General features: G+C 40.0%; 2 protein-coding genes and 1 pseudogene across 2 annotated transcripts in view; all 3 read left to right on the top strand.

Annotated features, from left to right (window-relative positions):
- Positions 1 to 9351, top strand: part of LOC146390824 (GTPase IMAP family member 4-like) — an 11504-nt gene extending 2153 nt beyond the window's left edge. The window contains exons 2-3 of the mRNA XM_084922408.1: positions 1 to 133; positions 9343 to 9351. The exon at positions 1 to 133 is cut by the window's left edge and continues 604 nt beyond it. Coding sequence (XP_084778534.1) covers positions 1 to 133; positions 9343 to 9351 — 142 coding nt within the window. The remainder of the gene's footprint in view (positions 134 to 9342) is intronic.
- Positions 9352 to 16124: 6773 nt separating this feature from the next.
- Positions 16125 to 30427, top strand: LOC146390823 (GTPase IMAP family member 6-like; annotated as a pseudogene).
- Positions 30428 to 35298: 4871 nt separating this feature from the next.
- On the top strand, positions 35299 to 69916 carry LOC146390822 (GTPase IMAP family member 9-like). Its single transcript, XM_084922394.1, has 3 exons — positions 35299 to 35358; positions 38278 to 39209; positions 69878 to 69916. The coding sequence occupies exons 1-3, from the start codon at positions 35313 to 35315 to the stop codon at positions 69914 to 69916; spliced, it is 1017 nt and encodes a 338-aa protein (XP_084778520.1). The 5' UTR covers positions 35299 to 35312.
- Positions 69917 to 72089: the final 2173 nt, after the last annotated feature.

The following is a 72089-nucleotide window of genomic DNA, read 5'->3' as shown; positions in this document are numbered from 1 at the left end:
CACCTGCAGTAACATCAGTGTCTCTAAGAATGACATGATCAAACTTACAGGCCCTGCAGCAGAATCAGTGGCAAAGGCTTTCTCTGGGCCAACTGTTGTAGTTTTAACTCCGGGATCAGATGGAGAAGAAGAAGTAGAAAAAGAAGACGATAAAGAAGAAGCTAAAAAAGAAGAAGAAATAGAAGAAGAAGATAAAGAAGATAAAGAAGATAAAGAAGGAGAAGAAGAAATAGAAGAAGAAGATAAAGAAATAGAAGAAGAAATAGAAGAAGCTAAAGAAGAAGCAGAAATAGAAGAAGAAGATAAAGAAGGAGAAGAAGAAATAGAAGAAGAAGATAAAGAAATAGAAGAAGAAATAGAAGAAGAAATAGAAGAAGCTAAAGAAGAAGAAGAAATAGAAGAAGAAGAAATAGAAGCAGTAGAAGAAGATAAAGAAACAGAAACAGAAGCTGTGGAAAGAGAAGACAAAGAAGAAGAAGAAGAAGAGAAAGAAAATGAAGAACATACAAAAGAAGAAGAAATACTGGATGGAAAAAAACCCAAACACCACAGTAAAGAAAGAGGACAATCAACTGGGGGTAGTGGATTTGGGAGCACTGTGGATGCTATATTTCGGTTCTGTTTAGGGTTGGGAAATACCCTAACAGGGTGTATAGCAGCTGCATTAGGGTTTATACTAGCCACAGTCATAAAAGGACTTACAGCAATATCAGGAACAAGGGCAATGCTTAAAGTAAGCAAAGTAACAGAATGGGTAATAGAGAAAATAAAGAAAATAATGAAATGGGTAATAGAGAAAATAAAGAAAATAAAGAAATGGGCAATAGAGAAAATGGAAAATGTAATCAAATTAGTAAAGTGGGTATACAATATATGCAGACTTTTAGCACGGATTAAAAAAATGTATCCGCCTTTGCAAGACCTGTGTCAAAATCAAGGAGTGATAGTACTGGTGTTTGTTTTCTACTCTTTGCTTCTTTCATGGCTTTTTCTTAAAGGGCCTTTTGCTGGGACCCTTATCTTAACACAGTTTCTGTTTCTTGTCATCATTCTTGCCATCATAGAATTTTAGCACAGTTTGTGCACGTGGCCTCTTTCATTTAAAGAACAGCATCACAAGGTTTAAGAAGAAGCACTTGTCTGCCAAAGAAGTTCACTATCCAGGAGAACTATTTACTTTTAAGTGAATAGTTTTAAATTTAGTATATATATATATATATATATATATATATATATATATATATATATATATATATAGTTTTCTTTTCTTTTTTTAGGATATAGTTTAAGAAATTTGCACAGCAATAAGAATCAGATAAAGGTAGCATGACAGATGTTTGCTTTGATACCCAAAGATTAGTAATGGATAATAGCTTTTGATTTTTAATAACTTTACATAATTACCTCGAGCTTATTGATATCACACTATAGTACATTTCCTGAGTATATAAGTGTTTATTCGCCAGATCTAAGTGTATCTAACAGAAGCAAAATATAGTCTCTGTCCATTACTTGTATGCATGATGAATAAAGTTTCTGTTTATCAGTAAATGCTAAAAAATCATCTTGTCATTAGCAAATTCTAAATGTATTTCAATAAAACCTCAGATGAACTACACATGACTGAATGTGAGAGTGAAGTGCTGACTTTCAGGTTTAATTCAATTTAGATTTTAAATGTAGATGTAATTGTTCAGCTAGTGGAAACATCTTTACAGAATCCCATTTTCAGATGTTCAAAAGTAAAATTTTGAGTAATTCCCCCACTTCTAGATGCAATAACTAATCAAAACAAGGAAGAGAAAAAAAACCCAGGGTGCGAATTAGACATCCTCATCAGGAAATATGTCAGACAGAAGTCAGAATGCTTGAAATACTTGCGAGCAAGTTTGCATGCTTGCCAACCGGTGTATTTTTCATGCTCTGGCAGTGGCTGTTCTAATGATCATGCAGCTGCAGCAGAAAAAAGCAAAACCAATAACAGCAAAAAGTATAAATTTACATTTGGGGAAAAAAAAGGCCTAGATTCATCCTATACTTGTGGTGTGATATAAATTTGAAACACAAGGATTGGGTACATATAGTACATATAAGGACTACAAAAACATGAAGAAATGCAGGCGGGGAGCAACAACCATCTCAGTACAAATTTTGGGCCTTTCACTTAACCTAGTCATCAACACAGCACATGCTGCTTGCTCTATGAAAGGGCAAACAGTCCAGCATGAAAACTAACATAATTTTAGATAGAAGGACTGTTTATAAAACTTGGAGACAGTCAAGGGATGGCTGAAATGTGGATACAATGGACATCAACAAATGTTGTTTCCTATCTTGTGATGCTTTGTGTTTACTGCAAACACCTTCAGCTGCTGCTTGCTCTGCCCTGTATTTAATAACTGAACAACAATCACTCACCAGGAGTATACAGGAGCAACCGCTTCCAGGCAGAGGAACTACTCAAAACAAGGAAAGGAGGAAAAAAATATTGTGTGAAGTAGATAGTCATCAGGAAATATGTCAGAGACAGAAGTCGGTCATCAGGCTAGAATATTTGAAATACTTGTGAGCAAGTTTGAATGCTTGCTAATGGGTGTGTTTTTAATAGTTTTTCTTTCTATGGCAGTGCCTGTTCTAATAATTATGCAGCTGCAGCAGAAAAAGCAAAAACAATAAGCGCAACAAGTGTAAAGGTGTTTCACAATGCAACTCTACTTCACTAATGTATGTTTTACATTTGGGGAAAAAAAGGCCTAGATTCATCCCATACTTGCCATTTATGCGACCTCTCACTAGTAATCACAGCAGCGATTGACAGCAGCACCACTCAGCTCTGAAATACATTATTTTCTATGGCTGGGGCCTTTTTATTTTGAGCCATCCACTCAACCTAGTCATGAGCGCAGTACATACTGCTTGCTCTGTGAAAGGGCAAAAGTCCCGCATTTTCATATGTTGTTTTAGTGTAACACTGAGGGCCGTGGGAGTACTGCAATTTCAAAATCCTGCGTATGATCTGTGCATATGGTTTTTGACAATGAAGGTGACTTTGAACTTACTCAAAAATAATCAAACTAACATACTTTTAGATGTAAGGACTGTAAATAATACTGACTCAAGTATAGAAACCATGGGCGTCACCAAATGCTGCATTTCCTATGTTGAAATGCCATTACTGTCTTTACTGCAAACACTTTCAGTTGCTGCTTGTTCTGGATTGTATTTAATACCTGAACAACAATTACTTTCCATGAGTATACAGGAGCAACTCATCAAAACAAGGAAGAAGGAAAAAAATAAATGCAAATGAAGTATTACACAGACATCAAAGAAAACACCACAGACATAAGTCACATAGTGAAGATTAGGTTTTTGAGATTCTTGAGACCAAAGTTGCATGCAAGCATGTAATGTATAGTGACTTTTGTTGATGCAGCAGTGCCTGTTTTATGGGCTCAAAATGTGGTCATAAATATTTTGTACTTGTAAAAAAGATTTGTATGTGTAAAAAAGATTTGTATGTGTAAAAATGATTTGTGTGTGCGTAAAAAAGATTTGTATGTGTAAAAAGAATTTGTGTGTGCGTAAAAAAGATTTGTATGTGTAAAAAAGATTTGTGTGTGCGTAAAAAAGATTTGTGTGTGGACTTAGCCCAAAAAAACCCCTGCAAGTTACAAGTACGAATTTTGACCCCATTTTTCTTCCTTTCATCTGATTGGTCAATGTCATGTCAATCACAAATGTAACAATCCAATCAGAGAACAGATGGGTTTGGCTGTCGGAGGGGCGCTTTTTTGAACTGCAGGTCCTTGAAGGGTGATACAGTTTGAAGCTGGAGGATCTCTATATAAATATCCGATAGCAGCTAGGTCCCCTAACTTTCAGCAGCTGTTGAAAGGATAAAGTTGTGCTATATCAGTGGTTAGAAATACTATTATTACTTTAGGATTAGTTTAACACAAAGTCAGGGCTGACCCGGGACCATTGCTGTGAGTCACAGTGCGCAGCATAAAAGTCCTTTCACATCGGATGCAGGATGTGCTGCTAATGCTAACTGCTAACTAAAAGCAAAGGATCCAGAATTTGTTATGCTGGCTGCTGGGCTCTGTGGGTTTTTGCAGCAGCTCTACCTGTACTAGATGCACCTGCTCCTTGTCTTTTCTATCTCTGACTTTATGTCCTCTACAAGAGTTTCTGTTTTTTTGCTGGTTCTTCAAATGTTCAATAAAAACATGTATGCTAATTCATAACGAAGAAAACTTTGTAATGAAGACTGTCATTTCCAAAACACTGCCCGCCCCCACCCCGCGGTCCGCAGCGCTGTTGAAAAGGCTGTGGAAGTCCCTATATTAAACACGTAGACCTGTGACACAAAAATCACCAAACTCGGACGACCACAGACTTTTTTCCTTCGTGGTGATGAAGGAAAACGCTGGGTTGGCATGTAAAAGGGCATTTATTCCCTTCAAAGACCTGCAGTTCAAAAAAAGCGCCCCTCCGACAGCCAAACCCATCTGTTCTCTGATTGGATTGTTACATTTGTGATTGACATGACATTGACCAATCAGATGAAAGGAAGAAAAATAGGGTCAAAATTCGTACTTGTAACTTGCAGTCCACACACAAATCTTTTTTACACACACACAAATTCTTTTTACACATACAAATCTTTTTTACACATACAAATCTTTTTTACAAGTACAAAATATTTATGACCACATTTTGAGCCCATACCTGTTTCAGTACAATTTAAAAGTCTTTCAGGGACTTCATGGTTTGTTTAAGTATGTTTTCTGTTTCTCATCTTCCTCATGCTTTTCTCTCGCCATCATTCTGCTGCAAGTTTCATCTGTCCAATGAATCCTTTCAAGAAATATGTAGGGCCTTATAAATGTTTTCTGGCAAAGTAGAATTTGGTCCCCTCCGTCTGGACCTGGGAACCTTGCAGTTTTTGAGTTGACTCCTCTGTATACCAAAGTATTCAAGAATAAAATCTGATGCAATTTGTCCAATTGTTAAATTTGAAATAACACAAATAGAAATGACAAAATAAACAATAAACTGTGAGACTGGACAGAAAAAGAGGAAGCATCAAGTCAGATAAACCTTTGGGATATTGACCTGGACATGGAAGATTAGTGCAGTCACTTGAACAACACTGAAGAAAACAAAAAAACAAAACAAAATAAAATGGGTTGTAATTAACGTATTTGCTTTGGAAAGACAAAGCAATTTCATTACTTAAATGATTGTTTCCTCCTAAAGGAAACCCCAAGCAATCCCCACCCTTTACACACACACACACACACACACACACACATATACACATTTTAACAGGAAGCGAAAGAGCAAAAGACCCAAACAACAAGACACACAGTGATTGTCAAACTCTGCTCTTCATTCATTCACTTCAATCAACACATCTGGTAAGTACTTATAACCCTAACCCAGGGGTCGGCAACCTGCAGCTCCGGAGCCGCATGCGGCTCTTTAGTCCTTTTAGTGCGGCTCTGCGTGGTTTGGGAAAATAAACTATTTTTTAAGTATTTAGCTGAAGTGTATTTTATTTATGTTAATTCTTTTTTAACTTGTAGTTCTAAATTGGAAGATTATTGTGATTTTGAAATATAAATATAAAATTATATTCTATTATTTTTTTGATCGCTCAAAATAAGCGGCACACTTGCGGAAGCCGATATACCCGCCGAAACGGCGTGCATTTATCAAGACTTTCAACCCCAGGTAGGCTAATGATGGATCTTCGGATCCACATTACGTCAGCAGCTATTCTCCACCGTGAACTATGTTAAAAACAAACACCACTCACGCCTCACAGATGACAGCTTACAGTCCTGCGTACAGATGAAAGTGACTTCGTACAGTCCCGATTTGCAGACGCTGTGCGCCAAGGTTCAGGAACAGAAGTCCCATTGTAAACATATCACCGCAGACCCGACGATGTTTCCATGAACATGCTTTTCAGCATCTCTTTATTGACCACTTTTCCACACACGGTTGCTGTACGTATACAGCTGGCTGTAGCTTTTCAGCTCACAGCCCGACATACACCAACACAACAGCAGAGAGCGCACAGACTTTAAGGCGGCGAGGCATGATTGCGGGTGCCGCTCAGGTGCGTCCGCGTCCCCTGCAGCGGCGCTGCAGACCACGCCCCACCACACACATTAACCAGGTAAAATACATATTTAGGCAGAATTTTGCAAATATCTATTTTTCATTTTTCTGCAGCATAGTGCTTTTTTTCCAATTATTTTTTAGGTCAGGTCAAGGCTCCAAAAGCCCAAAGGCGATATAAGGGTGGTGGCTCACAACAGTTTTTGTTTGCTACATGGATCATTTTAGTTCAGCTGGGTGTCTTTCCTTTTGTTATATTTCTTTAAGAGTTCAAAATGTGTTAATTACATAAATAAAATGTAATTTTCTGTGTAGCACTTCATGGATTTAAGCAACACACCTTAGTTGTTCACACAAAGCATAAAGGTAAAAAACAAACAAACAATATATACAGTGTTATCTTCATTTTAGATAACAAAAAGTATTTGCGGCTCCCAGTGATTTCTTTTGTGTGGAAATCGCGTCCAAATGGCTCTTTGGGTGCTAAAGGTTGCTGACCCCTGCCCTAACCCTTTGCAGACATAACAACATTCTGAAAACTAATATTTTTGATAAAGTATGCATTAAAAGTAGAAAAACAAACTTGAATCAAAACTGAACAATAAAACAGAATGCGTTACAATTAATTCCTTTGTTTAAAGGTTTATGTAAATGCAAAGCAATTTCATGACTGAAAACACACCCACCTGCCTTTTATTTCCTCTTAAAAGGAAAACCCCAGCAATCCCCGCCCTCTACATACATATATTTTAACCAGTGTTGGGTAAGTTACTTTAAATTAGTAACTTAGTTACATTACTAGTTACCTCTATCAAAAGTAACTCAGTTACTTCAAGTTACTCGTTACTTTCAAAGTAACTAGTTACTAGGGAAAGTAACTTTGGTTTTACTCAGAATTCTCTTGTTAATGTGTTGCTTCCGTAACTGGATACCCAGCAAGATTGCCAGTCTTCTAGCTTGCTTACTTGCCACAAGTGCACTGTGCCACCTACCAACAGAAAGGAAAAACTAATGTGCATATTTCCACGAGAGAAATCCCACGCCTGGACCGTCGTTGACCGCAACCATGATTCTAGCCTACATCACTGCGTCATGTGTCCTTTTTACATCCAACACAAAAACTGCAGTCGTGGTGCTTTTGATTGTACTCAGAACTTGGAAATTCTGCCTTCTGAATAGGAAGATGTAGGTAACACCAGACTGCAGATGAGCTGCATACAGGGCTGGACTGGGACAAAAAATCGTCCCGCCATTATAGGAAAAATCATAAAGACTTTGAATGAACAAACACTGTTGTGACAGTGATGTACACTGTCTTGATGGTATATATGTATCAATCTATTAATCGTTTGTTGTAAGACTCAGATAATTATTTTTTAAAAGCTAGACATTTTAAATGAGAATAAGAAAGAAAAGTATTTCTTTGTGCCCCCCCTTTCCCTGTTAATGCCCTACCTGGCCCCCTGGCAACACTTTGCTAGATCCGCCCCTGCACAGTTACCAGCTGTCAGCTACATAAAAAAGGATCTTGGTGTTATTTGTCTCTCAGAAACAGTTCATAACTTCCCTTCAACTCATCCATGTCACCTAAAAGGTAAACCTGTTTCTCCATCACCTTTTCAGCTCTGATGATTCAGTAAGGACATCTCCTGGTTTCATCTTCATGTTTCCCTCTCACCACATATCCAAACCGACATCATGACCAGCAGCTTTTACAGCTGTGTCTCCAGCAAACATCAGCTGATACTAGAAAGTAATATTAAATAAATTCTAACAACAGCTGATCAAGCTTAAACGTGCTGCTGTTGTTTAGCGCGACCTCCGCTGGTTTCTTCTTTCTGGAGTGAAGTGGGCGATAAACAAATAAGAGAAAAGCTGATCAGCTGATCATTGATCAGTTTTGTGATTGAAGTAGAAACAGGAGAGGGGGTGAGAGAATGAGAGAAGAAGAGGCAGCTGTACAGCGTAAACACAGAATAAATCCAGCTTTGTGTCTTTTTCATTCTAGCTGAAGTCCGGGACAAACTGTTCCTTTTCACCTAAATACGAAACGCGTAATATTTTCTCTGAATACGAGACGATTCTGTTTTTTACGGGACGGTTGGCAACTCTAATAATTAACCTTATGAACAAAATAAAGTTCAACATTAGTAACATCATAGCACCCACCCAGCTGTATAGAAACTCCCTCATGCTAGCTAGTACGCAGTACGAAAAAGTCAGCATAACGAAAATAAACTCCACCTAAACTTGGTTTATATCTGACCCAGATAGACTGCAGGTCATAACTTCTTACCTGAAGTTCAGTTCACCTGATACTCGGACCAGCGGTCGCTTCGGTCTCTCCTCCTGCGTCCCCTTTCCCTCATCCACCTTCTGGCCTCCACCACTTGCTAATGTTACTGAATCTGTGGAAGCTCCGTGATAGCCACCACACGAATTAACGAATAACGAGCCTATCTAAATCCCAGTAACGAGTAACGCGTTTCTGGTTTTGGCATAATAACTAGTTACCGTGCTCGTTACCACAATAATAACGTAGTTACTGTAACGCGCTACTTAATAACGCGCTACTTAATAACGCGTTTGTCCCAACACTGATTTTAACAAATGAGACTAAGCTGAAGTCACAAACAACAAGATACTCTGTGATTGTCAAGCTCTGCTCTTCACTTCAAACACCATGTCTGGTAAGTTCTTTTAACACTAACACTTTGTGGACATCACAACATCTGCATTTTGAAAACTAATACACTTGGATGATGCTTTAAGCCTATTGTGTGTAAGTCAGTAATGGCAAATGCAAAAACGTTACATGAAGACAAGCATGCAGCCTCGTTGGAGAAACAAAAATGCTTCTGGTATTGGGTATTTGTGAGGCATGGATCATTGTGATAACCTATTAACTGAATTACATTCAATATATATATATTTTTTTACTAATATGTGGCCTCCAGAATAAAAAAAAAAGCCAATAATAAATTTAACATTTCAATGTTAAATAAAATTTAACTCTGTTTTGACCTCAGAGTGTTTGATCATCCTTTGTTCAGAAAACCCCCAAGAAACACAAAGACAGACTTTGACTTTAATGATTAGTATGTGGATGCTCTGGCTATGGCTGGATAGAATCCAGCTTCAAGTTGCTCTTGAAGCCTTTTCTTGGTATTTGTATATTAATTATACATTGGTATTTGTGTCTTTTAGAACCAATGAATCCAGGTGGTGTCTCTATGCAGATATGGATCAACTTAACAGGCCCTGCAGTTGAGCCTTTGAAAAAAGCCTTCTTCGGGCCAAGCGTTACAGTTTTGAAGGAAAACATGATAAAAAAGACAGAAGCAAAAGGAGTGACAACAGAAGGAGAAGACAAAACACAAAATGTGGTTGGAAGAATCAAACCTGAGATAGGTATTCTAAATAAATATACAAATACAGCATTTTGGTGACATTTTATCCAGTGTAGTCAAAAAACACTGCCTATTTCCTTTCAATGTTCTAAAGCAAATTAGCTAAACTGAGATTAATAGTCTTTCTTGTGGCAATATTAAAAAAAACAGCCCTAACCAAATACGCTAATCAGTACATGTTATTCTTCCTCATTTTGCTTTTCTAGAGCCATCAACAATGATATTTATGGGAGGAGCAGCTGGGGGTCAAAAGTACATCAAAGGTAACAACATATATGAGTTGACATGAGTTTTAGTCAGTAGGATTCTCAGATGACAGGAATCTATGGGCAGAAATCTGTGCCATCAGAAACTGAATTTGAATAAGTTAAATTTGAATTTGAATTGCTCAGATTGAATCTGAATTGTAACTTGAATAAATGCTTTTGAAAACTGAATTTGAATTAGTCTAATTCGAAATTGAATTTATGGTTTGAAAATGATCATCACTAAATTGAAATTGAATTTTATATTTTGAAAATGAATTGATTTGCTTTGAAACTGCATTTTATCCTTTAAAAATTCAGCTCTCGAATAATTTCAGTTTCACTTCTCACCATTCAGTTTCAGTTCTACAATTCAATTTCAGTTCCAAAATTCAGTTTTTTGGAACTTACATCCGGTTCCGGTTCAAGCGCAGATTAATAGAACTACGTTTTACTAGCGGACCGAAAGTGTTACTGACGGGAATCTACAGCGTCTTGAGCTGAATTAAGACTTCAAAAGTCATTCGTCATGTCGAATGACCAGCGGATAAACTCTCAGGTTGGTAATAAATGTATTACATGTATAAGAACAAGCGTCATGTTAACAAATGATAGCCGTAAGGTAACTTTTATGCTTATTGTAGCTGTTAGCTAAAAACGCTAATTTAGCGTAGTTTGCCCTGAATTCAGCTTTGACAAACAAATATGATCGACTGTTTCTAGTAGAATTCCAGAGTTGTCATCTTGTACCCTCTCAGAGTACCCCCTCTGTATGCTTGCAGAGACCCCTACAGTAGGGAAACATGCAAAACGGTGTGCAAACCTTTGTATTTTAGCTTTATTTATGTCTTACACAGCATCCCAACTCTTTAGCTAACTTAATAACTTTAGCTAAAGTGAATAGTTAGTCTAATTCAATAGTGCAGCATTACTGGATCACCTCTGTTTGAAGTGATATAATATGATATACAACTATCACTGAAACAGCAAACTTTGTAAATAAACAAACAACACTTCTCATTCTCTAACCGTTTGGCCACAGCTGTAGATTACACTATCAGTGCTTGTTCACTCTTGACAATAATTACATTTCTAAATTTACTTTGTGCATTTACAGGTAAACAATATCTAATATTTTATCTAAATGACTGCTTTGTCTTTGAAAAGGGTGAAGAGCCTGAGGCCGGTGACAGTCCAGTTCTACTCTAAGTACATCCTTACAGTGGCTCACAGGACAAGGCCACATTCCTGTCCTGCCAGAAGAGAAGAGAAACTTCAGTCTTCATGCAGTTCAACCACACCTGTCATATTCCATATGACAGGGGTCTCAAACTCCAGTCCTCAAGGGCCAGTGTCATGCAACTTTTCCATGCCCTCGAGGACTGAAGTTTGAGACCCCTGCCGTATGGTGTTCATGCTGTTTTCTACCCCACAGTTACAGCATGTCTGACTGCCTGTTCAGCATATGCAAAAATATATGAGTTTAAGCATGTGATGACTAAGGCCTTCCATTATGGTGTTTGTCATCACATGTCACAGACATCTGGATGATCATTTGGAATAAACAAAATACTAAAAACTTGTTACTTCATCTTTTTTCTTTATTATTATTATTATTATTGTTCTTATTTTACATTTTTCATTGTTAGGCATTAGGTTTGTTTGTAGTAGTCCTTTCCAACGTCTTTCCCTCTTCCATGTTACTGTGTCAGCTTGTCAGCATCTATTTGGGTTTGGAAGTGGAACAGAAAGTAAGGAAATCCAAAGTGCCATTAAAACCAGGAGAGGTTCTTATATTTCAGAAGAAGGGATTAATTCAAAAATAATGACCTCAATGCCATATTTTATTTAGGAACCCTGGAGAGCACTTTGCAAAATAACACATTCTTATAATTTCACCCTCAGATGAGCCAAGCTACGACTGTCAGGGAAGGTGATGTAGGTACAGAGCATATGAGAGTGGTTAAGTTAATGTCTCTTGTCTAGATGAAGGCACAAGAGGGATCAATGGCAAGGCGTAGAGATTCAGTATCTTCAGTCTTCAGTGGACACTCCATTTCTGGCACAAAACACCTGTAAGAGATGGTCGATTTAGGAGGTGACCCGACAACTTCAGCATGTCAAACATAGTAATGGAGCAGTATGTTTTTAAAAAAAAATAAAAATAAAATTAAGCATGCACTCAGTACCCTCAGAATTATTATGGTAGTTAAACACAGTGATAGTTGTATATCATATTATATCACTTCAAACAGAGGTGATCCAGTAATGCTGCACTAATGAATTAGACTAACTATTAGAGTAGAACTGGACTGTCACCGGCCTCAGGCTCTTCACCCTTTTCAAAGACAAAGCAGTCATTTAGATAAAATATTAGATATTGTTTACCTGTAAATGCACAAAGTAAATTTAGAAATGTAATTATTGTCAAGAGTGAACAAGCACTGATAGTGTAATCTACAGCTGTGGCCAAACGTTTAGAGAATGAGAAGTGTTGTTTGTTTATTTACAAAGTTTGCTGTTTCAGTGATAGTTGTATATCATATTATATCACTTCAAACAGAGGTGATCCAGTAATGCTGCACTAATGAATTAGACTAACTATTCACTTTAGCTAAAGTTATTAAGTTAGCTAAAGAGTTGGGATGCTGTGTAAGACATAAATAAAGCTGAAATACAAAGGTTTGGACACTGTTTTGCATGTTTCCCTACTGTAGGGGTCTCTGCAAGCATGCAGAGGGGGTACTCTGAGAGGGTACAAGATGACAACTCTGGAATTCTACTAGAAACAGTCGATCATATTTGTTTGTCAAAGCTGAATTCAGGGCAAACTACGCTAAATTAGCGTTTTTAGCTAACAGCTACAATAAGCATAAAAGTTACCTTACGGCTATCATTTGTTAACATGACGCTTGTTCTTATACATGTAATACATTTATTACCAACCTGAGAGTTTATCCGCTGGTCATTCGACATGACGAATGACTTCTGAAGTCTTAATTCAGCTCAAGACGCTGTAGATTCCCGTCAGTAACACTTTCGGTCCGCTAGTAAAACGTAGTTCTATTAATCTGCGCTTGAACCGGAACCGGATGTAAGTTCCAAAAAACTGAATTTTGGAACTGAAATTGAATTGTAGAACTGAAACTGAATGGTGAGAAGTGAAACTGAAATTATTCGAGAGCTGAATTTTTAAAGGATAAAATGCAGTTTCAAAGCAAATCAATTCATTTTCAAAATATAAAATTCAATTTCAATTTAGTGATGATCATTTTCAAACCATAAATTCAATTTCAAATTAGACTAATTCAAATTCAGTTTTCAAAAGCATTTATTCAAGTTACAATTCAGATTCAATCTGAGGACTTCAAATTCAACTTATTCAAATTCAGTTTCTGATGGCACAGATTTCTGCCCATAGGAATCTCTATCCTGAGAAAACAAGGTGTTGTTCTAAGCCTATTATGAAAAAAAAGAAACTGACAGTTTCAAATCTAGTAAGTTGCCAGTACTTGAAAAAGCAAACCTGATCCACAGTAAAGAGAAAAAAGTCAGTCAATTTATTTTATTTTGTTGTATTCAATGGTAATTTAAATTCTTCTTAAGGTTTACTGGTAAGTCCAAACTATTTCATAAACATTTTTAAGAACATTAAGGCAATAAACAATTTATCAGTATTACACAGCTTCAAAACAGGACTTGCAATTAACACAACCATGGGACACACACAATTGCAATATAACAGTAATATAACAGCAATGAAAAGATATATTACATGCCTTTTATGGGGTCTGTTTTCATACAGAAAAGCAGAGACAGGAGACATGAGTTGTGTTTGGTCTGCAGGCTCTTCCTCGTCTCATCTATTAACAGAATTTAATAACAGAATTTCACACGATTCTTTTATGTTCACTTAGACAAACATTTCTCTTTTAACAACAAAAACACCTTCAATCAGGTCCTCATGTTAAACCCTTTTGGTTACCTTGTTTTCTCACAAGTTTAAACTTACAAAATAATTTTTGTATATCAGTATCATTTTTTACAATAAATCTGCAATTACATTCTGCTGCTGTTCAGCATCAATAATATTTCTGTGCAGTCCCGTTAACACTGTGATTAACCCGCTTATATTACCATTGTAACGTCTTTATATTTTAACAGATTCAATCATATATTACATTTGTAAACAATAAACAAACATATTCTACCATTGCTCACAAATAGTATACATCAGACTGTTTAAAGAACCTTTAAGGAACTGTAAGAACCTTCCAATAATGTCAGGATAAAAGAAGTGTCTAAGAGCTACATTTGTCACAAAATAAAACATGTACAAGTGGAATCGCGGCTTCCATTACAAATGGCAGGAAGTAGAGCAGGGCGATATGACCAAAAATATTTATCACGATATACATTTGAAAATTTGCGATAACGATATAACTGACGACATAATTGACACTAGACAAAATACTTTAAAACTCCACAACTTTATTAGTGCAAAAAAAAAAAAAAAAAAAACCCATCAATGTATTTTCACTTAAACAAGCAGCTGTTTTTTATGTGCATTGAAGTTATATAAAAATGTAACAGTGCAAATTCCTTGCTGACAGTTTAACAAAAAGGCATTTCCAGTGGAAATTGGCCACCATATCCTCAGCATAACCATGTATAATATCCACAAAACTTACAAAGAGGTTATACACACACAATACGATAATACTATGTTGAAGCACAGTACATATCACTCCGTGAGGCTCCTGCCTACGATAGCCGTAATGCTCCGACAATCCATCAAGCGGTGCGGCTTCGTAGCTTAGCAAAGTCGTACTAAAACATTTGACAGATTTTCGAGCGCCGTGTACCACATAAAATCGTGTCGAGGTCAGTAAACACAACCAGAATTCATACATAAAGCACACGGGATTATAAGGGGCACTGTCAATTTTCAGAAAAATCAAAGGATTCAGTTTAAGTGTGCCGTATTTTCCAATAAACATGGAAATAACGACAGCCCGCTAGCATGCTCTACCAAAAATAGTGCTTTGTTGTGTATCTGATGGACGAAAGGTAAACCAGTTACACATCACTGAAGTTGCAGCATTTTTACAAACCAATTCTGATTCATCTGTTTCATTCAACGATCTGCTTTCGCCCTTCTCATTCTCCATTGCTGCCATGGTTTTTCCTTCATGTGCTATGAAAACAAAGGAACTGCGCATGCATGTTTTAGCCATATTCTATCGCGATATTTCATTTTCTTATCATTGCCCAACATTATACCGGTATTACCGTGAACGGTATAATATGGCCCAGCCCTAGCGGGAAGGTTAGTTTTCTTTCAATTCATGAAAACACGCTTTCTCACAACATTCGTGGTCTTTAAATTAAGACAGAAAAAGGTTTCTTGCCTTTATTAACCCCCTGTGCAGAGGTTGCCAAGTTTCTGCAGAGCAAGGGTGTAGATTTGGCATGGACGGAAGGGACGTGTCCCCACCAATATCCAGCGGTTATTGAATTGTCCCCACCAATAATTCGATCTCTTCGAATAAAGAAAAACAAACCCGATAGAAAGAAGAAAACGATCTGTCAACGTTTCATTCACCCAGCGATGCAGAAAGAGTTAAATTACGTTCTCTACTGGAGTCCTACGTCATGTGACAAATATGGCCAATGTGATTGGCTGTGCCTTTCAGGGAGCTCTGTTTAGTAGTGATGTGCGATACCACTGATTTCCTTTCCGATCCGATACCAAGTAATATTCAGGGTGGTATCGACGCTACTGATCCGATACCGATACTTTGTACAAAAACGCATTTTATTTATTGTATCTCAAATTATAGCGTCATAATGATTACTTGTTCTTATCACTTAATGCAGGGTTCATCATATAGAAATAAAAAACTGAAGTTGTGCACTATTTGAGCACCTTGCCTGCCTGCCTGCAGCACTAAAGGACTCCATGAGAGACGTCTGTCTCGCCCTAGCAGCACCTGTCCCTCTCTTTCTCTTCAGTTCGCCTCAACATACACTCGTCATCTTCTGTGACATGATTTACTCTGAGGTGTTTGACAAGGTTAGTGATGTTGCCACAACCATACATGCCAACCCTCCCGATTTTTCCGGGAGAATACCAAATTTCAGTGCCCCTCCCGAAACTCTCCCGGAGCCACCATTGTCCCGATTTTCCACCCGGACAACAAAATTGAAAAACCATATCGCAGAATTCATAGCGCGGCCCAGCCAATTCCAGTTTCCAACAATGGCGGCAGCGACTTAGTTTTAATATTACTGTGGTGTCGCGATAGAGGAATAACCGGGGACGGTAACTAAGATGTTGACAACCCCACCTGGGGGAGGGCGTTACACCCCAGGAAAGACTTCTCTTGCCAATGTAAGTGTTGCACTGGCTACCAGAGCCCACAGATTCGTTATTGACAGCAGAGGTAAGACAGATGAAGTTTACAAATCAAAATTTATTAAGGACTACTACTAAAACCATAGAATTATAAAATCAAAAAGGCACCTAAGGTAGCAGGGTTGAGATGGCAAAATAGATAATTAAAACACTTTATTAACAAAACGACCAGACTCCCTACCACGATGCTACCCTAAAAACAATCACAACATGTTAAAAGAATAACAAAACAAAATGGTGGAGACCGGCCACTTGAGGAGGCAACCTACAGGGAGGAGTGCCCAAGGGTGCCACCAATTACTCACCCGTGTGATTTCACTGCAGACCTCACTTACACTAAACCCTAAATGGTGCAATCTACCTATGCCCGGTGTGTACACTCGCATGCATCGGGGAGGGGATTCCACCTCATGTGCCTAGAAGCATAAAACGTTAAAACAAATTAGTAAAAGATTTACATAAAACAAATACACCCCAAATTACTGTTCATTATAAAAGCATTGCATAACAGACAAGACAGCAGCAGTATAGTGCAAACCACTCTCTAAAGGGCAATACTAAACTGAGTAGCTTTCCTGGAGAGATCTGCAGCGTTTAACTGCCTAATGCTCTCAGCCACCTTGGATGGACAAGACTGCCAAATGCCTCCTTCTGGTAGTGAAGCTCAGCTGTTTTTTATAAGCCTGTTAATTGTCGGCTGGGAAGGTGTGGATGTCAGTGGTGCGTTCGTGGACATCACGTAAGATCCTAGAATCTACTTCACTGCATTACTCTTATTTCTCTTTCTGGGTCGCAAAAAAACTTTTAACATATTTTCAGGTAAGAATGTCGCTGTGTAAACTTCAAATATCTGAGCCAACCGACACATCGTTTTCAAACCCCCGCGGTCTTTCGCTACTCGGGTTAAACATGATAAGTCACTTTGATAACTTAAAAATGTTATTGTTTGGCTTTTTCAGTGTTTTATTTGTTAATGAGTAAATCGGTTTGGCTGAGATTAAAGTTATTAGATTAGATTAAATTAAATGTAACTTTATTAATCCCTTGGGAGGGTTCCTCCGGGGTTTTCACACAGCTGAATAAACGTCAAACAGAAAATGATTAAACAGAAGAGTTTACGTCAGTGCCCGGTTATATTTTAGATAGCAAGGAGCAGACAGCAGAGTTTCACTCCACTGAGGGAGCCTGACGTACTACTCAGCTTTCTTTAGACCACGAAGGCCGGGTCCTCAGGTGGAAGCAGCCTCTTAATTTGGACACCCCCGCTGTTTCCGGGCCGGCCAATAATAACGGTGACATTTAACGTATTTTATCCGATAAATAAACCCTATAAAATGTATTTACCCCCCAACAGCCCTTTTGAATGTCTCCCTAGTATGGCCACAACACCTCACTCTTGGAGCACTTTTTTTGCCACATGTATCACAAACCACGTCTCAGCTGTTTGTGGAGATAAAATAAGTCCGCACATGACTCCGATTACGCTCAGCCATTGTTATGACTGCGCACGCCAAGAGGCTGCGAGACATTTATACAGCCGTATTTCGCGCATGACTATGAAAGGCGGAAGAGGAAGTAATTCCTTTGAATGTAGACAATCCGAATGTTATAGTTTCTTTCCACTGTGTTCCTGTTAATGATAAACTACAAATTTACTCTAAATTACTAAAATATCGATATTTTAATGTGAGAATCGATTCTAGAACATAAATGATTGGTATCGGAGGAATCGATATTTCAGGATCGATCCGCACATCACTACTGTTTAGTTTTAGCAGCGGCAAGCCTGCGCTGCCAGGACCTGCAAGGAGGAGAGGGGGACGGCAGCAACAAGGAAGAACCTGGATATAAGAAAGTATTTTTCACTTAAAGCCAAATTAACGCATAAAATGTGTCCGTCATAATAACGTTACAGGCTATGCTAGGCTTTGGCCCACATCAGTCTAAAACTGTATGTAACCATGAATAACGTGTTTTGGAAACTAACTGCACAACAGGCAGCACTATTAGTTCTCTCAGTCTCCCAGAGTAGCATTTCTAATTTTGATTGAAACTGTCAGAGAAAACGGCAGCCTCGAGCAAGCCAGGATATTAGTTTACAGAGGCTGTTAAAGTTATATGTCTAAAGTTAAAATGTTGGTGACACAATAATTTCATCCTAATGGTACTGACATATTCATAGGGTTAATTTTTGAGACAAAATATCATAAGGTAGTCAGATTTTGCAAATATTCCACCTTGTAGTGCAGTTTGCACAGTTTTAAAATGCACTCACCCTACAAACATTACTGATGAGTCAAGATCTGCACAAATTGACAGAAACACTGAAGCAGCTACACATTTTATTCTTATTGTCATATATGTCCTATTTGTCAGTTGACAGAAGAACCAATACAAAGCTCAGAGAGCAATGGTGATACAAGATCACAGGTGAAATTGGATGATGACCTGGTGGTTCATTACTGTATTTGAAGCACATGTGTGACTGCATGTATTTGGAATGTCTCACTGTTATTTATCAGGTGATAGAGGCAGCTCTGCCATGTTGTAGCTCAGACAGAGGTGAAGAGGCAAGGTCACAGGTGACTGACTGATGATTTGGTGCTATAGATTAACGAGAAGAGAAAGCATGTGTTTGCCTCCTTCACATAGTGGACATTGAGTTGTTGTGCGGGGCACCAGTAGTCCATGTCTGTTGCTGTAACAGTAGTTCATGTTTAGAATAAAAAATCCCAGCTCACTGATTTGATCGGGGCAATAGTGTGCCTAAAATGTTGCATCATTTTGCTGAGAGATCTTTTACTTTGTGGTAATCTTAGATTAGTTAGTTTTATGGACAAAAACCACCAGGTCATTCAGTGTTCCCTTAGTGCCAAAGTATAACAGATGTTGGTGCACTATAACTGAACTAATGTTATTAAGTCCTTAAAGTCATATTCTTTTATTGTCATGACTGTATTTGAAGCTGTTTTTATTTTTATATGATACCTGATTTATATGGAATATGGCTGAAGTAAACTAAAGTCTAAAATACTTAGTCATTTGTTTAATAGTAATTTAACATTATATAATTCACATATAAAACCATGAATTGTAATTTTAAATGGTTTAAAAGCATGTAGAATAGCATACATAGGCAAGTATATTTACTTTTTTTTTTTTATGAAGAAGCAAAGACAAAAAGGAAAAAAAAGAAACAGGGCAGGGTTCGGTGGCTGAATCATCCGTCCCCACCAATGCCAAAACCAAATCTACGCCCTTGCTGCAGAGTCAAGGGCTACAGACCTCCAATTCACAATTGCATCACAAAGCGCAATGCAAAAAATTGACATGATCCAACATGACCAGTGCACAACGTAAGCTCCATTAGGACATGAATGAGTGAGTTTGGTGACAGAGAACTTGACTGGCCTGCACAGAATCAGACTCAACCTAGTAAAATACCTTTGGGATAAATTAGAGTGGAGGTCAGAGGTCAGATTCCAACATCAGTGTCTGACCTCAAGCAAGACACTGTTCTATGCACAGGACATAAGTGAAAGATACGCTTAAGCTAGTAAGCTAGCAAGATCCTTAACCAAGACCTAAAATGATGCGATGTTCCGGCCCGAACATCATTCCAATGTCGTTGCTGTATATCCTGGTGGTGTAGATCAGTGAATCGATGTCGCGTTCACTCCTGGCATACAACTTGATGTCATCCATGTACAGGAGGTGGCTGGCGATTGTGCCATTCTTTAGCCAGTCTTGTCAATGATCTCACTCAGGGGGTTCAGGCCTATGAAGAACAGCAGTGGGGACAGAGCATCTCCTTGGTCCATCCCGCACTTGATCCTGACTTGTGCTATGGGCTCGAAGTTGGCCTCTAGTGTGGTACACCACATCCCCATTGAGTTCCTGATGAAGCCTCTTAGGGCCCTGTTAATCTTGTATACATATATACAAGACCTTGTTGACCTTGTGTGTATGTACACACACTCACATATATTTGGGATTTGAAAAATGTAGGATTTTCATGTGTGTGTGCTTCTAAATTGTCATGAACTGGCTGTGTGGAGGCAGAAGAGGACCCAAACGCAAAACTCACGGAGACAAAAAGCTGAACTCAAAAACACTGCTTTATTGCAGGCTTCACAAAGAAACAGAACTGAACTGGGAATGCTAACAGAAGACCGAGGGAACACAGAAAGACACACAGGTTCGGGGAGGAGACATTGACGACACGACACTGAACTGAGGGAGACATGCACATAAATACACAGAGGGTTAACGAGGGAAGTGGGAGCACACGGGGAACACAGCTGACACAGATAATCGTAACGAGACAGGGCAGGAGTGAACACAACATGACGCATACTGACGAGAGACTATCAAAGTAAAACAGGAAGTACACAGAGGTTCAGACAGGAGGAGAGAGCACAGACATAACGGGCTGGGGAAAACATTAAATGAAACACGAGGGGAAACGAGGGCTCACAGATACACAGAGGGGCACACAGGGGGTAATCAAATAAGGAACATCTTTAACAGAACCTAGGAACCACGGCATAAGGAACAAAATACAAAAATACAAGAAAACTAAGAATGCTGGGCCAATATGACCCAGGATCATGACATAAATACATTATAAACTTTATAAATTATACCGTGAACACATTATACATGAACTTCGTCAAGAATAAACATTAATATTGGTATTTATAAATTACATACTAGGGATGAGTAACACAAATGCTATTAATTTTCTCTTTTTGCTTCCTTCCAGTGCAAAAATTGTAGAGAATTGTACTGCTGGGAGACACTAAAGCTGGAAAAAGGAGCCTAGCAAACACCATATTTGGAGAAGATGTGTTCAAGGTTGACAACCCATATGGAAAAGATATATATAAATCTTATAAAGTTTGTATCTGTCTTGTGTGAAACTAGTATGAAAAGCATATAAGAGTGAAAGCAGATATAAGATCCCTTGAAAAATTATATAAATGAAACTTGTATGCTTTGGATACTTACTAAAACAATATATGAAAGTAATGAGGAAGAATATTAGGGAGCGGAGCAACACTCATAGTTGGACTGACAAAAACAGTAGACATTGGAGCAACAAGGGGAGCAGCATGGACAATCCAAAATGTAAGGAGCATAAAAAAATTCAGTTGCTGCTGGATTAGGCGGCATGGTGGTTGATCCATTTGTGTTCTTTTTGCGGTTAGGACTAACATTAGTAGTAGAATGGGTATGTAATGTTGTTGAGAGTATAACGGGTGCTCTCTTTGGCTTGGTTTTAGGGTCTATAGCAAAAATGTTATGCGATCGACTAGCATTAACAGTAGAGCAGATAAGAACACTGAAAACAGTCATTTTTGACTGGAGTCATATTCGTAACTCAAAAAGTAAACCACTTCATGGAATTCATACTCATTGGCTTAGGAAGCGTGGTGGGCAGTCAATTTTGCTTTTTGTTAGTTTGGAGGAACAACATCAAAGTTTGGAGTAGCACTAATAGTAGATCTATTGATATCACTAAAAACAGCAGTAGACATTGGAGCAGCACACGTAAGAGTTTTGATAAGTCAAACAGTGAGATAAATACCACACTAGGCCCGATGTGGACTATGCAGCATGGTGAGGTCTCCCTTTGTGTTCCTTTCAGGCACAGAAGGAGGCTTAGGGGTTTGAGCAGCATTCACCGTAGGAACGATAACAGTAATGAACAGCCTTAGTCATTGCAGCAGCAATGGTAGAAGCATTGGTAATGCACAGAAATAAATAACAGACTCACAATGCAACAATTAACCAAATAAGCAGAATGAATGGGTAGGTTTAGGTTTAAGAGAGTGCATAGCAGCATGTGCATTTCAAAAATTATGGAAAATAGTTTAGTAGGTATTCGTAAATTAAGTAAAGTATCATAACGTGTAATCCAAAACTAAGCAAAGTAAAAGAATGAATAAGTGGTGGCATGATGGGTGCTCTTCTAGGGTTCATTTTAGGGTTAGGAGGAACAACATTATCAGATAGAGCAGCATTTCCATTACTTCTTAAAACAGCATTTGATATTGGAGCAATAGAGGTAGGAGTGTAGTTAATTCAAACAGTGAGCAAAGTTGGAAAATTGGTAACACAAAATATATGCAAAGTAATATAGTGGGTACAAAAAGTATATCAACTTTTGCAAAACCTGAGTCATAGGCCCTTTCTCAATATGCGTACTTGTGCGTACTTGCGTTCTCGTGTACTCGTGATACGTCATCAGTCGGAGACCAAGTACTGTTCAAGCCGAGAACGCGAAAAAGTCCCGGATGTGTTCTCGCTCCGCCTGTTTTATCGAGCATGCATCGGTGGTGACTTGTGCGTACTTGGTACAGCTAAATATCCCAGAATGCATTTCGTCCAAAACTCAAACGCGGCAATGGCGGACGAGCGGGGCTGAAAACTTTTAAATATTACTCTTTCTGGGTCACAAAATAAGCTTTTAAGTTATTTTCAAGCGAGAATGTAGTTGTGTAAACTTCAAATATCTGCTCGATTGATCAAGATATCATATATTTCCAAACGTGCTCCGACGTTTCGGAGACGTCTGTGACTCGCCAGCTCCATAGCAGACAGCGAGGTCGAGGATCATTAGAGCCGGCGAGAACAGCGGACTCCCGGCACATCTTTTCAACCCCCCCGCAGTCTTTTTGCTACTCAGGTTAAACAAACCCCAAACCCCAGCAGCTGTCTATTGTACTAAAATAAAAATAAAGGCGTTGTAACATCTCACCTGCTTGTTTTTATTAAGACATACATGTACACTATTTTTATTAATAGAGATTTCGCTACTGAAGTTAAACATGATATATAAGTAACTTAGATCACTTCTAAATGTTAATGTTTGGTTTATTTCAGTGTTTTATTTGTTCCTGAGTAAACTGGTTTGGCTGTGATTAAAGTTAAGCTTCATAACATATTACTCACAGTTAAATTAAGAGGGGACGGCAGTAAAAACTCCGGACCTGTGACATCATCAAGTACGCTGGTGTTCCAAATGTACAAATCGCGAGTCCGTGCTCGCGTTCTCGGCAAGTCTGTACTCCCGGGCAAGTCCGTACTCCCGTACTTCCATGCGGTCTCGCCAAGAACGCGAGTAGGGACTTGCGTACTTAGAATTGAGAAAGGGCCCTAATCTTGTAGCCAACTTATACATGGAGGAAGTGGAAAGAAAGGCTCTTGGCTCTTTTAAAGGGAGAGTACCCAGCCACTGGTACAGATATGTAGACGACACCTGGGTCAAAATCAAAAGACAAGAAGTGGAATCCTTCACTGCGCACATTAACGCCGTGGACAAAAACATCAAATTCACCAGGGAAGACACAAAGGATAACTGTTTGCCTTTCCTGGAAGCCCACACACACGGACCAGTACCTCCTCTTTGACTCCCATCACCCTCTGGAACACAAACTTGGAGTAATTAGGACCCTACACCACCGGGCAGAACATGTTCCCTCTAAGCCTGAAGGGAAAAAGAAGGAACACACACATGTAAAGGAAGCACTTAAAATATGCGGTTATCCTAATTGGGCGTTCATAAAGTCAGCAAAGATGCACAGAAAAGAAGATCAGACACCAGCGAGGGAGGATAAGAAAGACAGATGCAACAACATTGTCATCCCCTATGTAGCCGGTGTATCAGAGAAACTCAGGAGGGTTTTCTCCAAGCATGACTTCCCAGTGCATTTCAGACCCAGCAACACACTCAGACAGAAACTGGTTCACCCAAAAGACAAAACTCCTAAACACAAACTTAACAATGTGGTGTATGCTGTACAGTGCAGCGAGGAATGCCCAGACCTCTACATCGGAGAGACCAAACAGCCACTTCACAAGCGCATGGCACAACACAGAAGAGCCACCTCCATGGGACAAGACTCAGCAGTCCATCTGCATCTTAAGGATAAAGGACACTCTTTTGAGGATGCCAGTGTTCACATTTTGGACAGAGAGGACAGATGGTTTGAAAGAGGAGTGAAAGAAGCCATTTATGTCCACTGTGAGCGACCATCTTTGAACAGAGGTGGTGGTTTACGACACCAACTGTCTGCCATCTATAATCCAGTTTTGAGTTCCCTTCCCAGACGCCTTAACGCCCACTCACATCCTGGGCCATCTGACCTCAGGAAATCACATGATAGGGTGGGGCCAAGTTTCACTATGAGTTTACCCGAAACCCTGGCTGATTGGGACCCACACCCGCTTTCACACCTTGGCTCATGTGATTAGGTAGAGGATCATCGGGGGTTCTTTGTCCCTCTTTGGGGGGAAACTCCCACTGGGTTTTAAATCTGGGACTCCCCACCTTTTGACCTTAGAACTGAAGAAGCTTCTTGGATGAGAGGTGAAACGTCTTCAAGCAACTCAAAGAAGTCCAGACGCTTTTCTTTCCAAGCTCCTTAGGCCCTAGTCTTGGACTTACCAACCCCCCCCCATGTATTGCTTCTGCCATGGCCTTTTCTCAATTTGCTACCCTTTTCTGCTTACAGTTACTGTTGCTTGTTATTATACTTGTCATGAAATTAAGAGATAGTGTACATGTGTGTGTTCTCAGTTCCATTAACAATTGCATTGTATATGATTTAACAATACAGACATTGCAATATAGTAATAATATACCACAAAAGGTATATTTATATTCCCAAGTATTAAAAAGTATATGTTTGCACTTTTAGACTGTTAGATTTTAAACCAACATGCAATGTCTAATATAAGGAAACTGTTGTTGTGATTTGGAGATATAGAAAAAAAGTTGAATTGAATTGTTATATGCTTCATAACAACTGATTTAGTATAGTATTTAGAATAATGTCCTGGTGTAAATGTGATTAAACCTTTAGGGAGACAGACACTTAGAAAAGATGAATTTATCCATTTTAACATTTGTATGTTTGTGTTTATTCATAATAGATTATAGTTTCTTGTTTTGGCTTTCTGAAATGTATGATGTCGTAGCAAGGTGAATAAAATCAATATTAACAAGAAAACTTAAAATCTGACTTAATATTAGACCCGGGCTTCTTCTATCCTTTAATGTTCAGCATGTTTCTGCACAAAAGATGTGTCTTATCTGCAACCAGTCATGTGTAGCTATATACTGTACTTTCTACACCATGTGGCAAGGGCACAAAAAGAAAAGAATGCAACATTATACACTTACATCATCCACTTCATGTCAGAGCAACATGCTATAATAACATATAGGAGCTCATAGCAAGACCACTGGAACAGTTATCTTTTCTGTTCTAGTCTAGAAGGGTAAACCTCACATCTGTGTTAAGATATTCTGCAAATGCAGAATTCAGCAACTGAAAACAAACATTCAGCTGCACTCTTTATTTCCACTCAAACTGAAATCCGCAGCTCTCTCCAACCAAACTTTTCAAACAGCAATAGTGCTGCAAGCATGCCTGGTAAGTTATTTTAACCCTAATATTCTGCAGTCATAACGACCATGTGCATTTCGATAAGTCTACTAAATAATCGAAGGAAACGACACTTGGTTGGTGCTTTGTGACTATTGTGATGAAATCACAATCACAGAAATGTCGGACCAAACCAAGCACGTAGCCTGCTGGCACTTTTGACTTTTTATGATACATGGCTCATCATGTTAATCTGTCAGCCAGATTGCATTAAATACATTTGATTTGAATGGCATTTTCTAGCTTTTTATAATTGAATAAAAAACAAACAAACAAATCAAATTAGCTCGTTTTTTGTCATTTTACCTAAAAGGCCGCACAGTGAATGCAGGAAAAAATGAGACCAAGAAATCAAAAGTGAAACCAACAAGAACGAAGCTTGATGACATAACATTGCATTATATTTCAGGAACCACTAGATGGAGCCAAAACCAAACATTAGTAGAGCAGAGATGTTGCTTACTGTCTTCAATACCCATTTTCACCTGAAGGTGCCTTAGGAGTTACTGACCTGTGTGAAAATTCAAGAGAGTTTATAAATATTAGAGTAATGTATGACATTGACACTTACAGATTTTAAGTGCTAAAAATAAATCTAGAGAACAGATACATAGCCCATCTCATGCATGCATTTAAAATGTACATTTTCAGCCAAAACACATTCCTCACAGTCAGTTACAGTTTGGATTAAAGTCATAGATTGTACAACTGAAATAAATGCAGCTCTAGAATGTCTAAAGAGGTAGTTTAAAAATGTTCTTGTAAAGTTAGTGTTAAAAAGATGACATCATACGAACATGAATGATTGGGGTTAGAAAAACTTTTTTAAAAAGTATCTTTGATTTTGGAGCTTGTGATCATGCTTTGCCAAACAAACTCGACATGCTGCATGAAGGCAGATATATTACTTTGAGTCTTATTGCGGCTGCACAGAATGCAATGTCACGTTTCTCCTATGCCGTCATTATTTTGTGGATGTTTTTAACCTCTTCTGGTGATTTAAGAATTTTACAAATATGTGCAATTGTTTCAACAAAAGCATAAATAAGTGAAAAAGGATTTTCCAGCTACATAAATGTACACCATTAATTAAACACTGCAATTTATCTCTTCTAGAACACAGAGGAATCCCCCATCCCTCTGCTAAAATCAGGGAAAGCATCTCTAAGCATGTATGGATCAAATTAACAGGCCCTGCAGCTGGATCTCTCACAGAAGCTTTCTGTCAAAATGTAGCAGGTTTGCAGGAAAACGTGAGCGCTAAAGTGGTAACACTACGAGAAGCACAGAAAGATGACATGACAGGTATCCTGAATAACTAAACAAATAAATGCTGCATTTTTGTGTCATTTCATCTAATGTGATTTTTGCAAAGCATGACTTTATTTCTCTCTATGCAATGTAGCAAATGACCTGAGCTGATATTAGTAATTTTTTTTACAGAAATATGAATAAACAACTCTACAAAAACAGAATTGTCTAATGTGTTATTTTCACTCGTTTTGCCTTTTTAGTGCCACCAACAATGATTGTCATGGAAGGAAAAGCAGCTGGGGCTCAAAAGTACATCAAAGGTAACAACATCCTTGAGGAGACATAAGTTTGACTCAGTTGTGTCTCCGAGGAAAGCATCATCACTGACTGCTCTCCTGGCCCTATGTTTTTTTCTTTTTTGTAAATAAAATGGAGGAGTCTGGGAGGGCGAGTTTGTCAGTGTACAGAGTCACATCTTCTTTTTTTTAGCACAAACCTCTGGCTGAACACCAGACACATATATGTATATTTTTGGAGCTCAATATTACAACATATGAGTACTCAAATGCTCTATTAATTTTCTGTCTTCACTTCTTTCCAGTGGAGAAATTGTACAGGGTTGTGCTGCTGGGAAACACTGAAGCTGGGAAAAGCACCCTAGCAAACACCATGGAGAAGACGTGTTCCAGGTTAACAACACTGAATGTCAAACTGAGTCCAAATCTCTCCATGGAAGAAGGATTACCCTGATCAACACTCCTGATTTCTCTGGCCCAGGTAGATCAGAGGAGGAGCTGAAGCCTGAAATACTGTCACTGAGTGCACTCCAGGGCCTCATGCTTTTCTCATTGTGCTCAAAGTGGAGACATCCACAGACCAGCAGCAGCAGCAACAGACTGTCATTGAGAAAATAAACCAGTATTTCTCAGAGGAGGTTTTCAAATATGCTGCAGTTGTCTTTATTCAGGATGGCCCAGACTCAGATAAAATGGAGGTAAAAGAGTTCATAGATCAGAATAAATATCTGAGTGACCTGGTGAAGAAGTGCAAGAGCCGATACCACATAATTAATAAATACAACCGACAGGGTGACACTAGCCAGTCAAAAGTGGCAGAACTGCTAAACACAATAGACCAGGTAGTTAAAGAAAACAAGGGAGTGTGCTACACTAACAAGATGTTGCCACAAGTAGACATCTGTAATAAGGCTAACAGCAGTGTCTCTAAGAATTAAATGATCAAACTTGCAGGCACTGCAGCAGAATCCATGGCAAAGACTTTCTCTGGGTCAGCTGTTGTAGTTTTAACACCAGGATCAACAAATGGAAAAAAGAAAGACGGCACTGAAGCAGATGAAAAAGAAGAAATGGAGATGGAAAATCTACATCAGAAACAACTAACAATGGACAGAAAGAAATGAAAAAAGAAGAAAAAGAAGGAGGAAGAGGAAGAAAAAATGAAGAGCATGCCACATCAGAAAAAATGAATGATGAACAGACAGAAATAACAAAAGAAAAAAAAAAGAAACAGTGAAGGGGAAGTAGCAAAAGAAACAAAAGAAGCACAAGAAGAAAAAACAACTGGAAAATCAAATGAACTAGAACAAGATGAAGGACCAAATGAAACACTAGAAGAAAAGGAAACTCAAGAAAAGATGGAAGGAAAAGTGGAAGATAAACCACAAAATGAGTACAAGAGAGTGCAAGAGAAAACAAACTATTAGGAGGTGGAGCATCTGCAGGTGGTGGAGCATCTGCAGGAGGTGGTGTAGCTGATGGAGCATTATCAATAGCTATAGGAGGTGGTGTAACTGCTGGAGCATTATCAACAGCTATAGGAGGTGGTGTAGCTGCTGGAGCATTGTCAACAGCTATAGGAAGTGGTGTAGCTGCTGGAGCATTGTCAACAGCTACAGGAGGTGGTGTAGCTGCTGGAGCATTGTCAACAGCTATAGGAAGTGGTGTAGCTGCTGGAGCATTGTCAACAGCTATAGGAGTACCAGCAGCCGTAGAAAGTTTGGCAGCAGCAACAGGAGCCGGTGCAAGTGCTGGTGCAGCAGGGTCTGGAGGCACAGCAGCAGGATATGTGGCAGCAGCAGCAGCTGTAGTCACTGGAGGAGCAGTAGGCGTAGCATGGCTAATACAAAAAATAAGAAATGTGACAGAGTTGATAAAACAACATCTTGGAGTGGTATTACTGGTGCTTGTTTTCTACTCATTGCTTCTGTCTTGGTTTTTTCTCAAAGCACCATTGGCTGGGACCCTCCTGTTATCATTTATGTTCCTGTTGCTTGTTATTATTCTTGTTATCATATAATCACACCATAAAAAAGGGCTATGTCCAATATTGCACATGAATCAGAAACACAGAATCTGTGATACAACATCACAGGTTTTAAAATTCATTTTTTGAAAAATGAGATTTTATAAAACTACCCAAATTATCAGTTATTTTCATGCTGCTCAGTAAGAGAATTATTTCTTTCTTTTTTTCTTTTTTCTTTTTTGTAAGCTAAAGAAATGAATTCTTTGTTTAACAAATAACTTTTAATAAAGTGAAAATCTTTTTAAAGTCAACTCGGTTTGTACTCTGGTATTTCTACCAAATCACAAAACCTGTTCCTCTAGATAAATTAAGCTACTTCCTACTTTTAAATAACTATATTTCTTCAATAAGAATATCAAGTAGAATATTTCTATATTATGTGTTATCCAAAAATAAATGAATAAATTGTCTTTGATATTTTGGGGTGCATTTTCCCCCTTGCTGACATGCTTACTGAAAGGTTGTGTTGAGTGCTTAAAGAAGGCAACTGGACCACTGTAGGTTCACGAAGATGCCTTTCCTCTCGTCCAAGAGGCTAAAACAACTGACAGTGTCACAGGTATTTAACTCTTACAGTGGGTGTCTCTTTAGAGGTGGTCCTAGTGTCACTGACACATTATTAATCATATGGAAGGGAAAGGTGTAGATATTCAAAGACAATGAGAGAAGTAGTGGACGGGGATGAGGGTAAACACAAGACACTATAAAACAACTGTCAAAATAAAAAAGGAAATGAGCACCGTAACTAAAAAGAAAAACACAAACATAAGAATGAACCTAGCCTCAGTGAGTCGACACAAGATGATGACAGAACAAGTTGATCTCTAAAACTAAATAAAAAATGAAAACTCCAAAATGCCCCAACAAAAAAATAAAGAAAACTAAGAACACCAAACAAAGAATTCAACCTAAAAAAGTTCAAAACAACCAATCAGACCCTGGATAAGTATAAGATAATTCCTTTATTCCACTGCCACATAAACATAACACTGATTTCACTTTTTTTTCAAGGTTTCTACAAATCTTTGGATAAGAATAAAATCAGTCATCCTAATTCATCAAAATTCTGTGCATCTCTTAGAAAACAAGACAAAAAGTAAATGAAAAGGGTAATGCCTTCACTTTGACATTGTGCTGCATTCCTGTGTATGTTACTGTTTATTCACCAGATCTAAGTGTGTCTAACAGAAGAAAATATAGTCTCTCTCGATTAATTGTACCTCTATGATGAACAAAATGTTTTTGTGTATCAGGAAATGATAAAGAAAAATCATCTTGTCATTAGCAAATTCTAAATATATTCAATAAATCCTCAGATGAACAACATTCAGTTTAGATTTTAAATGTCGATTTAACTGTTCACCTATTAGATTTTTTCACCCATTTTCAGATGTTCAAAAGTATTTCCTTGTTTTGAGTAATTCCCCCAGTCCCAATAACTAATCAAAACAAGGAAGAGGGAAAAAAAACAGGGTGTGTGAACTAGAAAGTCATGAGGAAATATGTCGGACAGAAGTCAGAATGCCTGAAATACCTGTGAGCAAGTTTGCATGCTTGCCAACAGGTGTGTTTTTCTTGTCTAACAATTCTAATAAGTATAATTAGACATAGACATTTTTGTTTATGTGGACCACCACCATTTTTTCCCAACACTCAGTTGAAGTGCAGACTTTCCAATGTAATTCAATGGGTTTTCATTTTTTTTTAATTTTTATTATTATTAACTGTTTAGCAATTACAGTGATTCTTAAACACAATGGCCCTTCACATGGCAACAGCACTGCTGAGCACTGAAACATTCTTTCCTCTGGGTTGAGCTGTGCAATTATGGTTTCCTACTGTATCGAACAAAGTACAGCACAGCAAAAGCACATTTGCTGGAAAGCAATATAATTTTCTATGATGTGATATAAATTTGAAATACAGGCAGTGGGTACATATAGTACACATGTGCAGTGCAGGCAGGGAGCAGCAACCTTCCGATTACAAGATGAACTGGCAACTCTTGAGCCACGATCGCCACGAATGAAAGAGTAAACAGTCCGGCATGAAAACTAACAAAATTTTATCTTGTGATGCTTTACTGCAAACACCTGCAATTGTTGCTTGTTCTGCCCTGTGCTTGATAACTGAACATCAACCACTCTACAGGAGCATACAGGGGCAACCTGTTCCAGGTTGAGGAACTACTCAAAACAAGGAGGGAGGAAAAAAAAACTTGGTGTGAATTAGATAGTCATCAGAAAATATGTTAGAGACAGAAGTTGGTCATCAGTTTAGAATAATTAAAATACTTGTGAGCAAGTTTGCATGTTTGCTGTGGCTGTTCTAATAATTATACAGCTGCAGCAGAAAAAGCAAAAACAATAACAGCAACAAGTATAAAGGTGTTTGACAAGGTACGAGCTCAGCTTGGCTCTGAAATACATTATTTTCTATTTCTTGGGCCTTTTTATTTCATGCCATCCACTCAACCTAGTCATCAGCGTAGCACATACTGCTTGTTCTATGGAAGGGAAAAAAGTCTCATATTTTCATATGTTGTTTTAGTGTAATACTGAGGACTGCAATTTTTAAAATAATGTTTATGATCTGTACATATGGCTTTTGACAGTAAAGCTGACTTTGAACTTTGAAAAATACTCAAACTAGCATAATTTTAGGTGTAAGGACCGTTAAGAAGTCCAGAAACCACAGGCATCACCAAATGCTGCATTTGTTGTCCTGAAATACCTTTACTGTCTTTACTGCAAATACTTTCAGTTTCTGCTTGTTCTGGATTGTCTTTAATACCCGAACAACAATCCCTCTCCAGGAGCAACTACTCAAAACAAGGAAGAAGGAAAAAGCAAAATGCAAATGAAGTATTGCACGGTGGTCTGGGAAAATACCAGAGACATAACTCAGATATCATGTTTGGTGACTTCTAGTAGCACCCGTTGCAATACAGTTTAAAAGTCTATTAGGAACTCCACAACTTGTTTAAGTATGTGTTCTGTTTCTCATCTTCCTCATGCTTTTCTGACCCCATCATTCTGCTGCAGGTTATTATTGGTCTCGGGTATCCAAAGAATCAGGCCCGTTCCCATTCCTGACGCGTAACATACTGACGATTTGTCCCATGGGAACGTGAAAGGTAACCTTCTACTTCCCTATAATACGAACCGGATCGTGAATGAAATCCAATAGAATGACGCTCCTGGCAGTAACACACATTCCAGTCTAACCATAATCCTAACTCTAACCATAACTTTATCCCTAAAATTAACCACAACAAGCACCCCAGCATGAAATGGTGTGAAAATAATTGCTTAAAATCATTGCTGCTTAAGGAGGTTTTGGAAAAAAGCATAGAGTCCTACAAAAAATTATTTTTTGAATGAGTGTATATTGTTCAACACTTTTTAATCAGAGTATATCTTTGCTGGTCACGGGGCTTTGCTCATCCTCTGGTCCTTTGGAAATCTCTCCCTTTGGCCGGTGGCACCTCTGGCGCTTCCCTCCTTCTCTTGGATGTTCGGATGTGTGCCTCTGTCTGCCTCTGACTCTTGGGGCGGTGTTATTGCCACTTCCCACCTTCTTTTTCAAATACATTTTATCAACCCCCCCTCCCACCCCCCACACACTCCACAAGAAGAGTGTCGACTCATGCGTCATGTATTTTGTTTTTCTTACAGGTGCGATAGTTGGCGATACGTTGTGCATTTCTATTTGTACACTATCCTTTTATTATATTTTTTATTATATTTTTCACTATCACCCCCCACCCTTCCCTTTTTTTCTCTCGCTGCCTTAGACATTGTCGTAGCATGTCACATATAATATAATAACTGAAATAACATGAATGGAAATTAATAAGTAAACAGATAAAACAAATGCATGAATAAGAGGAGCCTATAGAGAATTTACAGAGCTGATCTTGGAAAAGCAATGTGTGTTTGGGACAACAGTGCATTCAGATCATTATTAGAATAATGATCTGAATGTCCTAGACAAGACTCGACAAGTTTAAAAAGAAAACAAAGATTATTGCAATTAGTCAGTTAAACCTCTGGAATATTGATCTAGTCAGTTTAGTAGCAGAGGGGGTTGTTAATCAGTTTTAGCTCCTTTGGTGTTGATGAAATTAACAACAGGTGCACCAGAGGTGAAAGCAAATACTTACACTGGTAAGAGATAATTAATAATGGAAGATTAGCAGTAACCTGAACAAAAAAAATGGTTGCAATTAATTTATTTGTTTTACATAAACACAAAGCTATTTCATTACTTAAAAAAACACATGCAACTGCATTTTATTTCCTCCTGAAGGGGAAACCCAAGCAATCCCCACCCTCTACAGATACATATTTAAACAGCAAGATAATGTAAGCGAAAGTCACATGCCACAAGACACACTGTGATTGTCAAGCTCTGATCTTCATTTATTGACTTCAAACAACACATTTGGTAAGTTATTTTAACCCCAAACCTTTTCAGACATCACTACACTCTGAAAATGAATATTTTAGCTAAAGTATACTTTAAAAAAAGAAAAAACAAACAAACAGAATGCGTTACAATTAATTAAATTTTTGAAAGTTATTTTATCTAAATGCAAAGTTATTTTGTTAAAAAAAAAAAAACAAACACTTGCAGCTGCATTTTATTTCCTCCTGAAGGGGAAACCAGGGCAATCCCCACCTTCTACAGACAGATATTGAAACAGCAAGAGAAAGTAAGCAAAAGTCACAAACAACAAGACACACTGTGATTGTCACGCTCTGCTCTGCATTCATTCATTTCAAACAACACGTCTGGTATGTTATTTTAACCTAAACCTTTGCAGACATCACAACATTCTGAAAACGAATAGTTGACTATGCTTTAAAAAAAAAGAACTTGAATGTGTTGCAATTTATTTTTTTAAGTTGTTTTATAAAAATGCAAAGCTATTTTGTTACTAAAAATACACACTCAGCTGCATTCTATTTCCTCCTGAAGGGGAAACCAGCAATCCGCCCTCTATATACACATATTGTGACAAATGTGACTAAGCTGAAGTCACAAGATACACCGTGATTGTAACGCTGTGCTCTTCACTTCAAACACCATGTCTGGTAAGTACTTTTAACACTAACACTTTGTGGGCATCACAACTGCATTTTGAAAACTAATATTTTAGATAAAGTATGCTTTCAAAATACACTTGGATGATGCTTTAAGCCTACTGTGTGTAAGTCGGTAATGGCAAATGTGAAACCTTACACCAACCCAGGAAGGAAGCCTTGTTGGAGAAAATTCAATTGCTTCTGGTATTTGTGAGGCAAGAGTCATTGAGATAATCTATTAACTGGATTACACTACATAAGTTATTTGAGTAATATGTGGCCTCTACAGAATAAAAAATGCCAATGACAAATTTAACATTTACATTTCAATGTTAAATCAAATTTAACAAAACACTGTTTTGACCTCAGAGTGTTTGATCATGCTTTGTTCAGCAAACTCCCCAAGAAACATAAAGACAGACTTTGACTTTATTGGTTAGTATGTGGATGAGCTCTATGGCTGGATAGAAACCAGCTTCAAGTTGGTCTTGAAGCCTTTTTCTTGGTATTTGTATATTAATTACATGTTGCTATTTGTGTCTTTTAGAACCGATGAATCCAGGTGGTGTCTCTAAGCATGTATGGATCAACTTAACAGGCCCTGCTGTTGAGCCTTTGAAAAAAGCATTCTTTGGGCCAAGTGTTACAGTTTTGCAGGAAAACATGAAAAAAAAGACAGGAGCAAAAGCTGAGACAACAGAAGCAGAAGACAAAACACAGAAAGAGGTTGGAAGAATCAAACCTGAGAAAGGTATTCTAAATAAATAAACAAATACAGCATTTTGGTGACAGTGTATTAATTTGTCTATTGTCCAGTGTATTAAAAAAACATTGCCTATTTTCTTTTAGTGTAGTAAAGCAATTTAGCTGAACTGAAATTAGTAGTCTTTTTTGTGTGGCAATATAAAAAAACAGCCCTAACCAAATATGCTAATCTATTTGTTATTCTTCCTTATTTAGCTCTTCTGGAGTCACCAAAAATGATCTGCATGGCAGGAGCAGCTGGAGGTCAAAAGTACATCAGAGGTAACGGCATACTGACATGTTGACATGAGCTGACATGAGTTTTAGTCAGTAGGATTTTCAGATGACAGGAATCTCTATCCTGATAAAATAAATTGTTGTTCTAAGCCTACTATTAAAAAAAGAAACTGACACTGTCAAATCTAGTAAGTTACTTGAAAAAGGTAAACTTGATCCAAATGGAAAGTAAATAGAAACAAATGCTTTTAATTTACTTGATTTTGTTGTATACAATGGTCCCTCACAATTGGAATGTGGCAAACTTGCAATATAACAGTAATACAACAGCACCAAAAATATACAGCTGGGTCTCCAATACAAAAACACAATCAGCTGTGTCTTAGAGGCAAATCAAAACTGACTAAACGCATAAGTTGCTGGACCAAAATGTTTTTGGCTGAATGAGTTCAGTGTCTCAGAGTCCAGTGAAGTCACTATGTCACTGCTGAGACACGACTGAAGATGAATATAGATTTATCCAGTGAGTGCAGACATAAGGCAATGGCTTAAGCGGAAGTTACCTTAGCACACTGATGCAGTCCAAGTAGGTGTGCCTTTGTTCTGTACTCCACCCACTGAAGAGAAACGCCTTAGTTACCAAACTGTGCCTGAAGTTAGTGTTAAGGCAGCACTGTATTTATACCTCACTGTAGCAGATTGAGGAAGTTCAGTTCAGTTTTATTTATATAGCACCATGTCACAACAACAGTCACCTCAAGGTGCTTTGGTAAGCCATCTGCCACAACCAGTTGGTTGGAGTTAATATTATGTGATTAAATGGAGAGTGGTGTATAAACACATAGTCGTTTTAAACTATGAATGGTCTATCACAAACAGCGTGAAACTAGATAGCTAGAGAAAACTAAAATGAACAACAAGTGTGTAACATCAAGCACCTAGGCATGCAGACTGTGTTTACAAACATTTGTGAAAGAATGGGTCACTCTCAGGACCTCAGTGAATTCCAGTGTGGAACCGTGACAGGATCATGAAATTTCCTCACTACTAAGCAGCCAGTCAGCCAAAAACTGGTAGGCCACTTAAAATCACAGAGTGGGGTCAGCGGATGCTGATTCACATAGTGTGCAGAGGTCACCAACTTTCTGCCGAGTCAATCGCTACAGGCCTCCAAACTTCATGTGGCCTTCAGATTAGCTCAAAAGTAGCACGTAAAGAGGTTCATTGAATGGGTTTCCCTGGCCAAGCAGCTTCATTTAAGCCTTACATCACAAACCGTAATGCAAAGCATCAGATTCATGGGTGTACATTTTGGACAATTTAATGCTACTGACTTTGGTTGGTAGCAAACAAATACAATTTGAAAATATTTTGGTTAAAATTATTCACACATTTGTATTCTCAAGGAAACACTGTCACGGACAGCGATGGCAGACCGTGGAATTACATACATATATATATATATGTAGTGTATATATAAAGACATTTTACATAAATTATGCCTTTACAAATTTAGGGCCATGAAGATATATTGGTAGCACTAATAATGTGGTTAATTGGTCATTTATAAAGTGTTAGTCATTCTAAGTATGAAACTTATAAATGTAGTAAATGTTTATTCTTGATTAATAACCTCATAAATAATATGTTCATGGTATCATTTGTGAAGTATAAATAAGTGATTAATGTCAAGCGTGCAAGCTAGAGGGGAATGGTTCTTTTAAATACAAGGGGGAGCAAGCGAGTCAGATACCAAGGGCACAAAGATTAAGCAGGTCTCATCAGAAACAGTTTATTACCAGGCCAGGGAACACAAATAAACCAACAATGCTTAAAAAAAAAACAACAAAAAAAACGTACACAATAAAATTTTATCTATATAATAATATCCCCATGGAGACTAAATAAAAACCAATTCTAAAACCCATGAAAATAAAATTTTATACATGCGCTAAAATCCCCTGATGCAATGTCCCACAACCCTGGATGCATGTTCATGATGGGTCCACCAGCAGGCCAGAAATTCCTTCACACAAGTGGGGTCCATGCCAGCTCCGTCATAGGCCAACGAGGCCTAAGACGGAGCCCACCACATCCCAGCCCAGCTTCTATTCCACATCGGAATCCTCCACGTAATGCCACCAAGGCTTCCCTCGCATCAGCACCCACAAATAGGTGCCAGAAAGCTGGCACCTATTCCCAGAAGAAACCCTGGCTTACAGCCATGGCAACCCTTTCCCAACACGGCTGCACCTCTGCCCGGCGGTCGATTACACACAGCGTCTCCCACTGTCGCCCTTCTCACTGTTGGAACTGGGTCGCTGTGTCATGCTGGCCGGGGTCCCTTTTTTTCACCTGGCCATCTAGCATTCCTCTTCCAGTCTGGGGCCTCTCTCCTCCAGTGCTCAGCTAGCCTGCTTTTAAAAGGTCTTCACACCGCTGATAGACCACCTCTGGACACACCCATGCCTCAGCAGGTGATCCCTATCAGCTAATTTGTCCCATGCGCAGCCAGTCCACAATGGATTAAAACCATGCCAAATAAAACACTAAAAACCATGCAATAAAAACAGAATAAAACCATGCAAATAAAACTACCCTCATAAATAAACACTAAAAATCAGAATAAAACCAATACACAAGATAAATACAAATTTCCACTGTGTGACATTAACAAAGCATTTAAAAGCAAATTTATATATTTAATGATCAAGATTGTAGCTATCTTTACAACGAAAAATGATACAGAAAAAGCACAGGGAGATACAGAACATATAAATATGTTTTTTATTATGCAAACATAATAATATAAGAATAAACGTTTATATTGGTATATATAAGTTACATACTACTCTTCAGTTATCCTTCAATACTACCTTGCTAATGCTTAATACATTCGTCAGACTCAGTACCGGAACAGCATTAAACAAACATTATTCATTTTCTGTCTTTATTTCCTTCCAGTGCAAAAATTGTACAGGATTGTCCTGCTGGGAGCCACTGAAGCTGGGAAAAACAGTCTAGCAAACACTATATTTGGAGAAGATCTGTTCAAGGTTGACAATACGGAATGCCAAGCTGAGTCCAAATCTCTCCATGGAAGACGGATAACCTTGGTCAACACTCCTGATTTCTATGCCCCATGTGGTTCAGAGGAGAAGCGTAAGCTTGAAATATTGAAGTCTGTCAGTGAATGCATTCCAGGGCCTCATGCTTTTCTCATTGTGCTCAATGTGGAGAAATCCACAGAGCAGCAGCAGGCTGTCATTGAGAAAATAAGCCAATATTTCTCAGAGGAAGTTTTTAAATATGCTGCAGTTGTCTTTACTCAGGAAGACACTCTCCCAGAAGGAATGAAGACTCAGAAGTTGATGGCTCAGAATAAATGTTTGAGTGATTTGGTCATGAAAATCAAGGGTCGATACCATTTCATTGATAACAAGTATAGCAAATTGGGGGAATCTTTTAGAGACCAGTCCCAGGTGGTGGCACTCCTAAACACAGTGGATCAGATAGTTAAAGAAAATAAAGGAAAGTGTTACACCAGTAAGATGTTACCACAAGGAAATTCCTGCAAAAAGTCTAGCCACAGTGTCTATAATAATGGATTGATCAAATTTAAAGGTCATGCCGCAGAATCAGTGGCAAATGCCTTCTTCGGGCCAATTGTCGTGGTTTTAACCCCGGGAACAACAAATAAAGCGCAAGAAGGAAGCACTGCAAAAGATAAAGATGAAGGAGAAAATGAAGAAAAAGAAAGAAAAACGGAAGAAATGACAAAAGAGCTAGATGAACACAAACCATCAACGGAAAAGGAAAGGAGGAAAGAAGAAGTTGCAAGAAAAGGAGAACGACAAATAGAAATTACAGAGACAAAAACAAAAACTAAACCAGGGGTAAGCGGTGGATTAGGTAGCATGATGTGTGCTCTATTTGAAATCTTTTTTTGGCTAACAAGAACAGGATTTATGAGTGTAGTGGCATTCAAAATAAGATTAATAACAGCCTTTAAAGCAGCATTAGCCATAGAAGCAATAGGGGCAGGGACATTGATAATGCAAGAAATAAACAAGTGGGTAATGCAAATAATAAGCAAGGTAGTACAACAGGTTTTGCAAAAGTTAAGCAAAGGAGGAGAAAGTGCTGGTGGTGGACTAGTCAAGATGGTGAATGCAAATTTTGGCTTCCTTATAGGAACATTATTAGGTGGTGGAGCAACACTCATAGTAGGACTGAAAAGAGCAATGAAAACAGCATTACATGTTGGAAGAGAAGGGCCAGGAGCGTGGGTAATGCAAAAAGTAACCGAAGAAACAGAATGGGTAGGTGGTAGATTGGGAAGCATGGTGGGTGCTCTAATTAGCTTGTTTTTAGAGTTAGTAGGAACAATAGTATGGGCAGGCGCAATACTCGCAATTGAACTGTTAAAAGAACTGAAAACAGCATTAAACATTGGAGCAGCAGAAGCCGAACCAGGAGTAATGGAAAAACTAAGGACAGGAACAGAATGGGCAGGTCGTAAATTAGGGAGACTGGTGGGTGCTCTAATTGGCTTGGTTTTAGCATTAGCAGTAACAATATTAAAGAGTGTAGCAGCATTCATAAAAAGTCTAACAACACAACTCAAAAACGCATTAGACATTAGAGTGCCAGAGGAAAAAGCAATCAAAAAGGTTAGCAGAGGAACAGAATGGGCAATACAAAAATTAAGGAAAAAGACTGAAATAGTAGGTGGTGGATTAAGGAGCATTGTGCATGCTCCATTTTTGTTGGTTTTAAAATTAGGAGTAAAAATATTAGAGGGTAAAGGAGCAATTACAGTATTACTGATAAAAGCGATAAAAATCATATTAGACATTGGAGTGGCAGATGCAGGAGCATGTGTAATCCTGAAACCATGGAAAGTAGCTAAAAGAACAATGCAAAAATTAGTCAAAGGGTTAGCATGGATAGGTGGTGGTTTAGAAAGCATGATGGGTGCTCAGTTTGACTTCTGTTCATGGTCAGCAGGAATAGTGTTAGGTGCACTCACAGTTGGACTGATAGTGTTATTTACAATGGAATTAGGCAATGGAGAAGCAGAAGTAGCGACAGTGGTAATGCAAGAAGTAAGCTATGGAGCAGAAGTAGCAACAGTGGTAATGCAAGAAGTAAGCTATGAAGCAGAAGTAGCAACAGTGGTAATGCAAGAAGTAAGCTATGAAGCAGAAGTAGCAACAGTGGTAATGCAAGAAGTAAGCTATGAAGCAGAAGTAGCAACAGTGGTAATGCAAGAAGTAAGCTATGACGCAGAAGGGGCAGCTACTGGATTAGAAAGAATCATGGTTGCTTTGTTTGGGTTAATGTTAGGGTTAGGAGGAACAATATTAATGGGTAGAGCAATACTCAGAGATAAACAGATAACATCATTAAATGTAGGACTGGCACTGGCAACAGCATGGGTAATAAAAAAAGCAAGAATAGTAGCAGAATGGGTAATTAAAGAAGGAAGCAAAGAAGCAGAATGGCTACTTGGTGGTTTTAGGAGAATGTTGGATAAGCCATTTGGCTTATTCTTTGGGAAAACAAAAATAGTTTTAAGGTGTGGTGGAGGACATATATTAAAATTAATAAGAGCACCGAAAGAAGCATTAAACATTGCAGCACTAGTGCCAGGAAAGAAGGTAAAGAAAGAAAAAGGCAAGTATAAAGAATTTGTAGATGGTAAACGAAGTAGCACAAAAGGTGCTCTATTGGGCTCAGTTTCAGGGTTAACCGGCGCAACATTTAGACGTGTAGTAGCATTCACATTTAGACTGATATCAGCAGTTAAAGCGTCATTAAACTTTGGAGCAACAGGGCCAGGAGCACGGGTAATCCAAAGAGTAAGCCAAGTAGCAGAATGGGTACGTAATGGTGTAGAGAGCATGAGGGGTGGTCCATTTGGCTTGTTCCTCGGGTTAATTGGACTAGTATTTGGAATTGGAGCAGCACTTGCAGTAGCCTTAATAACAGCATTTAAAACGACATTATTTACTGATGCCACTGGGGCAGGAGCAGGGGTAATTCAAAAGTTAAAAGACTTACTGGAATGGGTCACTGAAAAAGCAAGCAAAGGAGCACAGCTGTTAAGAGCTGGATTTGGAAGCATGGTGAGTGGTTTGTTTGGCTCCATTTTGCAGTTACAAGGAAGAATATTAGGGCTTGGAGCAAGACTCAAAGATGGACTGATAAGAGCAGCGAAGACAGCATACGGCATTGGAGTAAGAGGGGCAGCAGCATGGGCAATCCAAAAGGCAAGCAACATAAAACATTTGGTTGCTGCTGGATTAGGGAGTATGGTGGCTAATCCATTTGGCTTCTTTTTGCAGTTAGGAATGACCATTTTCCAGGGTGGTGCAACTCTCACAGCTGAACTGATGTTAACACTTCAAAGAATATTAGAGATTGGAGCCACTCAGGCAGGGCCATGGGTAAAGCAAAAAGCAATAACAGTAGGAGAGTGTGTGTCGCAAAGAGCATGCATTGTAATTCAACACACAGTAGCATTGATAACACAACTGAAAGTAATGTTAGACATTGGAGCAGCATTGGCAAGAGCATTTGTGATCCAAAAAGTACACAACCTGACACAATGGGCAGGAGCTAGATTGGAGAGCATGGCGGGTGCTCTATTGGGCTCAGTTTCAGGGTTAACCGGTGCAACATTTAGACGTGTAGTAGCATTCAAATTTAGACTGATATCAGCAGTTAAAGCGTCATTAAACTTTGGAGCAACAGGGCCAGGAGCACGGGTAATCCAAAGAGTAAGCCAAGTCGCAGAATGGGTACGTAATGGTGTAGAGAGCATGAGGGGCGGTCCATTTGGCTTGTTCCTCGGGTTAATTGGACAAGTATTTGGGATTGGAGCAGCACTTGCAGTAGCCTTAATAACAGCATTTAAAACAACATTATTTACTGATGCCACTGGGGCAGGAGCAGGGGTAATTCAAAAGTTAAAAGACTTACTGGAATGGGTCACAGAAAAAGCAAGCAAAGGAACACAATTGTTAAGAGCTGGATTTGGAAGCATGGTGAGTGGTTTGTTTGGCTCCATTTTGCAGTTACAAGGAAGAATATTAGGGCTTGGAGCAAGACTCAAAGATGGACTGATAAGAGCAGCGAAGACAGCATACGGCATTGGAGTAAGAGGGGCAGCAGCATGGGCAATCCAAAAGGCAAGCAACATAAAACATTTGGTTGCTGCTGGATTAGGGAGTATGGTGGCTAATCCATTTGGCTTCTTTTTGCAGTTAGGAATGACCATTTTACAGGGTGGTGCAACTCTCACAGCTGAACTGATGTTAACACTTCAAAGAATATTAGAGATTGGAGCCACTCAGGCAGGGCCATGGGTAAAGCAAAAAGCAATAACAGTAGGAGAGTGTGTGTCGCAAAGAGCATGCATTGTAATTCAACACACAGTAGCATTGATAACACAACTGAAAGTAATGTTAGACATTGGAGCAGCATTGGCAAGAGCATTTGTGATCCAAAAAGTACACAACCTGACACAATGGGCAGGAGCTAGATTGGAGAGCATGGCGGGTGCTCTATTGGGCTCAGTTTCAGGGTTAACCGGCGCAACATTTAGACGTGTAGTAGCATTCACATTTAGACTGATATCAGCAGTTAAAGCGTCATTAAACTTTGGAGCAACAGGGCCAGGAGCACGGGTAATCCAAAGAGTAAGCCAAGTCGCAGAATGGGTACGTAATGGTGTAGAGAGTATGAGGGGTGGTCCATTTGGCTTGTTCCTCGGGTTAATTGGACAAGTATTTGGGATTGGAGCAGCACTTGCAGTAGCCTTAATAACAGCATTTAAAACGACATTATTTACTGATGCCACTGGGGCAGGAGCAGGGGTAATTCAAAAGTTAAAAGACTTACTGGAATGGGTCACTGAAAAAGCAAGCAAAGGAGCACAGCTGTTAAGAGCTGGATTTGGAAGCATGGTGAGTGGTTTGTTTGGCTCCATTTTGCAGTTACAAGGAAGAATATTAGGGCTTGGAGCAAGACTCAAAGATGGACTGATAAGAGCAGCGAAGACAGCATACGGCATTGGAGTAAGAGGGGCAGCAGCATGGGCAATCCAAAAGGCAAGCAACATAAAACATTTGGTTGCTGCTGGATTAGGGAGTATGGTGGCTAATCCATTTGGCTTCTTTTTGCAGTTAGGAATGACCATTTTACAGGGTGGTGCAACTCTCACAGCTGAACTGATGTTAACACTTCAAAGAATATTAGAGATTGGAGCCACTCAGGCAGGGCCATGGGTAAAGCAAAAAGCAATAACAGTAGGAGAGTGTGTGTCGCAAAGAGCATGCATTGTAATTCAACACACAGTAGCATTGATAACACAACTGAAAGTAATGTTAGACATTGGAGCAGCATTGGCAAGAGAATTTGTGATCCAAAAAGTACACAACCTGACACAATGGGCAGGAGCTAGATTGGAGAGCATGGCGGGTGCTCTATTGGGCTCAGTTTCAGGGTTAACCGGTGCAACATTTAGACGTGTAGTAGCATTCACATTTAGACTGATATCAGCAGTTAAAGCGTCATTAAACTTTGGAGCAACAGGGCCAGGAGCACGGGTAATCCAAAGAGTAAGCCAAGTCGCAGAATGGGTACGTAATGGTGTAGAGAGCATGAGGGGCGGTCCATTTGGCTTGTTCCTCGGGTTAATTGGACAAGTATTTGGGATTGGAGCAGCACTTGCAGTAGCCTTAATAACAGCATTTAAAACAACATTATTTACTGATGCCACTGGGGCAGGAGCAGGGGTAATTCAAAAGTTAAAAGACTTACTGGAATGGGTCACAGAAAAAGCAAGCAAAGGAACACAATTGTTAAGAGCTGGATTTGGAAGCATGGTGAGTGGTTTGTTTGGCTCTATTTTGCAGTTACAAGGAAGAATATTAGGGCTTGGAGCAAGACTCAAAGATGGACTGATAAGAGCAGCGAAGACAGCATACGGCATTGGAGTAAGAGGGGCAGCAGCATGGGCAATCCAAAAGGCAAGCAACATAAAACATTTGGTTGCTGCTGGATTAGGGAGTATGGTGGCTAATCCATTTGGCTTCTTTTTGCAGTTAGGAATGACCATTTTACAGGGTGGTGCAACTCTCACAGCTGAACTGATGTTAACACTTCAAAGAATATTAGAGATTGGAGCCACTCAGGCAGGGCCATGGGTAAAGCAAAAAGCAATAACAGTAGGAGAGTGTGTGTCGCAAAGAGCATGCATTGTAATTCAACACACAGTAGCATTGATAACACAACTGAAAGTAATGTTAGACATTGGAGCAGCATTGGCAAGAGCATTTGTGATCCAAAAAGTACACAACCTGACACAATGGGCAGGAGCTAGATTGGAGAGCATGGCGGGTGCTCTATTGGGCTCAGTTTCAGGGTTAACCGGCGCAACATTTAGACGTGTAGTAGCATTCACATTTAGACTGATATCAGCAGTTAAAGCGTCATTAAACTTTGGAGCAACAGGGCCAGGAGCACGGGTAATCCAAAGAGTAAGCCAAGTCGCAGAATGGGTACGTAATGGTGTAGAGAGTATGAGGGGTGGTCCATTTGGCTTGTTCCTCGGGTTAATTGGACAAGTATTTGGGATTGGAGCAGCACTTGCAGTAGCCTTAATAACAGCATTTAAAACGACATTATTTACTGATGCCACTGGGGCAGGAGCAGGGGTAATTCAAAAGTTAAAAGACTTACTGGAATGGGTCACTGAAAAAGCAAGCAAAGGAGCACAGCTGTTAAGAGCTGGATTTGGAAGCATGGTGAGTGGTTTGTTTGGCTCCATTTTGCAGTTACAAGGAACAATATTAGGGCTTGGAGCAAGACTCAAAGATGGACTGATAAGAGCAGCGAAGACAGCATACGGCATTGGAGTAAGAGGGGCAGCAGCATGGGCAATCCAAAAGGCAAGCAACATAAAACATTTGGTTGCTGCTGGATTAGGGAGTATGGTGGCTAATCCATTTGGCTTCTTTTTGCAGTTAGGAATGACCATTTTCCAGGGTGGTGCAACTCTCACAGCTGAACTGATGTTAACACTTCAAAGAATATTAGAGATTGGAGCCACTCAGGCAGGGCCATGGGTAAAGCAAAAAGCAATAACAGTAGGAGAGTGTGTGTCGCAAAGAGCATGCATTGTAATTCAACACACAGTAGCATTGATAACACAACTGAAAGTAATGTTAGACATTGGAGCAGCATTGGCAAGAGAATTTGTGATCCAAAAAGTACACAACCTGACACAATGGGCAGGAGCTAGATTGGAGAGCATGGCGGGTGCTCTATTGGGCTCAGTTTCAGGGTTAACCGGCGCAACATTTAGACGTGTAGTAGCATTCACATTTAGACTGATATCAGCAGTTAAAGCGTCATTAAACTTTGGAGCAACAGGGCCAGGAGCACGGGTAATCCAAAGAGTAAGCCAAGTCGCAGAATGGGTACGTAATGGTGTAGAGAGTATGAGGGGTGGTCCATTTGGCTTGTTCCTCGGGTTAATTGGACAAGTATTTGGGATTGGAGCAGCACTTGCAGTAGCCTTAATAACAGCATTTAAAACGACATTATTTACTGATGCCACTGGGGCAGGAGCAGGGGTAATTCAAAAGTTAAAAGACTTACTGGAATGGGTCACTGAAAAAGCAAGCAAAGGAGCACAGCTGTTAAGAGCTGGATTTGGAAGCATGGTGAGTGGTTTGTTTGGCTCCATTTTGCAGTTACAAGGAACAATATTAGGGCTTGGAGCAAGACTCAAAGATGGACTGATAAGAGCAGCGAAGACAGCATACGGCATTGGAGTAAGAGGGGCAGCAGCATGGGCAATCCAAAAGGCAAGCAACATAAAACATTTGGTTGCTGCTGGATTAGGGAGTATGGTGGCTAATCCATTTGGCTTCTTTTTGCAGTTAGGAATGACCATTTTCCAGGGTGGTGCAACTCTCACAGCTGAACTGATGTTAACACTTCAAAGAATATTAGAGATTGGAGCCACTCAGGCAGGGCCATGGGTAAAGCAAAAAGCAATAACAGTAGGAGAGTGTGTGTCGCAAAGAGCATGCATTGTAATTCAACACACAGTAGCATTGATAACACAACTGAAAGTAATGTTAGACATTGGAGCAGCATTGGCAAGAGAATTTGTGATCCAAAAAGTACACAACCTGACACAATGGGCAGGAGCTAGATTGGAGAGCATGGCGGGTGCTCTATTGGGCTCAGTTTCAGGGTTAACCGGCGCAACATTTAGACGTGTAGTAGCATTCACATTTAGACTGATATCAGCAGTTAAAGCGTCATTAAACTTTGGAGCAACAGGGCCAGGAGCACGGGTAATCCAAAGAGTAAGCCAAGTCGCAGAATGGGTACGTAATGGTGTGGAGAGTATGAGGGGTGGTCCATTTGGCTTGTTCCTCGGGTTAATTGGACAAGTATTTGGGATTGGAGCAGCACTTGCAGTAGCCTTAATAACAGCATTTAAAACAACATTATTTACTGATGCCACTGGGGCAGGAGCAGGGGTAATTCAAAAGTTAAAAGACTTACTGGAATGGGTCACTGAAAAAGCAAGCAAAGGAGCACAGCTGTTAAGAGCTGGATTTGGAAGCATGGTGAGTGGTTTGTTTGGCTCCATTTTGCAGTTACAAGGAACAATATTAGGGCTTGGAGCAAGACTCAAAGATGGACTGATAAGAGCAGCGAAGACAGCATACGGCATTGGAGTAAGAGGGGCAGCAGCATGGGCAATCCAAAAGGCAAGCAACATAAAACATTTGGTTGCTGCTGGATTAGGGAGTATGGTGGCTAATCCATTTGGCTTCTTTTTGCAGTTAGGAATGACCATTTTCCAGGGTGGTGCAACTCTCACAGCTGAACTGATGTTAACACTTCAAAGAATATTAGAGATTGGAGCCACTCAGGCAGGGCCATGGGTAAAGCAAAAAGCAATAACAGTAGGAGAGTGTGTGTCGCAAAGAGCATGCATTGTCATTCAACACACAGTAGCATTGATAACACAACTGAAAGTAATGTTAGACATTGGAGCAGCATTGGCAAGAGAATTTGTGATCCAAAAAGTACACAACCTGACACAATGGGCAGGAGCTAGATTGGAGAGCATGGCGGGTGCTCTATTGGGCTCAGTTTCAGGGTTAACCGGTGCAACATTTAGACGTGTAGTAGCATTCACATTTAGACTGATATCAGCAGTTAAAGCGTCATTAAACTTTGCAGCAACAGGGCCAGGAGCACGGGTAATCCAAAGAGTAAGCCAAGTCGCAGAATGGGTACGTAATGGTGTAGAGAGTATGAGGGGTGGTCCATTTGGCTTGTTCCTCGGGTTAATTGGACAAGTATTTGGGATTGGAGCAGCACTTGCAGTAACCTTAATAACAGCATTTAAAACGACATTATTTACTGATGCCACTGGGGCAGGAGCAGGGGTAATTCAAAAGTTAAAAGACTTACTGGAATGGGTCACTGAAAAAGCAAGCAAAGGAGCACAGCTGTTAAGAGCTGGATTTGGAAGCATGGTGAGTGGTTTGTTTGGCTCCATTTTGCAGTTACAAGGAACAATATTAGGGCTTGGAGCAAGACTCAAAGATGGACTGATAAGAGCAGCGAAGACAGCATACGGCATTGGAGTAAGAGGGGCAGCAGCATGGGCAATCCAAAAGGCAAGCAACATAAAACATTTGGTTGCTGCTGGATTAGGGAGTATGGTGGCTAATCCATTTGGCTTCTTTTTGCAGTTAGGAATGACCATTTTCCAGGGTGGTGCAACTCTCACAGCTGAACTGATGTTAACACTTCAAAGAATATTAGAGATTGGAGCCACTCAGGCAGGGCCATGGGTAAAGCAAAAAGCAATAACAGTAGGAGAGTGTGTGTCGCAAAGAGCATGCATTGTCATTCAACACACAGTAGCATTGATAACACAACTGAAAGTAATGTTAGACATTGGAGCAGCATTGGCAAGAGAATTTGTGATCCAAAAAGTACACAACCTGACACAATGGGCAGGAGCTAGATTGGAGAGCATGGCGGGTGCTCTATTGGGCTCAGTTTCAGGGTTAACCGGCGCAACATTTAGACGTGTAGTAGCATTCACATTTAGACTGATATCAGCAGTTAAAGCGTCATTAAACTTTGGAGCAACAGGGCCAGGAGCACGGGTAATCCAAAGAGTAAGCCAAGTCGCAGAATGGGTACGTAATGGTGTAGAGAGTATGAGGGGTGGTCCATTTGGCTTGTTCCTCGGGTTAATTGGACAAGTATTTGGGATTGGAGCAGCACTTGCAGTAGCCTTAATAACAGCATTTAAAACGACATTATTTACTGATGCCACTGGGGCAGGAGCAGGGGTAATTCAAAAGTTAAAAGACTTACTGGAATGGGTCACTGAAAAAGCAAGCAAAGGAGCACAGCTGTTAAGAGCTGGATTTGGAAGCATGGTGAGTGGTTTGTTTGGCTCCATTTTGCAGTTACAAGGAACAATATTAGGGCTTGGAGCAAGACTCAAAGATGGACTGATAAGAGCAGCGAAGACAGCATACGGCATTGGAGTAAGAGGGGCAGCAGCATGGGCAATCCAAAAGGCAAGCAACATAAAACATTTGGTTGCTGCTGGATTAGGGAGTATGGTGGCTAATCCATTTGGCTTCTTTTTGCAGTTAGGAATGACCATTTTCCAGGGTGGTGCAACTCTCACAGCTGAACTGATGTTAACACTTCAAAGAATATTAGAGATTGGAGCCACTCAGGCAGGGCCATGGGTAAAGCAAAAAGCAATAACAGTAGGAGAGTGTGTGTCGCAAAGAGCATGCATTGTCATTCAACACACAGTAGCATTGATAACACAACTGAAAGTAATGTTAGACATTGGAGCAGCATTGGCAAGAGAATTTGTGATCCAAAAAGTACACAACCTGACACAATGGGCAGGAGCTAGATTGGAGAGCATGGCGGGTGCTCTATTGGGCTCAGTTTCAGGGTTAACCGGTGCAACATTTAGACGTGTAGTAGCATTCACATTTAGACTGATATCAGCAGTTAACGCGTCATTAAACTTTGCAGCAACAGGGCCAGGAGCACGGGTAATCCAAAGAGTAAGCCAAGTCGCAGAATGGGTACGTAATGGTGTAGAGAGCATGAGGGGCGGTCCATTTGGCTTGTTCCTCGGGTTAATTGGACAAGTATTTGGGATTGGAGCAGCACTTGCAGTAGCCTTAATAACAGCATTTAAAACAACATTATTTACTGATGCCACTGGGGCAGGAGCAGGGGTAATTCAAAAGTTAAAAGACTTACTGGAATGGGTCACAGAAAAAGCAAGCAAAGGAACACAATTGTTAAGAGCTGGATTTGGAAGCATGGTGAGTGGTTTGTTTGGCTCCATTTTGCAGTCACAAGGAAGAATATTAGGGCTTGGAGCAAGACTCAAAGATGGACTGATAAGAGCAGCGAAGACAGCATACGGCATTGGAGTAAGAGGGGCAGCAGCATGGGCAATCCAAAAGGCAAGCAACATAAAACATTTGGTTGCTGCTGGATTAGGGAGTATGGTGGCTAATCCATTTGGCTTCTTTTTGCAGTTAGGAATGACCATTTTACAGGGTGGTGCAACTCTCACAGCTGAACTGATGTTAACACTTCAAAGAATATTAGAGATTGGAGCCACTCAGGCAGGGCCATGGGTAAAGCAAAAAGCAATAACAGTAGGAGAGTGTGTGTCGCAAAGAGCATGCATTGTAATTCAACACACAGTAGCATTGATAACACAACTGAAAGTAATGTTAGACATTGGAGCAGCATTGGCAAGAGAATTTGTGATCCAAAAAGTACACAACCTGACACAATGGGCAGGAGCTAGATTGGAGAGCATGGCGGGTGCTCTATTGGGCTCAGTTTCAGGGTTAACCGGTGCAACATTTAGACGTGTAGTAGCATTCACATTTAGACTGATATCAGCAGTTAAAGCATCATTAAACTTTGGAGCAACAGGGCCAGGAGCACGGGTAATCCAAAGAGTAAGCCAAGTCGCAGAATGGGTACGTAATGGTGTAGAGAGTATGAGGGGTGGTCCATTTGGCTTGTTCCTCGGGTTAATTGGACAAGTATTTGGGATTGGAGCAGCACTTGCAGTAGCCTTAATAACAGCATTTAAAACGACATTATTTACTGATGCCACTGGGGCAGGAGCAGGGGTAATTCAAAAGTTAAAAGACTTACTGGAATGGGTCACTGAAAAAGCAAGCAAAGGAGCACAGCTGTTAAGAGCTGGATTTGGAAGCATGGTGAGTGGTTTGTTTGGCTCCATTTTGCAGTTACAAGGAAGAATACTAGGGCTTGGAGCAAGACTCAAAGATGGACTGATAAGAGCAGCGAAGACAGCATACGGCATTGGAGTAAGAGGGGCAGCAGCATGGGCAATCCAAAAGGCAAGCAACATAAAACATTTGGTTGCTGCTGGATTAGGGAGTATGGTGGCTAATCCATTTGGCTTCTTTTTGCAGTTAGGAATGACCATTTTCCAGGGTGGTGCAACTCTCACAGCTGAACTGATGTTAACACTTCAAAGAATATTAGAGATTGGAGCCACTCAGGCAGGGCCATGGGTAAAGCAAAAAGCAATAACAGTAGGAGAGTGTGTGTCGCAAAGAGCATGCATTGTCATTCAACACACAGTAGCATTGATAACACAACTGAAAGTAATGTTAGACATTGGAGCAGCATTGGCAAGAGAATTTGTGATCCAAAAAGTACACAACCTGACACAATGGGCAGGAGCTAGATTGGAGAGCATGGCGGGTGCTCTATTGGGCTCAGTTTCAGGGTTAACCGGTGCAACATTTAGACGTGTAGTAGCATTCACATTTAGACTGATATCAGCAGTTAAAGCGTCATTAAACTTTGGAGCAACAGGGCCAGGAGCACGGGTAATCCAAAGAGTAAGCCAAGTCGCAGAATGGGTACGTAATGGTGTAGAGAGTATGAGGGGTGGTCCATTAGGCTTGTTCCTCGGGTTAATTGGACAAGTATTTGGGATTGGAGCAGCACTTGCAGTAGCCTTAATAACAGCATTTAAAACGACATTATTTACTGATGCCACTGGGGCAGGAGCAGGGGTAATTCAAAAGTTAAAAGACTTACTGGAATGGGTCACTGAAAAAGCAAGCAAAGGAGCACAGCTGTTAAGAGCTGGATTTGGAAGCATGGTGAGTGGTTTGTTTGGCTCCATTTTGCAGTTACAAGGAAGAATATTAGGGCTTGGAGCAAGACTCAAAGATGGACTGATAAGAGCAGCGAAGACAGCATACGGCATTGGAGTAAGAGGGGCAGCAGCATGGGCAATCCAAAAGGCAAGCAACATAAAACATTTGGTTGCTGCTGGATTAGGGAGTATGGTGGCTAATCCATTTGGCTTCTTTTTGCAGTTAGGAATGACCATTTTCCAGGGTGGTGCAACTCTCACAGCTGAACTGATGTTAACACTTCAAAGAATATTAGAGATTGGAGCCACTCAGGCAGGGCCATGGGTAAAGCAAAAAGCAATAACAGTAGGAGAGTGTGTGTCGCAAAGAGCATGCATTGTAATTCAACACACAGTAGCATTGATAACACAACTGAAAGTAATGTTAGACATTGGAGCAGCATTGGCAAGAGCATTTGTGATCCAAAAAGTACACAACCTGACACAATGGGCAGGAGCTAGATTGGAGAGCATGGCGGGTGCTCTATTGGGCTCAGTTTCAGGGTTAACCGGTGCAACATTTAGACGTGTAGTAGCATTCACATTTAGACTGATATCAGCAGTTAAAGCGTCATTAAACTTTGCAGCAACAGGGCCAGGAGCACGGGTAATCCAAAGAGTAAGCCAAGTCGCAGAATGGGTACGTAATGGTGTAGAGAGTATGAGGGGTGGTCCATTTGGCTTGTTCCTCGGGTTAATTGGACAAGTATTTGGGATTGGAGCAGCACTTGCAGTAGCCTTAATAACAGCATTTAAAACGACATTATTTACTGATGCCACTGGGGCAGGAGCAGGGGTAATTCAAAAGTTAAAAGACTTACTGGAATGGGTCACTGAAAAAGCAAGCAAAGGAGCACAGCTGTTAAGAGCTGGATTTGGAAGCATGGTGAGTGGTTTGTTTGGCTCCATTTTGCAGTTACAAGGAAGAATATTAGGGCTTGGAGCAAGACTCAAAGATGGACTGATAAGAGCAGCGAAGACAGCATACGGCATTGGAGTAAGAGGGGCAGCAGCATGGGCAATCCAAAAGGCAAGCAACATAAAACATTTGGTTGCTGCTGGATTAGGGAGTATGGTGGCTAATCCATTTGGCTTCTTTTTGCAGTTAGGAATGACCATTTTCCAGGGTGGTGCAACTCTCACAGCTGAACTGATGTTAACACTTCAAAGAATATTAGAGATTGGAGCCACTCAGGCAGGGCCATGGGTAAAGCAAAAAGCAATAACAGTAGGAGAGTGTGTGTCGCAAAGAGCATGCATTGTAATTCAACACACAGTAGCATTGATAACACAAGTGAAAGTAATGTTAGACATTGGAGCAGCATTGGCAAGAGAATTTGTGATCCAAAAAGTACACAACCTGACACAATGGGCAGGAGCTAGATTGGAGAGCATGGCGGGTGCTCTATTGGGCTCAGTTTCAGGGTTAACCGGTGCAACATTTAGACGTGTAGTAGCATTCACATTTAGACTGATATCAGCAGTTAAAGCGTCATTAAACTTTGCAGCAACAGGGCCAGGAGCACGGGTAATCCAAAGAGTAAGCCAAGTCGCAGAATGGGTACGTAATGGTGTAGAGAGTATGAGGGGTGGTCCATTTGGCTTGTTCCTCGGGTTAATTGGACAAGTATTTGGGATTGGAGCAGCACTTGCAGTAGCCTTAATAACAGCATTTAAAACGACATTATTTACTGATGCCACTGGGGCAGGAGCAGGGGTAATTCAAAAGTTAAAAGACTTACTGGAATGGGTCACTGAAAAAGCAAGCAAAGGAGCACAGCTGTTAAGAGCTGGATTTGGAAGCATGGTGAGTGGTTTGTTTGGCTCCATTTTGCAGTTACAAGGAAGAATATTAGGGCTTGGAGCAAGACTCAAAGATGGACTGATAAGAGCAGCGAAGACAGCATACGGCATTGGAGTAAGAGGGGCAGCAGCATGGGCAATCCAAAAGGCAAGCAACATAAAACATTTGGTTGCTGCTGGATTAGGGAGTATGGTGGCTAATCCATTTGGCTTCTTTTTGCAGTTAGGAATGACCATTTTCCAGGGTGGTGCAACTCTCACAGCTGAACTGATGTTAACACTTCAAAGAATATTAGAGATTGGAGCCACTCAGGCAGGGCCATGGGTAAAGCAAAAAGCAATAACAGTAGGAGAGTGTGTGTCGCAAAGAGCATGCATTGTAATTCAACACACAGTAGCATTGATAACACAAGTGAAAGTAATGTTAGACATTGGAGCAGCATTGGCAAGAGAATTTGTGATCCAAAAAGTACACAACCTGACACAATGGGCAGGAGCTAGATTGGAGAGCATGGCGGGTGCTCTATTGGGCTCAGTTTCAGGGTTAACCGGTGCAACATTTAGACGTGTAGTAGCATTCACATTTAGACTGATATCAGCAGTTAAAGCGTCATTAAACTTTGCAGCAACAGGGCCAGGAGCACGGGTAATCCAAAGAGTAAGCCAAGTCGCAGAATGGGTACGTAATGGTGTAGAGAGTATGAGGGGTGGTCCATTTGGCTTGTTCCTCGGGTTAATTGGACAAGTATTTGGGATTGGAGCAGCACTTGCAGTAGCCTTAATAACAGCATTTAAAACGACATTATTTACTGATGCCACTGGGGCAGGAGCAGGGGTAATTCAAAAGTTAAAAGACTTACTGGAATGGGTCACTGAAAAAGCAAGCAAAGGAGCACAGCTGTTAAGAGCTGGATTTGGAAGCATGGTGAGTGGTTTGTTTGGCTCCATTTTGCAGTTACAAGGAAGAATATTAGGGCTTGGAGCAAGACTCAAAGATGGACTGATAAGAGCAGCGAAGACAGCATACGGCATTGGAGTAAGAGGGGCAGCAGCATGGGCAATCCAAAAGGCAAGCAACATAAAACATTTGGTTGCTGCTGGATTAGGGAGTATGGTGGCTAATCCATTTGGCTTCTTTTTGCAGTTAGGAATGACCATTTTCCAGGGTGGTGCAACTCTCACAGCTGAACTGATGTTAACACTTCAAAGAATATTAGAGATTGGAGCCACTCAGGCAGGGCCATGGGTAAAGCAAAAAGCAATAACAGTAGGAGAGTGTGTGTCGCAAAGAGCATGCATTGTAATTCAACACACAGTAGCATTGATAACACAACTGAAAGTAATGTTAGACATTGGAGCAGCATTGGCAAGAGCATTTGTGATCCAAAAAGTACACAACCTGACACAATGGGCAGGAGCTAGATTGGAGAGCATGGCGGGTGCTCTATTGGGCTCAGTTTCAGGGTTAACCGGTGCAACATTTAGACGTGTAGTAGCATTCACATTTAGACTGATATCAGCAGTTAAAGCGTCATTAAACTTTGGAGCAACAGGGCCAGGAGCACGGGTAATCCAAAGAGTAAGCCAAGTCGCAGAATGGGTACGTAATGGTGTAGAGAGTATGAGGGGTGGTCCATTTGGCTTGTTCCTCGGGTTAATTGGACAAGTATTTGGGATTGGAGCAGCACTTGCAGTAGCCTTAATAACAGCATTTAAAACGACATTATTTACTGATGCCACTGGGGCAGGAGCAGGGGTAATTCAAAAGTTAAAAGACTTACTGGAATGGGTCACTGAAAAAGCAAGCAAAGGAGCACAGCTGTTAAGAGCTGGATTTGGAAGCATGGTGAGTGGTTTGTTTGGCTCCATTTTGCAGTTACAAGGAAGAATATTAGGGCTTGGAGCAAGACTCAAAGATGGACTGATAAGAGCAGCGAAGACAGCATACGGCATTGGAGTAAGAGGGGCAGCAGCATGGGCAATCCAAAAGGCAAGCAACATAAAACATTTGGTTGCTGCTGGATTAGGGAGTATGGTGGCTAATCCATTTGGCTTCTTTTTGCAGTTAGGAATGACCATTTTACAGGGTGGTGCAACTCTCACAGCTGAACTGATGTTAACACTTCAAAGAATATTAGAGATTGGAGCCACTCAGGCAGGGCCATGGGTAAAGCAAAAAGCAATAACAGTAGGAGAGTGTGTGTCGCAAAGAGCATGCATTGTAATTCAACACACAGTAGCATTGATAACACAACTGAAAGTAATGTTAGACATTGGAGCAGCATTGGCAAGAGAATTTGTGATCCAAAAAGTACACAACCTGACACAATGGGCAGGAGCTAGATTGGAGAGCATGGCGGGTGCTCTATTGGGCTCAGTTTCAGGGTTAACCGGTGCAACATTTAGACGTGTAGTAGCATTCACATTTAGACTGATATCAGCAGTTAAAGCGTCATTAAACTTTGCAGCAACAGGGCCAGGAGCACGGGTAATCCAAAGAGTAAGCCAAGTCGCAGAATGGGTACGTAATGGTGTAGAGAGTATGAGGGGTGGTCCATTTGGCTTGTTCCTCGGGTTAATTGGACAAGTATTTGGGATTGGAGCAGCACTTGCAGTAGCCTTAATAACAGCATTTAAAACGACATTATTTACTGATGCCACTGGGGCAGGAGCAGGGGTAATTCAAAAGTTAAAAGACTTACTGGAATGGGTCACTGAAAAAGCAAGCAAAGGAGCACAGCTGTTAAGAGCTGGATTTGGAAGCATGGTGAGTGGTTTGTTTGGCTCCATTTTGCAGTTACAAGGAAGAATATTAGGGCTTGGAGCAAGACTCAAAGATGGACTGATAAGAGCAGCGAAGACAGCATACAGCATTGGAGTAAGAGGGGCAGCAGCATGGGCAATCCAAAAGGCAAGCAACATAAAACATTTGGTTGCTGCTGGATTAGGGAGTATGGTGGCTAATCCATTTGGCTTCTTTTTGCAGTTAGGAATGACCATTTTCCAGGGTGGTGCAACTCTCACAGCTGAACTGATGTTAACACTTCAAAGAATATTAGAGATTGGAGCCACTCAGGCAGGGCCATGGGTAAAGCAAAAAGCAATAACAGTAGGAGAGTGTGTGTCGCAAAGAGCATGCATTGTAATTCAACACACAGTAGCATTGATAACACAACTGAAAGTAATGTTAGACATTGGAGCAGCATTGGCAAGAGCATTTGTGATCCAAAAAGTACACAACCTGACACAATGGGCAGGAGCTAGATTGGAGAGCATGGCGGGTGCTCTATTGGGCTCAGTTTCAGGGTTAACCGGTGCAACATTTAGACGTGTAGTAGCATTCACATTTAGACTGATATCAGCAGTTAAAGCGTCATTAAACTTTGGAGCAACAGGGCCAGGAGCACGGGTAATCCAAAGAGTAAGCCAAGTCGCAGAATGGGTACGTAATGGTGTAGAGAGTATGAGGGGTGGTCCATTTGGCTTGTTCCTCGGGTTAATTGGACAAGTATTTGGGATTGGAGCAGCACTTGCAGTAGCCTTAATAACAGCATTTAAAACGACATTATTTACTGATGCCACTGGGGCAGGAGCAGGGGTAATTCAAAAGTTAAAAGACTTACTGGAATGGGTCACTGAAAAAGCAAGCAAAGGAGCACAGCTGTTAAGAGCTGGATTTGGAAGCATGGTGAGTGGTTTGTTTGGCTCCATTTTGCAGTTACAAGGAAGAATATTAGGGCTTGGAGCAAGACTCAAAGATGGACTGATAAGAGCAGCGAAGACAGCATACGGCATTGGAGTAAGAGGGGCAGCAGCATGGGCAATCCAAAAGGCAAGCAACATAAAACATTTGGTTGCTGCTGGATTAGGGAGTATGGTGGCTAATCCATTTGGCTTCTTTTTGCAGTTAGGAATGACCATTTTCCAGGGTGGTGCAACTCTCACAGCTGAACTGATGTTAACACTTCAAAGAATATTAGAGATTGGAGCCACTCAGGCAGGGCCATGGGTAAAGCAAAAAGCAATAACAGTAGGAGAGTGTGTGTCGCAAAGAGCATGCATTGTAATTCAACACACAGTAGCATTGATAACACAACTGAAAGTAATGTTAGACATTGGAGCAGCATTGGCAAGAGAATTTGTGATCCAAAAAGTACACAACCTGACACAATGGGCAGGAGCTAGATTGGAGAGCATGGCGGGTGCTCTACTGGGCTCGGTTTCAGGGTTAACCGGTGCAACATTTAGACGTGTAGTAGCATTCACATTTAGACTGATATCAGCAGTTAAAGCGTCATTAAACTTTGCAGCAACAGGGCCAGGAGCACGGGTAATCCAAAGAGTAAGCCAAGTCGCAGAATGGGTACGTAATGGTGTAGAGAGTATGAGGGGTGGTCCATTTGGCTTCTTCCTCGGGTTAATTGGACAAGTATTTGGGATTGGAGCAGCACTTGCAGTAGCCTTAATAACAGCATTTAAAACAACATTATTTACTGATGCCACTGGGGCAGGAGCAGGGGTAATTCAAAAGTTAAAAGACTTACTGGAATGGGTCACTGAAAAAGCAAGCAAAGGAGCACAGCTGTTAAGAGCTGGATTTGGAAGCATGGTGAGTGGTTTGTTTGGCTCCATTTTGCAGTTACAAGGAAGAATATTAGGGCTTGGAGCAAGACTCAAAGATGGACTGATAAGAGCAGCGAAGACAGCATACGGCATTGGAGTAAGAGGGGCAGCAGCATGGGCAATCCAAAAGGCAAGCAACATAAAACATTTGGTTGCTGCTGGATTAGGGAGTATGGTGGCTAATCCATTTGGCTTCTTTTTGCAGTTAGGAATGACCATTTTACAGGGTGGTGCAACTCTCACAGCTGAACTGATGTTAACACTTCAAAGAATATTAGAGATTGGAGCCACTCAGGCAGGACCATGGGTAAAGCAAAAAGCAATAACAGTAGGAGAGTGTGTGTCGCAAAGAGCATGCACTGTAATTCAACACACAGTAGCATTGATAACACAACTGAAAGTAATGTTACACATTGGAGCAGCATTGGCAAGAGAATTTGTGATCCAAAAAGTACACAACCTGACACAATGGGCAGGAGCTAGATTGGAGAGCATGGCGGGTGCTCTATTGGGCTCAGTTTCAGGGTTAACCGGTGCAACATTTAGACGTGTAGTAGCATTCACATTTAGACTGATATCAGCAGTTAAAGCGTCATTAAACTTTGCAGCAACAGGGCCAGGAGCACGGGTAATCCAAAGAGTAAGCCAAGTCGCAGAATGGGTACGTAATGGTGTAGAGAGTATGAGGGGTGGTCCATTTGGCTTCTTCCTCGGGTTAATTGGACAAGTATTTGGGATTGGAGCAGCACTTGCAGTAGCCTTAATGAAAGCATTTAAAACGACATTATTTACTGATGCCACTGGGGCAGGAGCAGGGGTAATTCAAAAGTTAAAAGACTTACTGGAATGGGTCACTGAAAAAGCAAGCAAAGGAGCACAGCTGTTAAGAGCTGGATTTGGAAGCATGGTGAGTGGTTTGTTTGGCTCCATTTTGCAGTTACAAGGAAGAATATTAGGGCTTGGAGCAAGACTCAAAGATGGACTGATAAGAGCAGCGAAGACAGCATACGGCATTGGAGTAAGAGGGGCAGCAGCATGGGCAATCCAAAAGGCAAGCAACATAAAACATTTGGTTGCTGCTGGATTAGGGAGTATGGTGGCTAATCCATTTGGCTTCTTTTTGCAGTTAGGAATGACCATTTTCCAGGGTGGTGCAACTCTCACAGCTGAACTGATGTTAACACTTCAAAGAATATTAGAGATTGGAGCCACTCAGGCAGGGCCATGGGTAAAGCAAAAAGCAATAACAGTAGGAGAGTGTGTGTCGCAAAGAGCATGCATTGTAATTCAACACACAGTAGCATTGATAACACAACTGAAAGTAATGTTACACATTGGAGCAGCATTGGCAAGAGAATTTGTGATCCAAAAAGTACACAACCTGACACAATGGGCAGGAGCTAGATTGGAGAGCATGGCGGGTGCTCTATTGGGCTCAGTTTCAGGGTTAACCGGTGCAACATTTAGACGTGTAGTAGCATTCACATTTAGACTGATATCAGCAGTTAAAGCGTCATTAAACTTTGCAGCAACAGGGCCAGGAGCACGGGTAATCCAAAGAGTAAGCCAAGTCGCAGAATGGGTACGTAATGGTGTAGAGAGTATGAGGGGTGGTCCATTTGGCTTCTTCCTCGGGTTAATTGGACAAGTATTTGGGATTGGAGCAGCACTTGCAGTAGCCTTAATAACAGCATTTAAAACAACATTATTTACTGATGCCACTGGGGCAGGAGCAGGGGTAATTCAAAAGTTAAAAGACTTACTGGAATGGGTCACTGAAAAAGCAAGCAAAGGAGTACAGCTGTTAAGAGCTGGATTTGGAAGCATGGTGAGTGGTTTGTTTGGCTCCATTTTGCAGTTACAAGGAAGAATATTAGGGCTTGGAGCAAGACTCAAAGATGGACTGATAAGAGCAGCGAAGACAGCATACGGCATTGGAGTAAGAGGGGCAGCAGCATGGGCAATCCAAAAGGCAAGCAACATAAAACATTTGGTTGCTGCTGGATTAGGGAGTATGGTGGCTAATCCATTTGGCTTCTTTTTGCAGTTAGGAATGACCATTTTACAGGGTGGTGCAACTCTCACAGCTGAACTGATGTTAACACTTCAAAGAATATTAGAGATTGGAGCCACTCAGGCAGGACCATGGGTAAAGCAAAAAGCAATAACAGTAGGAGAGTGTGTGTCGCAAAGAGCATGCACTGTAATTCAACACACAGTAGCATTGATAACACAACTGAAAGTAATGTTACACATTGGAGCAGCATTGGCAAGAGAATTTGTGATCCAAAAAGTACACAACCTGACACAATGGGCAGGAGCTAGATTGGAGAGCATGGCGGGTGCTCTATTGGGCTCAGTTTCAGGGTTAACCGGTGCAACATTTAGACGTGTAGTAGCATTCACATTTAGACTGATATCAGCAGTTAAAGCGTCATTAAACTTTGCAGCAACAGGGCCAGGAGCACGGGTAATCCAAAGAGTAAGCCAAGTCGCAGAATGGGTACGTAATGGTGTAGAGAGTATGAGGGGTGGTCCATTTGGCTTCTTCCTCGGGTTAATTGGACAAGTATTTGGGATTGGAGCAGCACTTGCAGTAGCCTTAATGAAAGCATTTAAAACGACATTATTTACTGATGCCACTGGGGCAGGAGCAGGGGTAATTCAAAAGTTAAAAGACTTACTGGAATGGGTCACTGAAAAAGCAAGCAAAGGAGCACAGCTGTTAAGAGCTGGATTTGGAAGCATGGTGAGTGGTTTGTTTGGCTCCATTTTGCAGTTACAAGGAAGAATATTAGGGCTTGGAGCAAGACTCAAAGATGGACTGATAAGAGCAGCGAAGACAGCATACGGCATTGGAGTAAGAGGGGCAGCAGCATGGGCAATCCAAAAGGCAAGCAACATAAAACATTTGGTTGCTGCTGGATTAGGGAGTATGGTGGCTAATCCATTTGGCTTCTTTTTGCAGTTAGGAATGACCATTTTACAGGGTGGTGCAACTCTCACAGCTGAACTGATGTTAACACTTCAAAGAATATTAGAGATTGGAGCCACTCAGGCAGGGCCATGGGTAAAGCAAAAAGCAATAACAGTAGGAGAGTGTGTGTCGCAAAGAGCATGCATTGTAATTCAACACACAGTAGCATTGATAACACAACTGAAAGTAATGTTACACATTGGAGCAGCATTGGCAAGAGAATTTGTGATCCAAAAAGTACACAACCTGACACAATGGGCAGGACCTAGATTGGAGAGCATGGCGGGTGCTCTATTGGGCTCAGTTTCAGGGTTAACCGGTGCAACATTTAGACGTGTAGTAGCATTCACATTTAGACTGATATCAGCAGTTAAAGCGTCATTAAACTTTGCAGCAACAGGGCCAGGAGCACGGGTAATCCAAAGAGTAAGCCAAGTCGCAGAATGGGTACGTAATGGTGTAGAGAGTATGAGGGGTGGTCCATTTGGCTTCTTCCTCGGGTTAATTGGACAAGTATTTGGGATTGGAGCAGCACTTGCAGTAGCCTTAATAACAGCATTTAAAACAACATTATTTACTGATGCCACTGGGGCAGGAGCAGGGGTAATTCAAAAGTTAAAAGACTTACTGGAATGGGTCACTGAAAAAGCAAGCAAAGGAGTACAGCTGTTAAGAGCTGGATTTGGAAGCATGGTGAGTGGTTTGTTTGGCTCCATTTTGCAGTTACAAGGAAGAATATTAGGGCTTGGAGCAAGACTCAAAGATGGACTGATAAGAGCAGCGAAGACAGCATACGGCATTGGAGTAAGAGGGGCAGCAGCATGGGCAATCCAAAAGGCAAGCAACATAAAACATTTGGTTGCTGCTGGATTAGGGAGTATGGTGGCTAATCCATTTGGCTTCTTTTTGCAGTTAGGAATGACCATTTTACAGGGTGGTGCAACTCTCACAGCTGAACTGATGTTAACACTTCAAAGAATATTAGAGATTGGAGCCACTCAGGCAGGACCATGGGTAAAGCAAAAAGCAATAACAGTAGGAGAGTGTGTGTCGCAAAGAGCATGCACTGTAATTCAACACACAGTAGCATTGATAACACAACTGAAAGTAATGTTAGACATTGGAGCAGCATTGGCAAGAGCATTTGTGATCCAAAAAGTACACAACCTGACACAATGGGCAGGAGCTAGATTGGAGAGCATGGCGGGTGCTCTATTGGGCTCAGTTTCAGGGTTAACCGGTGCAACATTTAGACGTGTAGTAGCATTCACATTTAGACTGATATCAGCAGTTAAAGCGTCATTAAACTTTGCAGCAACAGGGCCAGGAGCACGGGTAATCCAAAGAGTAAGCCAAGTCGCAGAATGGGTAGGTAATGGTGTAGAGAGTATGAGGGGTGGTCCATTTGGCTTCTTCCTCGGGTTAATTGGACAAGTATTTGGGATTGGAGCAGCACTTGCAGTAGCCTTAATAACAGCATTTAAAACGACATTATTTACTGATGCCACTGGGGCAGGAGCAGGGGTAATTCAAAAGTCAAAAGACTTACTGGAATGGGTCACTGAAAAAGCAAGCAAAGGAGCACAGCTGTTAAGAGCTGGATTTGGAAGCATGGTGAGTGGTTTGTTTGGCTCCATTTTGCAGTTACAAGGAAGAATATTAGGGCTTGGAGCAAGACTCAAAGATGGACTGATAAGAGCAGCGAAGACAGCATACGGCATTGGAGTAAGAGGGGCAGCAGCATGGGCAATCCAAAAGGCAAGCAACATAAAACATTTGGTTGCTGCTGGATTAGGGAGTATGGTGGCTAATCCATTTGGCTTCTTTTTGCAGTTAGGAATGACCATTTTACAGGGTGGTGCAACTCTCACAGCTGAACTGATGTTAACACTTCAAAGAATATTAGAGATTGGAGCCACTCAGGCAGGGCCATGGGTAAAGCAAAAAGCAATAACAGTAGGAGAGTGTGTGTCGCAAAGAGCATGCATTGTAATTCAACACACAGTAGCATTGATAACACAACTGAAAGTAATGTTAGACATTGGAGCAGCATTGGCAAGAGAATTTGTGATCCAAAAAGTACACAACCTGACACACTGGGCAGGAGCTAGATTGGAGAGCATGGCGGGTGCTCTACTGGGCTCGGTTTCAGGGTTAACCGGTGCAACATTTAGACGTGTAGTAGCATTCACATTTAGACTGATATCAGCAGTTAAAGCGTCATTAAACTTTGCAGCAACAGGGCCAGGAGCACGGGTAATCCAAAGAGTAAGCCAAGTCGCAGAATGGGTACGTAATGGTGTAGAGAGTATGAGGGGTGGTCCATTTGGCTTGTTCCTCGGGTTAATTGGACAAGTATTTGGGATTGGAGCAGCACTTGCAGTAGCCTTAATAACAGCATTTAAAACGACATTATTTACTGATGCCACTGGGGCAGGAGCAGGGGTAATTCAAAAGTTAAAAGACTTACTGGAATGGGTCACTGAAAAAGCAAGCAAAGGAGCACAGCTGTTAAGAGCTGGATTTGGAAGCATGGTGAGTGGTTTGTTTGGCTCCATTTTGCAGTTACAAGGAAGAATATTAGGGCTTGGAGCAAGACTCAAAGATGGACTGATAAGAGCAGCGAAGACAGCATACGGCATTGGAGTAAGAGGGGCAGCAGCATGGGCAATCCAAAAGGCAAGCAACATAAAACATTTGGTTGCTGCTGGATTAGGGAGTATGGTGGCTAATCCATTTGGCTTCTTTTTGCAGTTAGGAATGACCATTTTCCAGGGTGGTGCAACTCTCACAGCTGAACTGATGTTAACACTTCAAAGAATATTAGAGATTGGAGCCACTCAGGCAGGGCCATGGGTAAAGCAAAAAGCAATAACAGTAGGAGAGTGTGTGTCGCAAAGAGCATGCATTGTAATTCAACACACAGTAGCATTGATAACACAAGTGAAAGTAATGTTAGACATTGGAGCAGCATTGGCAAGAGCATTTGTGATCCAAAAAGTACACAACCTGACACAATGGGCAGGAGCTAGATTGGAGAGCATGGCGGGTGCTCTATTGGGCTCAGTTTCAGGGTTAACTGGCGCAACATTTAGGCGTGTAGTAGCATTCACATTTAGACTGATAAGAAGATTTCACATACCCTTAATTTTTGGAGCAACAGGGCCAGGAGCACGGGTAATAAAGAAGTCAAGGAAAGTAAGAGAATTGTTGCTGAATGTTTTAAAGAGTATCATGAGTGCCCTTTTTGGCTTGGTTTCCACCTCTATAGTAACTATGTTATGGGATCGACTAGCATTAACAATAAAACAGATAAGAACACCTAAAAACAATTTAGGTAGTACTCATATGTGTAATTCAGCAAATAAGCCAATTTGTAGAATGCGTCGTCATAGAAAGCGTGGACGGCACTCTCTTTGGCTTGTTGTAAGAGTTCGTGGAAACAACATCAAAGTGTGGAGTAATAGTAGCAGTAGAGCTGATAGTATCACTAATAACAGTCGTAGTCATTGGAGTATAACACATAAGAATCTTGATATTCCAAAAAGTAAGATAAGTACCACACTAGGTCCATGGCGAACTACGCAGAATGGTGGGGTCTCCACTTGTGTTTCTTTCAGGGTCAGAAGGAGGCTTAGGGGTTTGAGCAGCATTTATTGCAGGAACGCTAACACTAATCAATTGCCTTATTCATCATAGTAGCAGTGGCTGAGCATTTTTAAAGCACATAACAACCACATTACAATGGATAAGGCCATAACAAAAAACCAAATAAGCAGAATGGGTAGCTTCAGGTTTGGAGGTTGCATAGCAGCATGGGCATTAAAAAAATGATCAATAATATTTAACTGGGTAATTGCAATTGAACCAAAGTATCATAATGTTTATCCAAAAATAAGCAAAGTAACAGAAAGAATAGGTGGTGGATTATGCAGCATGGTGGGTGCTTTTCTGTGATTCCTTTTAGGGTTCAGAGGAACAATATTATCAGGTAGGGCAGCATTTCAGTTAGTTCTTAAAAAAAACATTAGGCAGGAACATGGTTAATTCAAACAGTGAGCAAAGTCTGCAAACTGGTAACACAAAATATATGCAAAGTAATTTAGTGGGGACCGAAAGTATGTCAACTTTTGCAAAACCTGTGTCACAGTCATCAAATAATACTTTTGACTTACTGACTTTACGCATTGCTTCTATCAAGGCTTTTGCTCAAAGTACCAATTACAGTGACTCTTTTCTTATTACAGTTAGGGATTTGTGTTATTATTATTTTTATTATTATTTTTATTATTATTATTATTATTATCTTGTAATGAAATTCTGACACTAGTTAATGTGTGTGTGAGTGTGTGTGTGTGTGTGTGTGTGTGTGTGTGGGGGGGGGGGGGGGGGGGGTGGTCCTGTTCCCAGTTTACCAGTGGTATTATAAATGATTTAATAATACAGAACATGCAATATAGCAATAATAGATCTTAAAAGTTTTTATGATTTGAATGCTTCTCTTCTTACTTTCTCTCTTCCTTGTCTTGTAAAACTAACATTTTTGACTCATAAAAAGATTCTTGTAAGATTGTTTGCATTTTAATTGTTTTAACGCAGTTAAGTGCAGTTCACTGTACATGTGTCCTATGTTCCCTTAACATTCACAAATGTAATAGTGCATTCAATTTGGGATTTTCATCCGTTTTGTACTTAAATTACTATTCTTTTTATCTATTTTCTACTTTATGTATTTACATTTTTCAATATAATGAAGTAATTTGGAATTTGTGGATACCTTATAATGTAACCTATTTTGCAATATAATGTTTGATTTTTTACTTAATCTGAAACATTCTATGATGCATTACTCAAGAATAAAAGAATGAAACATATTTCTTTTTTCAAATTGTTTTTCTTTCTTTTACTAACACCTTAGCCTTAAATTCCCTTACTTGTCATATATAGGTAAATAGAGCAAATACATCTTTTAAACATTGGTATTGGATACTGCAAATGCAGTCTCGGAAACAAAGGCGCAGTAATAGTGGTAAATTATTTTTAGAGCCCCAACAGGTACAATTATATTAACAAATATTAAAAAGTATATATTTACACTTGTTAGACTGTTAGATTTTAAACTGAACTCTAAAATGCAATGTCTAACTTAAAGCAACTGTTGTTGTGATTTGGTACTATAGAAATAAACTTGAATTGAATTGGGGGGGGGAAAAGCATCAGAGGACAGTCTGAGTTTGGGCAAATAGAAAAAGAAATTTGCCAAAATGTTTATTTCAGATTTGAAAGCTTTATTGTATTTGCACAAAGCCCTGTCTGGAATCCCTTTGATTTTGTGGGGTGACCTGAAGACTAAGGTTTATCCCAAAAGAACATCAAATGTGGAGGAGTTTGATTCATCATAGAAGAATCGGCTGGGTTTATTCAGGAGACGTGTTTGAGAGTTGTTGAATAAAAAGGATACCTGATTGTGTCACGATCTGAGAGGCAGATCGTCAGGAGATGTAGGATGTGGATCCAAACGCAAACGCTGATGACAGCTCTGACGAAAGTTTATTAATAAAGGAAAACAAAATACAAACCAAAGCAGAGCATGGCAGGGAATTGCACTAACAAAACCTAAACTGGAAACAGCTACAAAATAATAATATAAGGTACAAAAAAACCTGTGACTCGAAACCTGAAAACCTGAGAAGTTGAAGCTGAAAACATGGAGAGACACACGGCAGAAATACAGGGGATGACACACAGATGAACCAGCAACTAACAGAGGCAAACGCAAGGCTTAAATACACAGAGGGAGAGCACAGCTAGGAGTAACTGGGCATGACAAGAGAAGGACGTAAAACAGAATACACTAACATGAGACAAGACCTTTCAAAGTAAAACAGGAAACATACATTGACAGAACTCAGACCTGATACTGACACAGAACTGTGGGAACATAGAACCAAAACCTAAGAACTAACAAAGACATCAAGAAAGTTTATATTTTACCTCTTGGTAAAAAATAAACTTTATAGGCTCAAATCATTCTGGCCTACACCATATTTGGAAATCAGTCAGAGATCCATGTTTTCAATTATAAAACAACAGAATGTCAAATATCAAGCCATTCTTTTCTCATTGTTCTTAAATAAGTCATTCCACTGCTTACTTATGTTGAAAAGAGAATAAATGCAGGACCAACTAGCAGGTGTTGGAGCTACTGAAGACAAGGAAGGAATATGTGAGACACAGTTAAGTCTATAATATATTGGCCAAAGACACATTTCTTTGCCCTTTAACCTCTATACATCACACAGTTGATTCCAAATCAAATAAGCAAAATGCGAGTTTTAATTTAAGGGTTTTAAAATAAACCCTTTCTGCACTCACTTTTGTAACTGAAAGATATGCTCTCTTCTGAAGCATACTGGAGCAGCCAGTTCCATGTGGAGGAAGTACTCAAAACAAGAAAGAAGGAACACTTAAAAAAACCCCAAGCAAACAAACAACACAGAGAAGAATTACACAGGAACAGGTCATCAGGAAATTAGATACAGACATAAGTCAGTTATCAGATTATAGTGTTTGAGATACTTGCAGAAAAGTTTGAATGTCATTTAGTAGGTAGTTGGTTATTCAGTATTCAGTTTTATATTTAAGAACTGAAAGCATCCTCTTTTGAAGCACAAAAGATAATTGAGTTCTATGTAGAGGAAGAACTCAAAATAAGGAAGGAGGAACGAAAAAGAAATAAAAAAAGCAAGAAGATAATTAGATAGACTTCAGGGAATGGATCAGAGACAGAGGTTAGATATCAGGTTAGAGTCTTTGAGATACCTTTGACCAACTTTTCAAACTAGTTTATAGAAAGTTTTTGTACAACCCTTTGTATTAAAGCTGAAAGTCTGCACTTCAATAGGTTGTTGATCGACTTGATTGACTGGCCATATCTCCATCAACTACAACTTTTGCCTCCTGTATTCAAACACAGCTCTAAATACATACAAATAAACCAAGTCTAAACAGTAAATAGTTTTAATAGCACTTACAAATTGTAAATCATTCAAAAAAGTAAAGTAAAAACACGAGCTAGCACACGGAAATAATACATTCCAAACAATTTAAAGTATTGATATCCACAATTTTTTAATGCGGCCTTCAATTATATGTTGGCTTTCAATCACTGAAAATTAAACGCCTAAAATTTTAAAGTTTAAATAATTACAACCTTGGAAGTGGAAGATTACCAGCAATGTTCCAGTAACTAGAAAGGAAAAAAGTAAAGCTTCAATCTGAACAAAAAAACAGACTGGGTTACAATTATTTAATTTAATTTAATGTATTCTGTGTAAAAGACGAAACAAAATGCATGCAACAATTTGTTTCCAAATAATGGGAAACCCCCAGCTATCCCCACCTCCAATATGAACATATTTCCAATAGCAAGTGAAAGTAACCTGGGAATGTCTACTGGGTTCAAATGCAACAAGACACACAATGTTTGTCAAGCTCCGCTTCTTGCTCATTCACTGCAAAAATGCTCGGTAAGTTAACCCTAGAACCCAACAGAAATATTGACACCTGCATTTTGAAAATGTATATTTTAAATAACTGAAAAAGACAATTGGATGAAGTTTTAAGATTATTATCTATAAATCTGTAAGTTGCAGCAAGCCAAGCTGGATGCTTGTCTTGAGAAAGGACAAATTATTATTTTATTAATTATCCTGTACCATGCTATCATATATTTTACCAAGCAATTCTTCTCACACAGTCAGGGATATGTTTCTCTCAGTGCAAGCTTCACTCATACATTCAAACAGGAACTCGTTTTTTTTTTTTGTTTGTTTGTTTGTTTGTTTTGTTTTGTCTCCACTCATTCAACTAATTTGCATATTAAGTCATATCTCAACGACAACAGAAATGCATATTCAAAACATTACCAAAAAATTAAATTATTATTATTTTTCTTCTTACAGTAATAACTTCTTTTGCTCAATCAGCACACGACCACTTCCAATTTACAACTTTGAATTAAATTTATTATCTGATCACCGTTTGGTAACACCCCTGTATTTTCCTTTTCACAAAAGCCCCCAGTTGTCGTGCAACTTCTCGAGTTATTCCTCAGCAATGGATAACCTCAGCATCTGATAGCAAATGTCTATTAAATCTACACCATTTAGCATTTATGTGATATATTAACATTCATGAGTGTAAGCTGGTCTTCATTGCATGTATGGGTTTGTATTCAGATTAATTTATGCATATTTGCGCTGAGCTGTGGATTCAAACTGTCTCGCTCCTCATTCTCTCCAAAAAAAATTTCACGTATTTCTACTTGTGTATGTATATTTTCTATTCATTTATGTAATTTAGTCTATTTATTTCTTAATTTCTTAATTTATTTTATTTATCTTTCCATTGCGATGCTCTGGACATTTCTAAACCTCCACAAGTTCAGCCTCAATTTTCAACCCAATTTTCATATGCTCTCACCTTAACACGACCAGCCTTCACCTCTCCCCTGTCCTCATCTACTCTTCTCACAGTTGCCTGTGTGCGCTCCCGAATCTCCTGCAAGCACAGGCCCAAATCAGCTGTTTGTTCTTCTCTGTTCATTCTCTTCTTCTTTTCAGGCTCTTATTTTGCTGCTTGACTTTGCATGGCAAATCTGAAACTCAGACAGTCCCATCAAGTCCATCCACACAATGATGTCACTGGTACACTTCCCAGCTTGTGATCAGAGCGCATGTTTCCCACCACGGTATTTATACATGCTCCTGGAACCTTCAGAGTTTTAGGTCAGTCCTGCTGTCTTTTGCCTGCTGTTAATTCTTGAAGTCCACGGTGTTGCTCTGTCTGTCTTCTGTCTTCAGGAAGAGATTGACCGTCCTCACAGCTTCTTCTCAGGATAAAGACAGGATGAGAGGTGAAGCTGTGAAATTTTCAGCCAAAACATGGCCTGTTTGTCATCCCAATTAAGTTAATCTAACATTTTGCCACTGTACTCATCCAGGAGGTTGAGCATGGGCACCTGTATTAACACACTAAGACATTTATTTAATCTCATTTCCTTTCATTTCTCTAATTCTTCTATCTAGATTTTAAGGCGTCTTTCTCTCTCTCACGTTGCACACACATCAGGCAATTTCCATCAAACTGCCTGCAAACATTTCACTTCCTGTCACAGACACACACACTCACCCAGTGCTTCTTACACACACACACACTATATATACTGTACCCTCTGTAATTTTACTCACTTTTAACATAAAAACATGCACCCTCGGACACGCACACAAACTGAACAGGTTCACACAGGTAGATACTAAGGTCTTTACACTTGCAAGCATTACCAAAAAAGAAATCCTTCACATCAAAGTCCTCAGCATGATTAGCAGAATTCCTTTGGCACACATCTTCAACACACGTCACAATTCTCTTAGCTCAGCTCTGCAGCACAATTCACACAATACTTTCAGCACCAATTTAGCACAATTCACTCAGGTGTTTAGTAGCTCTTCTCACACACATCACACCATTCTCTGTCACACTTTCAAAACAATCTCTACTTCTGACTGTATACCCCAAAGAGAATTTTACACTTCACTATATATTCACACATTTATATATATAACAAAAGACACCAAATGTGAAGACATACTTTTACACAAACATCTGCTGGTACCAGACTTTTCCTACACAATTTTGACAACTTTAAAAGCGTCCAACGCCAAGGTCTAACCTTTTTCTGACCAATTAACCAGTATCAGTTCCAAACTGTGACTGGCCCGATTTCTACACAACCTATTTTATTTTTAGAAGCGTCCAAGTCTAACTTCCGTTCTAAAGTAATTTAAATTAATTAAAAAAAAACAATCAAAACTCTGACAGAAGGTTTTAATCGATGTAGGTCCAACCTTATAACCAATAGGGACTTAAATCCCTCAAAGAAATAACCAATTACCTATTCTACGGTCTTTTCTTAACACACACATTAACTTATTTTTTCTCTTTCACCATTAAATACCATATTACCTTTAACTCACTACTGTCATTCTCAAAGTTTCATTATTGTTACCCCAAAGCTTTACTTTTATTCTCAGAAATTAACCAAAATCAACACAAACATTCACCAGTAATCTACTGAACAGACTTTAGTTTTATCACTACTGAGCCAATTTAATAGTGAAGATCGTTAACTCGGCGAACAGATAATTTAGAATTCATCCAATTTGCACACTTTGCTTTAACAGGCTGTGCTTAACTTTGTATTGTCGAGCCGCTTCATTTTACGATTTCACCTTAAGCCGAATTTGTCCTCTCAGCCGTAAAACAATCCTGGGTTTTCGGCACCAAATAATAAATCTGGTTCTTGTCATTCTTTTACTGAATAAAGAGAACACGACTCAGTTATTTAAAATATTTATAATTATTTATTCAATCATCTTCTGGAAGATAGAGACATGCACAGCCCAAAGCCAGTTGCAAATCTCTAGCATTAGAAGCCAAAAATGTGTATCATATAGGTGTTATTTTGGTCCTTTACAGGTCACACATAGTTTCGATCAAAACAACTTTTTCTGGGCTGACTTGATGTGTGTGTGTGTGTGTGTGTGTTACATAGTTCCGCTTTTTCTCCCTGTACTGGTTTCCTGTATTTTATTAATATGCCTCTGTAGCTCTGCACTAAACTTCCTGTTCTTCAGTTTGACTGAGCACTTGGTTTATGAGTCAAAGCTGGCCTTGCTTTACACTTTACACTTATTTATAATCCAAACCACTGGGTTTTTTTATATATTTGTACTGTTTTTGTAAGCGTGTAAAGTACACTTTCACTCTGCCAAATACAGAAACAAAAAAGTAGCACCCGGAGACTCAGAACCCACTAAAACTATGATGTTTTTATTACAACATGCTGATGTCTGACCTTTGAACTATTACCTTAAAGCATGAAATCTTTGGCCTCTGTGAGCTGTAAAAGCTTCAGATTTTAAGATATATTCATGCAGTGTGAGATTTTGTGAAGAGTTATGGTGTCATTGTGATGTCACGGGGTGTTGTTTTGAAACAAAGTATGTTGCACAG

The sequence above is a fragment of the Perissodus microlepis genome, chromosome 3 (assembly GCF_051167445.1).
Source record: "Perissodus microlepis isolate ML-2025 ecotype Zambia chromosome 3, ASM5116744v1, whole genome shotgun sequence".
Taxonomy (NCBI): Eukaryota; Metazoa; Chordata; class Actinopteri; order Cichliformes; family Cichlidae; genus Perissodus; species Perissodus microlepis.
The sequence above is the reverse complement of the archived record's forward strand: the minus strand, read 5'-3'. Positions and strand labels throughout refer to the sequence as shown.

What these genes read in the sequence shown, in the direction of transcription:
- LOC146390822 (XM_084922394.1), top strand. Translation starts at nt 35,313, where the DNA reads ATGATCTGCATGGCAGGAGCAGCTGGAGGTCAAAAGTACATCAGAG. An exon ending in AGGTCAAAAGTACATCAGAG is followed by an intron (nt 35,359 to 38,277) that starts GTAACGGCATAC and finishes ATTTCCTTCCAG; the next exon opens with TGCAAAAATTGTACAGGATT. An exon ending in AAACAAAAACTAAACCAGGG is followed by an intron (nt 39,210 to 69,877) that starts GTAAGCGGTGGA and finishes TTCTGTCTTCAG; the next exon opens with GAAGAGATTGACCGTCCTCA.